The sequence below is a fragment of the Manis pentadactyla genome, chromosome 2, assembly GCF_030020395.1.
Source record: "Manis pentadactyla isolate mManPen7 chromosome 2, mManPen7.hap1, whole genome shotgun sequence".
In the NCBI taxonomy this organism is placed as follows: Eukaryota; Metazoa; Chordata; class Mammalia; order Pholidota; family Manidae; genus Manis; species Manis pentadactyla.
The window spans coordinates 34688825-34753981 of record NC_080020.1 but is presented as its reverse complement, the minus strand read 5'-3'; the positions used below and the strand labels follow the sequence as shown (position 1 = coordinate 34753981).

General features: G+C 39.3%; 1 protein-coding gene across 1 annotated transcript; it reads right to left on the bottom strand.

The window, feature by feature from the left end:
* Positions 1-5839: 5839 nt before the first annotated feature.
* On the bottom strand, positions 5840-62171 carry TTC1 (tetratricopeptide repeat domain 1). The gene is made up of 8 exons (XM_036917220.2): positions 62079-62171; positions 59730-60091; positions 33813-33873; positions 32089-32201; positions 21586-21622; positions 17116-17264; positions 15565-15619; positions 5840-6475 (listed from the first exon to the last, which is right to left on the bottom strand). Exons 2-8 carry the CDS (start codon positions 60057-60059, stop codon positions 6342-6344), a joined length of 879 nt encoding a protein of 292 aa, XP_036773115.2. The 5' UTR covers positions 60060-60091; positions 62079-62171; the 3' UTR covers positions 5840-6341.
* Between the last annotated feature and the right edge of the window lie 2986 nt (positions 62172-65157).

The following is a 65157-nucleotide window of genomic DNA, read 5'->3' as shown; positions in this document are numbered from 1 at the left end:
CATTTTTGCTTTTGTTTCCCTTGCTCAAGGAGATGGGTTCAGGAAGACGTTGCTCATGCTTATATTCAGGAGATGTTTGCCTATGTTGTCTTCTAAGAGTTTTATGATTTCATGACTTACATTCAAGTCTTTAATCCATTTCGAGTTTACTTTTGTGTATGGGGTTAAACAATAATTCAGTTTCATTCTCTTGCTTGTAGCTGTCCAGTTTTGCTAACACCAGCTGTTGAAGAGGCTGTCATTTCCCCATTGTATGTCCATGGCTCCTTTATCATATATTAATTGACCATATATGGTTGGGTTTATATCAGGGCTCTTTAGTCTGTTCCATTGGTCTATGGGCCTGTTCTTGTGCCAGTAGAGCATACTGTTTTTAAGTATACTTTTCTCTGCCAATGAGCATCAGACTAAACATTTGCTTACTCAAAACAAAATTTCACGGTCTAACTCCTAACAAGAAGGCAATGAACCAGGGGTGAAAGAGAACAACTCTGGAATACTGTGCCAGAGGAAGACGGGTAGTCAAACACAACAGTCTTTTAATAAGAGTTAAGATGACTTACATGGTGAGGCCTTCCAGCACTCCCTACTGAGGCACATTTGGAGAAGCAACCTTCTTGCATGGAGGAGGGGAGGGAATTGGTGATACTCAGAGGAAGGTTCTTCTGTGGGAGCAAGTTGCTTTAGTCAAAGGTGGAGATATGGCTTCTGACCTTTGGCTTGTCAGTTACTTCAGCACGGAGAACCCTGTGGAGGCTGCAGTGACTGTGCCATCCAAAGCACGGCGTGGAAAATAAATCTCACTCAACAAGCACTTCAGATTCTGCCTGGCCAAGGCCAAAACCGCAGAAAACATCAGGGAGTATTTGTCCTTGAGTGAAATTCTCTATCATGTTACATTTCTGAATCCTATCTGAGTCTCGGTGCCTAACTCCTGTGGATCTTGAGTAGCCGCTGACACCTGTGATCTAAAGATGACCTACACAACAGTGTAAAGTGCCTTCAGGTAAGAGAGCCTGACATGTGGCCTTTGTTACGATGCAAAGCAATCTTGAAGACAGTGATGGTGTGGTGCTTCACATGTTTAAATGCGGCTGATTTAAGGCCTGTCGAAAATGAAGCAGCTGGAAAAGCTTTTGCAGCACAAGCCGGAGGTGTGACCCCAGGCCTTTGCCAAGTCTGCCCATGGCTGAATCCTATCCAAGTGTCATGCTGCCCTGGGAAACAGACCTTCCTTTTCTCCCAGTGACTTCGTGAAGCACTTTCAAAGGCATTTCTATCTCAGGGCTATCAAAGTGTCCCTGCAAAACAGTCTTATGTACTTGAGACCAAGCACCAGAGAGTCCACCAAAGGCTACGTCCTCATTCCTAGCTTCTACAGCTCTTAGCCAGGAATGAAATTTTTGATGCTTTGAAATGAGGCCATCCTCCCAAGTTTTCATCAGTTAATTTTATTGTAGTTTCTTTGCCCCTTGAAGAGCTTTCAGCAGTCATTTCTGCTGCTCTATGGGGCTGCAGCAGGTAAGCCATTTCTCATGTTCAGGAGCAATGGGGACCTGGTGTCATGTGGGCTCAGGGCAGCTCTCCACACAACTGAAGGAAGTGATTGGAAATGATCACTCTTTTTCTGTACTGCTTTTAACTGCAGTTCCCTTGAAGGAACAGCCTCCTCAGCCACTTCTAGTGGAATGTGCACATACCTCCTGCTTTAAAGGAAATCCAGGTGATGGAAGGACTAGGCTTGTGCTGTGGAAGTGCAGAGTGGGCGGACTGACAGATCACGGGGCTCTCACTGAAAGTGTTTCTCAGTTCTACTAGGGTGTGGGGTGTGTATCAGTTCAGTGCCTTACGAAATAAGGGAGGGGTGAGGTGGAAGGCAAGATCAAAAGGGGGTGGTCACAGAAGGCAACGTGAACAAAAAACTGGGCTGCAGCCATCCTGGGGCTGCAGGTTCACGGGCTTCCCCGGCAGGACGGGGCTCCAGCAGCCTTAGGAGTCCCTTGAAGCCAATGGCGTGGCGAGCTTAAGGGAAAGCACAGATAACAGAGAAGAAGGGACAGGGGCTTAAGCCAGTGATTTTTTTCCTGTTTTATGTGGTGTCCCAGATTTGCACTCTGGTCTTGGAGGGTTACTGGACCCTGCCCTTTAAAGATCTTTCTCAAGAAGGTTAAAGTAGCCATTGCACAGCTGTTCCCACCCTCTGGGGTCTCCAACCACAGCCTTCCCCTCTGACATTCCAAGTTTTGCTACACCGGTTGTAAAAGACAGGATTTGCAGGTCTGCCTAGCTCTTGGAATCAGACAAGCATTGCAAGTACATCTTCCAATAAGATTAACATTTAACACCTGCTGCCAGCTCCCCATCCCACAGTAGTCTATTTAGACAGTAGAATGCCTCCAGGAAGTCCCTGTCAGGTCTTCCCAAAGCTGTCTGGATTCTCGCTTGAGAGCTGAGTGAAATGTTAGCAATAGTCTCGGCGGCCAGCTTAGAGACCTGAGGGGCACCAGAAATGATCACCAGACCCAGCAACACTTCCTAAAGCAATTGAACTATACGTGTTGGAGGAACGATGACTCTTATTTATGGGCCAAACAAGCATTCGTGCATTTGACTGTACCTGAGCAGCTCTGCAAGTCCAGTGGGTGCTCAAATGTAGGCCCAGCGCTGCAATGTTTGGGTCATTAGCTAGCAGGCTCGGCCACTCCCCAGTCTCCACATCTCAGCATGGCATACTATCTGCACTACCTATAAGCACAGTAACTTGTACAGTAGTAAGATAGGGCATTCTGGGGGGTGGAGTATGGAGCAAAAGGAAAAGCAGCAGCTGCCGTGCTGGTGATGGAGTGATATGCAGGGCAAGTCAGGGTTCTTAGGAAAAGAGGTTGGATTTTAAGAACAGACTTTAACCACGGCTCACATCCATGATGTGAGGAAAACAACCCAACAATCCAGTGTGCTCCACAAAGGAAGCCTACCATACAAGTATGAGTTTGTTCTAACAGCTCCAGTATCCCAGCTCAGCCTCCTGCAGAGAGGCTCTAGTGAATGGAAAAGCTGCTCATGTGAAATCTAGAAAGGTGGTTCTGACGATAGCATGGGCATATATACAGAGAACACAAGATTCAATGGAAATATTTGGGAGAGGTGGGGAGGCTGAAACTAGACAAGCTGGGGACTTTTGAAAGTCTCCATACAAATCCTTGCAAATATCCAAGATGCAAAAATAAATAAAAACCAGGAGACATATACTTACAGGCCAGGCTGAATGCTCATCTGAGGACATTCTACATGGCTGCACGAGATGGGCTCGACTGGCTTAAAGTGACTCTTTACAACATGTCTGTGCATCACTGTTGTGGAATCCTAGCTGAGCCCTCCAAACTGGCCAGAACTGCCCACCTATCCAAAAACAACACTGCTGCAGGAAGTTAACAGGGACCAGAAATGGCAGGATGCTGGGGCCATTCTGGGAGACACACAGGGAAGTCACAATCCACCGCCCCCGACGAGGTGAAACCAATCTGTTGTCTTTCACTGCCTCCCACCACATTGTCTAGAAGGTGAAAACAGCACATAAACCTCCTAAGCTGACATTTGGAACACTTGCAGGGTCTTAAAATACTGAGGAGGACAACTAACTTCTACTTACCTTGAGATGACAGGTAATGTAATGGGTAGAAGCAGAGGACATATTTTTTAAAAGTCACTAATTAAAGGGCACAGAATCAGGACTCCAGGAGACTGAGGGTTGTTCACATTAAGACCACTTCTTGTAGAATGCCCTTTAATACCAGTTTACTAAGTTTCTAGTAGAGCAGGAGCTAGTGCTATTAAGAATACAAATATGGCCCTGTAACTCCTAGAAGCTCATGGTCTTCTCATGGAGGCAGACAGGGAATAGCAGAGCGTAGTGTGTAAATACAATATGTTTTAGAGTTCAAGGAAATTCTAGGAGATCCAAAATTATTTTTATCATTGCAATAATTTTGGAGTAAGACTAAATAAAATGTCACAGTGTGATTACCTTGAAAGTAAATTCCGGTATACTTTTTTGGTTGGGGGAGGAAGGCTTCACAGAACTTTAAATCATGTATCTTAGCAACAGGCTAACACAAGTCACCTTCCTTAACTCACAAACTTCCTACTTTTCCAACTGTTTGAGTGTTTTTTTATTGTCAAACATTTTCAAAAGGTTTGAATCTGTCTTTTCTTCCAGATTTTGTCCATAGAGATACCCCAGTGGTAGATAATCCCTTTAAGAAAACTCACACCTACTTAGATTCCCTTTCCAGACGCACTGTTTGGCCCCCACACTAACAGCATTTCATGTCAGCTTGTTTGGCGTCCTCTAAGGTTTCAGTGCGGTGCTGGGGGAGGAGGGAATTGTGGCAATTGTGGTGAAAGGGAGAGGATGGGGAGGCCTAAGCAGCAGAGCTTTTACACCCTGCAGCAATGGAAGCGTCGGAAGGATGGCTGCTTCTAGGCAAACGAGCCTATTTCCTATTCCTTGGAGGCTCAAGGAATTCCTTGTCCTTCAGGAATCTTAAGCTCTGACCTTGGCTTAAGTCTCAGCTGTTGAGCTCGAAATTCATAATCTGACAAAGTGGTTCTCAAATTGCAGTCTGAGATTCCCCAGGGGTTCCTGAGACCCTTTTAGGTGTTCATGGGGTCAAAAACTTTTCCTTCTAAGGAAGAGTTCAGAGTTATTTGCTCTTTTCACTGTCACTCTGTCACAAGTACACATAATTTTCCAGACTACATTAAAGAGATTTGCAAAAATGTAAAATGATGTCACTCTTCTTACTAAAATGGTTTTCTTTTGGACGGTATTTTTCTAAAAATATTACTTACAGTATAACGTGAAATATATTTGCTATCCTTAAAGGAATTAACTAAATACTGAAGAAACTTCAGTTCTGATTCCTATTACGGTGACTCCCGGTAGGTATGACCCCCACAATCCACAACGCTTGCTCCTGTGTGAGTGCAGAGGGCCCGAGCGCTGCTGCTGGGAAGCACGGGGCACTGCAGGCTGGACACGTGGCTCTCGGCCAAGGTTTCTGCACAAGTTGTGCCATTTCTCACACCCCCGCCCCCCACCCCGGTGCACACACCTTCTTGGGGAAGTCCTGAGGCCAGACTCACAGAGATAGCAAAGAAAAATTAACCACTCATTCTCCCCCTCCCTTTCCCCATGTAAGTTATGAAGAGTTTCACTTGAACTTGGGAGACAGGCCTAGCAGATCACCAGGAGTTACTACTGCCCATCAGTCCATTACCTACCAACACACTCCAAGGGGCTGAGGAACAGATCAAAGACCCAGCTCGATTCTGAACACTGGGAGTGCGACTACTGCATGTCCCTTATGGACTCACACATGTACTTCATTCCTAAGATGGAACTTGCATGTCACTGCCTTGACCAGACACCAGAACAATTGAGTTTTTTACCAGGATTGACTGTTTGTGAGGACACAAAACCAAACCTACCTCTGATACTTCCGGGTTCATGTAGCCTCAAAGAATATGGTTCTGTTTGGGGATTCACATACCACTATCCCTGAATGAAGCTATTTTTAAGTTGAAATTATCAGGAATTATGCTTGGTCAAGACAATGATTTCGTAATTATCTGCACAAATCTGGAGAGGCCCAAGACAGCTTGTGAGGTGGAGTTTCTGAATGCTAGAAAGGGGTAGAATGGTTAGCTCTTCAAGATCATGAACTTCAAGGCGGCAACTAAGACTTCTGACCAGATGTGTGGGGTCTCGTAACACTGCTCCCAAAGCCAGAGAAGCCTGCTTCAGCTGTCACTGTGGGGACAAAATTCACAACCTGGCTCAGAATGTCACAGAAAGCATTTATTACCACAGAGGAAGTCAGGAGACACTGGAGCCCACACATGGCAGCCGGGGCCATGCACGTGCTCAGAGGGGGCACAGCAGGCAGGAAGCCCGCCAGTCAGGCCTGGGTAGTCTTTGCTCAGTTTTGCAGGTTTGCTCAGTCCAGGAGCGCCTCTGGCTTGGCTTGCGTGTTTGTGTAGCTGGGGGAGGCCAGCCTGGGCGCACAGGCTTCCTCCTGGACAAAACAAAGGACGGCCAGACCCAGGGCAACAGCTCTACAGAACCACCCTAAAGTGGAACTCAAATTAGGCTTATTTCATCAGGAAGTGTGTTTCACCCTGATCATAAAACAAGAGGGAGATGTGCACACTGGGCTCGATTGGATAGTCTGTCTGAGATAAGATGCTTTTATCAGTTAAACACTGGCATGGCCTTTCCCCTTGCTAACAGCAGTAGCACACTATTTCCAAGCCAGCTTTAAAACCTCTCATTATCTTTGTTATCTGTTATTGTTTTGATTTTGAACAAAATTGATCGAGTAGGAGCCAGTAGAGGAATCCTGTTTGACCTGGAAATTGTCCGTGGAGAGTCCAAAAGGTCGGAGAACCAAGTTCCCAAGATCTTTTAGCTTACCTGCAAAGTAAAAGCAAAACCAAATAAATATGGGGCATGAAGAGAAGCAGTAAGACCCCAATTGGTCTTGCTTTACTATCTGATTAGAAAATATAGAATCCTTCTCTACAATTGAAGAAACTACTGCTTTTAAAATGATGACACTTTCAGCCCCATTTCCCCCTCAGCAGCGCGGTCACCGCAGGGTCACCCACCTGAGCCCGCGCTTGCGCAGATGAGCGTGAGGGAGCCCTGCTGGCTCCTTCTGGGAGAGCAAAGCTTCCTGTTCAAACTGGCCAGAGGCGCCGAAGGACACAGGCTTTGAGCTGAGTGATGGCCAAATCAGCTGCTGGGGGGGTTTGAGGCATCCCGCCAACCCTGGCGGTTTGGGGAGGCAGAGGGCCCTCCGAGTCTGGTCTCCATGGAATGGCAGCAGCCACTTGCTAAGTCAGCAGACTTCTACTGAACCTGGATTCAAATCCAAGGGCTTCTTGCTTTTCTAAGTAAAGCCTTAGCTTCTACACCAAACTCATCATCTCCCGGGAAATGGGAAACCTTATTCATTTCTGTACCACCATCGACCTCAACAGTCCAGTCTCCTCTCCCCAACCTTCAGGCATTGCTTATTAACCAGCAGGTGAGTTCATGTCCTAAAGCCAAAATTGAGATACGAGGGGTAGCCAAGGGTTTTTATGCTGATTCTACATACAAGAGAGGAGTGGAGTTTGCGTGTGGAGAATTGGAGTTGCCAGAACATTTAAGAGATTTATAGGGCTTTATGGGGCAATGGGCTTTGTATTTTTATTTCACAAATAAGTGAAATCATATGTGAAGAAAATCACATTTCTCTGCCTGGCTTATTTCACTGAGCATAATACCCTCTAGGCTCCATCCATGTTGTTGCAAATGCAGGATTTCTTTTTATGGCTGAATAATATTCCACTGTGTATATGTACCACATCTTCTTTATCCATTCATCTTTTGATGGGCACTTAGGTTGCTTCCCTATCTTGGCTATTGTAAATAGTGCAGCAATACACAAAGCGGTGCATGTGTCTTTTCAGATCAGGGATTTTGTTTTCTTCAGGTAAATTCCTAGACGTGGAATTACTGGGTTGAATGGTATTTCTATTTTACCTCCATACTTCTTTCCCCAGTGGCTGCACCAATTGACATTCCCACCAACAGTGTAGGAGGATTCCCATTTCTCCACATCCTTGTCAACACTTATTATTTCTTGTCTTTTGGACAGTGGCCATTCTACCTAGTGTGAGGTGATATCACTGTGGTTTTGATTTGCATTTCTCTGATGATTAGCGATGTGGAGCATCTTTTCATGTGCCTGTTGGCCATTGGTATCTCTTCTTTGGAGAAGTGTCTGTTCAGAATCTCCACCTGTTTTTTAAATCAGGTTATTTATTTCTTTGCTGTTGAGGTTATATAAGCTCTTTATATATTTTGGATGTTAACCCCTTATTGGATAAATTGTTTATGAATATATTCTCCCATACTGTAGGTTGCCTTTTTGTTCTGCTGATGGTGTCCTTTGCTATACACAATCTTTTCTAGTTTGATGTAGTCTCACTTCATTTTTTATTTTGTTTCCTTTGCCCAGGGAGAGCTGTCCAGGAAAAATTGCCCATATTTATGTTCAAGATATTTTTGCTATGTTTTCTACTAAGAGTTTTATCGTTTTATGTCTTACATTCAGGTCTTTGACCCATTTCAAGTTTACTTTTGTGTATGGCATTAAAGAGTAATCCAGTTTCATTCTCTTGTATGTAGCTGTCCAGTTTTCCCAACACCAGTTATTGCTTATTCCCCATTGTATATTCATGGCTCCTTTATTGTATATTAAGCAACCCTATATGTCTGGGTTTATATCTGGGCTCTCTAGTCTGTTCCACTGATCTATGAGTCTGTTCTTGTGCTAGTACCATGTTTTGATTACTGTGGCTTTGTAGTATAGCTTTAAGTCAGGGAGCATAATCCCCCCAGCTTTGTTCTTCTTTCTAAGGATTGCTTTGGCTATTTGGGGTCTTTTGTGGTTCCATATGAATTTTAGAACAATTTGTTGTAGTGCACTGAATCTGTAAATGGCTTTGGGAAAGATGGCCATTTTGATGATATTAATTCTTCCTATCCATGAGCACAGGATTGATTTCCATTTATTTGTCTTCTTAAATTTCTCTCATGAGTGTCTTACAGTTTTCAGAGTATAGGTCTTTCACTTCTTTGGTTAGGTTTATTCCTACATATTTTATTCTTTTTGATGCAGTTGTAGGAAATGTTTTCCTGGTTTCTGTTTTTGCTAGTTCATTGTTGGTATATAGGAATGCAACAGATTTCTGTGTATTAACTTTGTATCCTGCAACTTTGCTGAATCTGGTTATTCTAAATGTTTTTTGGTGGAGTCTTTAGGGTTTTCTTGTATAATATCATGTCATCTGCAAATAGGGGCAGTTTAGCTTCTTTCTTACCAATATGGATGTCTTTTATCTCTTTGTGTTGTCTGATTGCTATGGCTAGGCCTCCAGCACTATGTTGAATAAAAGTGAGGGCATCCTTGTCTTGCTTCCTGTTCTTAAGAGGAAAAGCTTTCAGCTTTTCACCATTAAGTATGATGTTAACTGTGGTTTTGTCATATATGGCCTTTATTAAGTTGAGGTATGTACTCTCTATGCCCGTTTTGTTGAGAACTTTTATCATGAATGGATGTTGAATTTTGTCAAATGCTTTTTCACCATCTATTTAGATGATCATGTAGTTTTTATCCTCCCTTTTGTTAACATGATGTATAATACTGATTTATGAATATTATACCACCCTTGCATCCTTGGAATAAATCCCACTTGGTCGTGGATGGATGATCCTTTTGATATATTTTTGAATTCAGTTTGCTAATATTTTGTTGAGGATTTTGCATCTATGTTCATCAGGTATACTGGTCTATAATTTTCCTTTTTTGTAGTGTCTTTGCCTGGTTTTGTTATTAGAGTGATGCCTCACAGAATGAGTTTGGAAGTATTCCCTCCTCTTCTACTTTTTGGAATACTTTTAAGAAGGATGGGTATTAGCTTTTCTTTAAATGTTTGGTAGAAGTCAGCTGTGAAGCCATCTGGTCCTGGAATTCTCCTTCTTGGGAGTTTATTGATTACCAATTCAATTTCATTGCTGGTGATATGTCTGTTTAGATTTTCTGTTTCTTCCTGGGTCAGTCTTGGAAAGTTGTATTTTTCTAGGAATTTGTCCATCTTCTAGGTTGTCTGGTTTATTGGCAAACAATTTTTCACAGTATTCTCCATTAATTCTTTGTATTTCTGTGGTATCTGTTGTAACTATTCCTTCTTCATTTCTGATTTTGTTTATTTGTGTGCCCTTTTTTCTTGATAAGTCTGGCTAGGGGTGTATCTATTTTGTTTATTTTCTCAAAGAATCAGCTCTTGGTTTCACTAATTTTTTCTACTGTTTTATTTTTCTCTGTATTATTTATTTCTGCTCTGATCTTTATTATGCCTGTCCTATTAACCTTGTGTTTCATTTGTTCTTCTTTTTCTAGGTTTTTTAATTGTGAATTTAGACTGTTTATTTGGAATTGTTCTTGTTTCTTGAGGTAAGCCTGTATTGCTATGTACTTCCCTTTTAGAACGGCCTTTGCGGTGTCCCACAAAAATTGGACTGTTGTATTTTTGTTTTCATTTCTTTCCATGTATTGCTTTATTTCTATTTGAATTTGGCCACTGATCCATTGATTATTTTGAGGTGTGTTTTTTAGCCTCCACATGTTTCTAGTTTTATACCATTGTGGTCTGAGAAGTGGCTTGATACAATTTCAATCTTTTTGAATTTATTGAGGCTCTTTTTGTGGCCTAGTATGTGATCTATTTTGGAGAATGTTCCATGTACATTTGAGAAAAATGTGTATCCTGCTGCTTTTGCATGTTCTGTAGATGTCTGTTAAGTCCATTTGATCTAATGTATTGTTAAGTGCCTTTGTTTCCTTATTTATTTTCTGTCTAATTGATCTATTTATGTGAGTGGTGTGTTAAAGACTTCTACAATGAGTGTGTTGTAATCTATTTCCCCTTTTAATTCTTTTAGTATTTGTTTTCCCTATTTAGGTGCACCTATGTTGGGTGCGTAGATATTTATAATGATTATATCCTCTTGTAGGACTGATCCCTTCATTGTTATGAAATGTCCTTCTCTGTCTCTTATTTGTTTTGAAATCTATTTTGTCTAAGTACTGCTACTCCTGCTTTTTTCCATTATTTGCATGAATATCTTTTTCCATCCCTTCACTTTTAGTCTGTGTATGTTTTTGGGTCTAAAATGAGTCCTGTAGGCAGCGTATAGATGGGTCTTCTTTCTTTATCCATTCTGCCACTCTTTGCCTTTTGACTGGTGCATTCAGTTCATTTACATTTAAGGTAATGACTTAATGGCATATAGTTATTGCCGTTTTATTAACTGTTTTCTGTTTTTATAGCTCCTCTCTGTTTCTTTCTTCCTCTCATATTCTTTTGTTATTTGATGGTTTTCTTTAATGTTGTAATTGTATTTCTCTTTTTAAATTTTTGTGCATCTATTATTGGTTTTAGGTTTGTGGTTACCAAGGTTCAAGGATAGATTCCTGAATATATGACAGTCTATATTAAGTTACTGATTGTTCTATTTCAAACACATTCTAAAAGTACTTTTTTTCCTCCTTCCTCCTCCTCCACACTTTGTGTTATCAGATGTCATAACTGCACTTTTGTGTACCCCTTGATCAATTTTGTGTACTTTTAATTTCTAACTTGCTTGGTAATTGGTCTACTCTCTTTACCATGGGTTTAATTTTACTGTTGAAAACTATTTAGCCTTAGGAACATTTCCACCTACAGCAGTTCCTTTAACATATCCTGTACTGCTGGTTTTGTTGTTATAAATTCTTTAAGCCTTTGTTTACCTGGAAACTGTTTAATCCCTGATTCAAATTTAAATGATAACCTTGCTGGGTAGAGGATTCTTGGCTGAAAGTCCTTCTGTTTCTTTCCATACATTAACTATTTCATGGCACTCCCTTTTGGCCTTATGGGATTGACTTTATAAGAAATTTTTTGCCTCTATCTGCTTTCAGTGTCTTGGTGTTGTCTTCTTGGGGTTCCTTTTGTTAGGGGCTTTCTGTATTTCCAGGACTTGGATGTCTATTTCCTTCCTCATATTGGGGAAATTTTCAACAATTATTTCCTCCAAGAGACTTTCTATCCCTTTGTCTCTCTCTTCTCCTACTGGTACCCTTATATGCAACTATTGTTTCATTTGGAGTTGTCACACATCTTTCTTAGCATTATTTTGTTCCTATTCTTTTTTCTCTCTGTTCCTCAGCTTTGTTGTGTTCCTGTTCTCTAATTTGCATCTCATTAGCTGTCTCCTCTACTTGCAGCAATCTTATTATTTATTATTCATTCCCTCCGTTTTGTTTCATTTCAGTTACTATATTCTTCAGCTTTTGTATCTCTTTGTTGAAGTCCTCCCTGAGATCTTTAATACATTTCTGCAGATCAGTGAGCATATTTATGACTTTTACTTTGAAATATTTATCAAGAAGATTGGTGATGTCCATTTAATTTAACCCTCTTTCTGGTGTCATACCTGTAGTTTTGTTTGTAACATACTCCTCTACCTCATTTTGTCAGGGTTTCTGTGTTTCTTTCTTTGTATTAGATGGATATGCTATGCTTCCTGATCTAGAGAGTAATGGCTTTATGAAGAAGGTGTCCTGTGATGCCCAGAAGCTCTGGACTCTTTCCTTTCTAGTGCCTGCTTCTCCTTTGCTGAGGAGCTCCAATCACTGCTGGTGGGCTATGGGAGGGGTCACCTTTCTTTTTGCTGACAGTGGTTTACCTCAGTCTACTGAGGCCTATGGTTTGCCTCAGCAGGGCCTGAGTGATCAGAGCAGTGGTTTCTGCTGGGATCACTGTGGGAGGGGCCACCCTTTGCCTGACCTTCAGTGATGACAGAGCTGCTGGGTTAAGGGGGTTGGCAGGGAAGTCACAAGCTGAGTTGCATAATGGCAGGGTGCATGGGCTTACGGCAGTAACAAGTTGTCTGGCTGCACAGTATGCTGATGTTCAGCAGAGACATCAAGTTTCAGTGAGAGGGTACTTATGTATACAGTAGCGGCAGTGAATTGTGCACTGGGAAGGCATGTGGAGGCAGCGAGTCACGTGGTAAAGGGCATGTGCACAGGCTCACAGAGGTGGCACAATGTATGTGGTCGGGGGACGTGCTGGCACGCAGGTGAGCAGTGGTAGCTACTTGAATTGTGGGAGGCAGGCACCAGCGGCAGCCAGCCAGTTGCACTGTGGCAGCACACAGATGCTGCGAGTGCTGCAGGCGCCCCCTAGCAGTAGCGAGGCACACAGCACCTGGTTTGGCCACCCGTGGGGAGGAAGGAACTCTTGGAGCTGGCTCCTGCATGTGCCTCCCAAGTTGGGCTGAAACAGGACCGTGAAAGCTGGGAGAGTCTCCCTCTGCTCATCAGGCAGCAAAGTCTGACACTGCTGGGCCGAGTGGGCTAGTGTGTCAGTGGTGCACAGGGAAGCGCCTCAGGGCTGAGCCACCAGTGAGGGGCATGGAGAGTCTGGGGCTCCTGAGAGTGCCCAATCTGTTGAGCCAAGGGAACGCTGAGGAGGTATTGTACATCTGCCCTTTCTCCTGCAGAGATAGGTCTGTCTGACCCTCACAACCTCTCTGACTCCTCTCTTACTGTTGGCAAGTCTTTCAAACTGCTACTTCTGTGTTGGGTCTCAGTAGGACCACCAGAGAATGCCTGTCCTCCACTGGCTGCTGGTGTCTCAGCCTCCCAAAGTATTCCTACTGTCCCTGGTGTCCAGTCCCACTAATCACCAGAATTCAATGCAATGTGCACTTGTGTTGCTAGAGCAGATCTTCAGGGTTAGGTGTGCAGAGTTCCTTGGCTCCTATCCCCTCCCTGCTCTGTTCCTCTTCCTCCCTCCTGTGTGCTGGGATGGCGGAAGGGCTGGGGACCCACGTGATTGCAGCTCTGCCACTTCACCCTTTCCTGGGTGGTCTTCTCTTCTTCCCCAGGTGTAGATGGTCTGTTCTGCAGTCTTCAGTTCTTTTTCAGGTTTAGCTGTATTTGCTGTTGTTGCTTCCAGTGTGGGAGGAGGTTTCTGTCTTGCCTTCCTACTCTGCTATCTTGAGCCCCCCTCCATCATTGAATGGTTTTTTAAATCTTTAACTGCTAGTCTTCCAGCAAAAGCCATCAATCCCAGAAAAACTAGTACTAAAACTGCAGTCCATTGTAAAAAGTTTGCTCAGAACATCCTCTAAGGAAGTGACATTATTTTGCACTCAGAGTAACTAGCTGCAAGGATCTCATAACACATGAACCACAATTATGCCAACTGTAACAAAGAGGGAAGAACACTAGAAAGCTCTAGTGGGGCTGCTTTTCCACATATAGAGAGATTGCTCCCTTTTAGGTTCTTCTATGGTGGGTGACACCTAGAAGCAATATATTACTCATGATCCTTGTATTAAGAAAATGGAAGAGTTAAGCCATTCAAACTACTTATAAGTAACAACAAACTGACAGTATTTACCAAGCAACTTAGGTTATTTAAGTCTGATGGGAGGACAATTCATTACAGAAGCAACTGAGGGAATGAAATTCAACTTAACTATTTCAAATGAAGGGAACAATAAAAATAAAACCCAAAGCCCTGGAGACAGGAAACTTCAGCTCATCAGAACTTAGAATGACATGGAAAGACAGAAGTTTTGATTCTATCTGGAACTGAAAATAACAGTAAGATTCAGTTTATACCCATTTCTTTATGGTTTTGTATTGACTTAAAAAAATGGAGCTTGAAACCACTTAAATGACTAAATGTCTTATGCAAGTCTATGGTCACTCACAAAGCCATCTCTTTCACTGTGAAATCCAGCTCAGCTAAATGCAAACACTTTTTTTTTTTTGCTAAAAGAAAGCATCAATATTATAATAGGTGAGAAAATGCTCTTTTCTCTCTTCTTTGAAGACAGCACCTCTAAAATTTTTATGCTTAAACATGGTATCAAATTTAATTAAATATGTAAATTAGGGAAAGAGCCTTTTTCTCAAAAACTGGGGCATGCTCCAGAATCTCCTGAGTCTGAAGCAGCTCTCAGCAGGGGACAGAGGGCTTTGGATCCTATAGGTCAATGGTCTCTTCTTAACCAACTTTGCTGTCAGACTGACCCTTTGAAAAACGTGTTCTCATTCTCTGGATACTGATTCCTAAAGGCTATAAGTGGCCAGGCTCAATTTATTTCAAAAGCTTTTTCCTTTAGGCCCACGTGATTGCAATATATTAAATGCAATTCACATGAAAGATTCGAAAATATTCATAAGGAAGAACATAAAGAAGATCTTGAGCAGGGAAGTATCAGACAAGTTATAAGCAGAATGTGCTAGAAAGGTCTGCCAGGAACTTTTCCTCCCCTTAATCAGACTGTTCATGAGAGAGGCTCTCTGATTCCAACTATAAAATGCTTTGGCAAATAAGAGAAGTAACAAAAACATGGATCAAATGAACCCACTTGCCCTGTCCTCCACGCGGGTCCTTTCCCCCCTTACTATTTACTCCTAATTCCTATCCTCTCTCAAATACTAAAGGGACTCTCAATGGTACTTTCAAAACAAAAATTCCCTTGGTTCTTACATGGTATACTGGCTTGTAGTGATTGCATCCTAATGAACTTAAAACCTTAAGCTGTTCACTCAGTAAAGAAACTCAACAGTTTTTATGAAATACAGCTTGGTAGTATTCCACGTTGGGAGCTCAATTATGTTTGCATTCTTGAAAGCAGGAAAATTTCCCAAGGAAAACAAAATGGAAGTTTGGCTTTTGAAAAGCTGATGCCCTCTTTAAACGACACTATGTAAGGAGTCAAAAATGGCTAAGAACTCACTACCCCATGGTACTGCTGCCCACAAAATGAAGGACGCTGAATCGGTTGCTGTTGTGTTCTCCCCTAGTGAACAAAAACATTGTTGTCCCCTATCACCAACTTCCTAACTATTTATGGTCAAGAGAAAGTAAGGGAAGCAAACGTACCTAACATCTCTTCCTTCAGCCTTTCATTACGCTCTTCAATTTGCTTAGGTAATCTCTGTGGGGAAAAGAGAGAAACAGGGTTGGTAAAAAATGCTTTGGCTTTATTTTGAACTTGAGATACATTAAAAGCTCAATGCAAAAGTGAGATCAGGTTAAGTACACATATATGATCCTATTAAATACAGAAAAAAAGCTAAGTATTTGTTTGCAAGTGAGCTACATAAAGACAGGAGTTTTCCTGGTTCACTGATACATTTCCAGTTTTTGGTATAGTGGTCCAAGGAGGACTGCAATAAAAATTTGGTGAATAAACACACAAAAAGGTGGTGGGATTAGGGGTGGTAGTTACATTTTTAATTTTTTTGCTCATTTGTATTTTTTAACTTGAAGTCCTTTCTTTAAATAATCCAGTTTGCTGAGAAAAGGTCAGATCAATATTGGATGTTCCTAAATGATCATCTAACTCAGGATTTTCAACCTTGGCACTACTGCTATTATGGACCAAGAAATTCTTTGTTGGGGCACTGTAGGATGTCTAGAGCATCCCTGGCCTCTACCCACTAGAGGCCAATAGTGCCCTCCCAGTTATGAAAATCCAAATGTCCCTGGGAACCACATCATCCTGGCTGAAATCCACTGATCTAGATTTGAGTCTCTTATGCTGCTTTTAGCTCTGTAATTGGTCCGAAGTACTGTGGGATTCCAGTAATAACTCAGTTATAACAATTCAAAATAAAATACTCTATGCATATAAAACTAGCATTAAAGACTTCCTTTTACAGATGGCTTACACCTAATTTGACAAGGATAAAGGCTACCAAGAATTTAGTCAAGATTTTAAGAATTCTATTCCCTTTCCTCATGTCAAATTAAAGCTAATCCTACCATCATTCAGAGAACTATTAAGTCAGTAAAGGATTAAATCTGGTTTCAAATTGCATATATATTTTAATTATCCAAACCAGTCTGTCTTCCATTATTCCATTTCTAGATGATTACAACATCTGTTATTACTGGAGGAATTCACCTCAAGAGTGTGTAAAAACAAAGCAAAACATTGACATCCTAGATTCAGGTAGTTCAAACTAAAATCACACAGCCTATTAATGTAGGTAGGGAAATCAGTCAACATTTCTTAGGTCTGCTTGGTGAAATAATGGTCCCATGAAATAAGTGGGAAATTCTGTGTATCAGGGCCTCAGATGCACTCAGGGGCCAGACAGGAAATGTAAGTAAGTAAAGGGATTAATGGCAAGGCAAGAGGGAGTGGTGTGGTCAGCAGGGAACCGGGGAGCTCCCGCTGAAGGCTGATGTGCAGGAGTTCAAGGAGGACCTGGTACGTCCTCATTTTCTAATGTACAAGAGGGCTCTGACTTAAAAGACTTTTATCTAGGAAAATTTCATTTAAAAATGTTGGCAAGTGGCCATAAAATAACAATAATAAGTTTGGCTTAACTAAAATATGTCTAGCTTAAGAGGATTATTTAAGATTCACTGAGTAGCAACACAGGGGATAGGAGAAAAAAATGTATTTAAAAAAATTAGGTTTACCATACAAGCTTCTCTTGCTTGATATACCGATGGATCTTTTTCTAATATGGATTTATAATCTTCCAGGGCTTCATCTAGCTTGTCAGTTTTCTCATACAACTCCGCTCTCCTCAATATTGCCCTGATATAGCTGGGGTTTAACTGAATTGCTGTCAAAAGAGAAGAAATAATTGTTATCATAAAGAAAAAGGGCCTAATCTTACTACACCGATGGACAATGATGGCAGTGGGGTATGGTGGGGGTGGGGGGGACTCGATAATAAGGGTGAATGTAGTAACCACATTGTTTTTCTAGTGAAACCTTCATAAGATTGTATATCAATGATATCTTAATAAATAAATAAATAAATAAATAGAAAGAAAGAAAAAGGGCCACCTATGCATTCTCAGCTATATAAAGTTTCTATATTAATCATGCTCCGAGGGTCTAAAATGAAGAGTCATTTGTCAGAGGCTATACCTGAGGTTGGCAAACTTTTTCTGTAAGGGGCAAGACAGTAAGGATTTTAGATTTTGTGGGACAGACCGTGTCTGGCACAGCTACTCAACTCTGCTATTGTAGTGTGAAAGCAACAACAGACAATGTGTGAACAAATAAGGGTGGCTGTGTCCCAATAAACCTTTCCTTATGGACACTGAAATTTGAATTTCACATAGTTTTCCATGTCACAAAATATTTCTTTTATTTCCAACCATTTAAAAATGTAAAAACCATTCTCAGCTTGTGGACTGTACAAAAGCTGGTGACAGGCTGGATTTGGCTTGTGGCTGCAGTTTACAAGCCCTGGTCTATACCCAAAGTCCTGGTTTTCACCTAGTTGCCTTTTGCCTAATCCAGAACAGGCCAGAACACAGAGCTCCAGTGCACAGTGAAAAAGTGGGAGGGGATTTGAAAGTACAAATTAAAGAGTTGGGGGAAAACAGTTTGGTGGGAGGCTCTGCTGTCATTCTCTTTTCTAAGCTGAGGTTATGCCATGACTACTGAGGCTACATTTTTAGCTAAACCCTAGTGTTCCTTCAGACTATGGCTCCAAGACCTTTAGGTCACTGGTGCATAACATCCTTTTTTTGTCCAACAACTGCTCTTCCAATAATACTTTGTCTGTATTTTGGTTCAAGTACACTGCATTTTTGAGTTGTTTCTTTTTCTATTAGAAAGCAATGTCATGGTTCTAGAACTTTCTTTTCTTCAAATAACAAACTCAGTTTTCATTCATTCATGCTTTCAGTAACTATTTAGTACCTAATGTAGTGTGTCTCTGGAGCATAGTGACAGAAAAGACCGACAAGGTTCCTGTTCTCATGAAGCTTTATGCTATTTTAGTAGCATGAGCAGACAGCACACAGGTAAATTATCTCAGATAGTCATGTTGCAATATAGAAAAATAAAACAAGGCAATGTCAACTCATGTAAAGGGGGGAATAAAGTAACTTCAGAGAGGTCAAAGAATATGAAAAGGAAGTATTTGAGGGAGGCCAGCCCTTTGGAAAGCTAAGGAGGAGTGCACCAGGAAGAGAGCCTAGTAAGAATAAAGGCTCTAAAGCAAGAACCACCTTGGCACGTTAGTGACTAGGTCAGGAAGAAAGGAGGTTGAAGGCATAGCAAGGATCACATCACAGAGACCTTACAGGACAGGAAAAGGAGCTTTGACTTTTTCCTGTGATGAGAAGCTACTGGAATGGTTTGGAACAGACTAAAGACATAATCTGATTTTCAGTTTTAAAGGATCACATTGCCTGAGGCGTGGAGGGCAAGGTGAACAGCAGTGGTTCCAAAGAGAGATGATGTTGGTTGGTTAAGCCGCTAATAGTGGGGATGGAAAGAAGAGGCCAGATTAAGAACATGTCTTTGAATTTAGAGCCCACAGGACTTGCTAATTAATTAAGCCAGGTGGAAATGAAAGAAAGAATAATCACAGTTGACTCCTAAGGTTTTAGTTTAAGCAAATGAATGTATGGTAATGCCATTTATTAGAATGGAAAAATACCAACTGCAGGTTGTGTGTGTATGGAGGCTGGGGAGGCACCGGAGTCTGTTCTGGGCCCCTGAAATCTGCAATGCCTACCAGACTTCCAAGAAAAGACATCAAATTTGCTATGGGATTCAGGGCTCCAGACCACAGGGAAGAGAAGATATATATATAAACTGGTGCATATAGATAGTATTTAACTTTTCAGAACTGGATGAGATCACATAGGGGGACTTTATAGAGAAAAAAAAAGAAGAGGGCCCTAAGTAGGAACTCCCAAAATGTTGATGTTGAAGAGAAGCCAGCAAAAGAGAAGAAGGAATAGCCAATGAAATGGGGAAAAATGAAGAATGATACACTATATGAAATGCCTTTGGGAGGTCAAGTAAGGTGAAGACAGAGAAGCAATTACTGAATTGAACGAGATGAAGTTGTTGGTGACCTTTACAAGATAGGTCAGTGGTATGGATAAAAAGAGAAGCCTAATGCATGTGGGTGAGTAGAAAACTGAAGAAGACATAGTAGATGAAGCAGGTATAGACAAGTCTTCCAATAAAAAGGATCACAGTAATAGTAGAGTAGTTGAAGGGGGATACTGGTTCAGGAGATTTCTGAAAGAACCCAAACCTCTTAAGATTTCAACTTTACATGCTGTCTGTCAACTTCCCCTTAGTCTAGCATGCCATATTCTCTTAAAATATCCCCAGTTATGATATCATAATAATGACAGAAAAATACTTCCCAATGGCTTCTACTACATCTTTAAAAAAAATGGAACCCCCTAATTTTCATTTTAACCTAGACACTGCCCCCTTCTCAACTAGTTGACAGATTCTGATAATGCAAGTATGTATTGAAAAGAAGGAACTTTTTCCATGATTGCTCTGTAAAAACCTCTGAAATCAGCATATGACTAATGTGATTTTCTTTCCTAATCAATATAAGAATGAACTTAAAATTTATTCATGCCAAAGCTAAAAACCCTAGGGTGTGTGACATTAAATATTATTCCATATGACTAGTAGTAATGAGCTCCAATATGACCTCAGAAATAAGCTGTTAATCCTTTGCCAAGGTTTATGAACTGAGTAGGCATGTGTATTTGCTGTGCGGGGAGGGGACATGGGTGGGACCTTAATACCTTAATACAAACAAACTATACTATTATCAATGTATTTTGCCTATGGGTACAAGGCATGTATTCCAGAATAACTATGTACAATCACATGAATATCGATTTAACCAAATCCAAAAACTAATCTGGAAAACACTCCTCCCTTCCTCTCATTTTCTTGGCAAGAATCCTACACTTAGGGCTATGGCTGGAGATGAACTTTTTTTCCTAGTGTATACCCTGCTAATCAAGTTTACACAGCATTTTTCTCACCATTTGGTAACAGAAAAAGGAGCTCTGAAAATAAACACCTTTTACTAATTTAAACTCTTCAAACCCATACAACACATAGATTAAGGTTAAACGCCTTCTTCTAAATAAACAGTACATTCAGAATTAGTTTCTCCCCAATACAGTAATAGATCAGAAGTAATTTGCTAATTTTATCATAGTAACCTTTTCATTCAGATATTATAAAGGAATACCAAGTATAAAGAAAAGAAAGCCAGTAGAGAGGACAACTAATTAATGTACAGAAAAAAACCAGAAGAGGCAATGCATGCTTGTATGAGAGTGGGACTAGGTAACATAAGATTCCTTTTAGCACTATGATTCTCTCATAGAAAATACTATCCAAAGAAGGAAAACTGAAAAAATACACAAATTATAAAAGTAGTAATTAGCTAGAAAAGCTCATGAGAGTAGTTAAGAGTAAAGAAAAGTGATTGTGTGTTCTCCACCCCATGTTGGTTAGAAAGTCAAACTGTCTGGCCTACCAGGGAATTTCTGAAAAAACAAAAAAAAACAAAAAAAAACTCCGAAAAACCAATAGTGACCCTATGTCTGGGGCTGTGTCTACAAGTTGGTGGGATGAAAACACCTTAATCAAATACCAGATGCAAAGGCTTGATTCACTGTGTGTAACCTGAAAGGATAGTTAAAATGATGGCAAGTAGGTTTGGAAGAATTATTACATCTGATGAGAGTACCAATGCTCTAACAGCACCAACTGCCCCCACTGCCCAAACACAAACATCCAGATGCTCTGGCAGCAGCTAAAATCTTCAATTTCAGTGTCAAAGGAATGTAACTTGGACACTAAAGGAAGTAAATTATGTCCCATGAGTTTCTATTGCCAAAGTAGCTTTGAATTCTTCTTCACATATTTATTAATACAGGATAAACTGACTGAATTATCCACTCAAAAGCATGTGTACACTAAGATGACTATTATATACTACCTCTCAGAAGGCTGACCTATGAAGCTTCTTTAAAGACCCCACAGAAAGGGATACATGTACAAGGGCACAGCTGTCTGAGAGCCTGTGTATTTGTTTGTATAATGGAGGTAATGCTCCTGTATGTTACCACATAGAAAGACTGTACCTTTGCTGCAGTCACTGATGGCCATCTCTTTCTTGTCCTAAAAGGAAATATAACATTAATATTTGCCACCCCTGTTCTATCTGAATGACCCAAAGGCTCAATGATAGAAGCTAGTCATTAATAATTGCTTATGGAGATGCAGACTGCTCAAGAAATCACATGACAATTCAAAATATGCTAACAGCTTTGACTTGAAAGCTTCTTGGCAACAAGTTATGCAAGTATCTTCTTCCTAAAGTATCTTTAAAGACTGCTGTGATTGACCTATTATATTTGCATCACACTTTAGAATGCTGACACTGAGAAAACGTGATCAATAAACAAGGCAAGTTACTGATATGTGAGCAACTCAATAACCTTCTTCTCTGGCTAGCTGTTATACTATCACACCCAAAGTGGTATCTTAGAGGAAGTACACAGATGGCCCATTACAGACACACAGTGTAGCTTTGTCACTAGTCTCACTTATAAACGTAAATTTATCCACTGATGAAACAAAAATACAAAACAATTCACCAAATAAGATATTTAACCAATTTAACATGCTTAATCTGGAAGCATGGCACAGTGGAAAGAACAATGGGTGTCAAAAGAAAGAACTAGATTCTAGTTTCAGCTCTTAATACTAAACTGCTATTTAACTCTTGCAGCTACAAATGCCTATTTTCCCCAAATTATAACTTTTCTAAATTTTACAGATGTTAGTTCAAATAAATTTTCACTACTTCCATAATGACTACTGTTGTAAAACTAAGTATTTCACATAATATTTTACAGTAGCATCTGCCAAACTGAGTTATAGGATTCAATCAAAAATGGTTTAGAATGGGGAGTGACTGCTTAATCACTGGTACAGGGTTTCCTTTTAGGGTCATGTAAAAGTTCTGGCATCAGACAGCAGTGATGGTTGCACAATATTGTGAATGTATTTAATGGCAATGAATTGTATAGTTATTTTTTTTATTGAGGCACATATAATAAAATGCACAAATCTCAGCATACAGCCTGATGCATTTTGACACATGTATCCACCTGTTCTCCCAACCCCCTCCCCTATGGCAACCAGTCTGTTCTCTGTGGGTTTGTCTGTTTGTTTGCTTTGTTTTTTAGATTCCACATGTAAGTGAAATCAAATGGCATTTGTGTTTCTCTGCTTGGCTTATTTCATTCACTTAGTATAATACTCTCTACATCCATCCATGTTGGCAAGATTTGCAAATGGCAAGATTTCATTCTTTTTTATGGTTGAATAATATTCCAATGTTTATACATACCACTTCTTTATCTATTCACCTACTGATGAACACTTCAGATGCTTCCAGGTCTTGGCTATTTATTGTAAATAATGCTGCAATAAACACAGGTGTGCATGTATCTTAGAATTAGTGACTTTGATTTCTTTGGGAAAAATTCCCAGAAGTGGAATTACTGGGTCATACGGTATTTCTTATTTTAGTGTTTTGAGAAATCTCTGTAACTTTCTGCAGTGGCTATACCAGTTTACAGTCCCATCAACAGTATAAAATACAAGGGTTTTCTTTTCTCCACAGCCTGGCCAACACTTGTTATTTACTGTCTTTTTGATACTAGTCATACTGACCAGTGTGAGATGGTATCTCATTACAGTTTAGATTTGTTTCTTTATGCAGGCCTGTATTGCTATAAACTTCCCCCTTATAACTGCATTTGCTGTGTCCCAAAGATTTTGAGAAGTGATATTTTTATTTTCTTCAGTATTCTGGTATTTTTTTAAATTTCCTCTTTGATTTCTTTGTTGACCCACTGGATGTTCAGTAGCATGTTTTTGCGTTTTTTCCAGTTTTTTTTCCTTTAGTAATTTGATATTTAGTTTCATACCTTTGTGGTCAGAAAAAATGCTTGATATTATTTCAATCTTCTTAAATTTATTGAGACTTGTTTTCTGGCCTAACATGGAGAATTCTATCCTGGAAAATGTCCACATGCACTTGAAAAGAATGCGTATTTTGCTGTTTTTTGACAGAAAGTTCTGTATATATCTGCCAAGTCCACCTGGTTTAATGTGTAATTGAAAACCACTGTTTCCTTATTGATTTTCTGTCTGATCTGTCCATTGATGTAAGTGGGGTGTTTAAGTCCCCTACTATTAGTGCCAATTTCTGTTAATATTTCTTCATATATTTAGGTGCTATGTTGGGTACATAGATATTTACAACTGTTCTGTCCTCTTGCTGGATTGATGCATTATTATGTAATGCCCTTCTTTCCCTTTTATTACAGTCTTAAAGTCTATTTTGTCTGATGTAAGTATTGCTACCCCAGCTTTTTTTTTCCCTCCCATTTCCATTTGCACAGAGTATCTTTTTTCCATCCCTTCACTTTCAGGCTGTATGTGTCTTTAGGTCTAAAGTAAGTATATTGTAGGCAGCATATAGATGGGTCTTGTTTTTTTTTATCCATGCAGTCCCCATGTTTTTGATTGGAGCATTTAGACCATTTACATTTAGAGTACGTACTAATAGGTATGTACTTATTGCCATTTTTGTCAAATGTTTTCTGGCTGTTTTTGTTGTTTTTCTCTGTCCTTTTCTTCTTCTCTTGTTCTCTTCCCTTGTGACTGAAGACTTTGTTTACACTTGGATTTCGTTCTTTTTATTTTTTGTGTATCTAGTATAGGTTTTGGTTTGTGTTTACCATTAAGTTCATACTTCTAATAATGCCACAGTCTTACTCCCTCTTCTCCATGATGTTTTACTTTGTGATCCCCTTAACTAAATTTTTATATATAATTGACTTTACTGCTTTTGTCTTTTAAGCTTCATACTAGCTTTTTAAGTGGCTGATCTACTATATGCTTGTTTTTACTAATGAAATTTTTTCCTTTTATAATTTTCTTACTTCTAGTTATGGTCATTTCTTTTCCACTTAAAGAAGTCCTGTAACATTTCATGCAAGGTCAGTTTAGAGTGGTGAACTCCTTTAACTATTCTTTTGTCTGGAAAACTCCTGATTTTTCCTTGAACTCTGAATGACTACCTTGCTGGGTACAGAATTCTTAATTGTAGGTTTTTTTTCCTTTAAGCACTTTGACTATTTCCTGCCACTCCCTTCTACCTTCTAGCCTGTGAAGTTTCTGCTGAAAAATTCAGCTGATAGCCTTATGGGTTTCCCTTGTGCATAATTACTTGCTTTTTTCTTGCTGCTTTAAAGATTCTTTCTTTACCTTTTCATCTTTGACATTTTCTTTTTTTTGAGAGGGCATCTCTCATATTTTTGATCAAATGGTTGTTAACAACAATAAAATTCTGTATGGGGGAGTCAATGCTCAATGCACAATCATTAATCCACCCCAAGCCTAATTCTCGTCAGTCTCCAATCTTCTGAAGCATAACGAACAAGTTCTTACATGATGAACAAATTCTTACATAGTGAATAAGTTCTTACATGGTGAACAGTACAAGGGCAGTCATCACAGAAACTTTTGGTTTTGATCACGCATTATGAACTATAAACAATCAGGTCAAATATGAATATGTTTGATTTTTATACTTGATTTATATGTGGATCCCACATTTCTCCCTTTATTATTATTATTATTATTATTATTATTATTATTAATAAAATGCTGAAGTGGTAGGTAGATGCAAGATAAAGGTAGAAAACATAGTTTAGGTGCTGGCAAAACTGGACAGCTACATGTAGGAGAATGAAACTGGACCATTGTCTAACCCCATATACAAAAGTAAACTCAAAATGGATCAAAGACCTGAATGTAAGTCATGAAACCATTAAACTCTTGGAAGAAAACATAGGCAAAAACCTCTTAGACATAAACATGAGTGACCTCTTCTTGAACATATCTCCCCGGGCAAGGAAAACAACAGCAAAAATGAGTAAGTGGGACTATATTAAGCTGAAAAGCTTCTGTACAGCAAAAGACACCATCAATAGAACAAAAAGGATCCCTACAGTATGGGAGAATATATTTGAAAATGACACATCCGATAAAGGCTTGACGTCCAGAATATATAAAGAGCTCACACGCCTCAACAAACAAAAAACAAATAACCCAATTAAAAAATGGGCAGAGGAACTGAACAGACAGTTCTCCAAAAAAGAAATACAGATGGCAACAGACACATGAAAAGATGCTCCACATCGCTAATTATCAGAGAAATGCAAATTAAAACTACAATGAGGTATCACCTCACACCAGTAAGGATGGCTGTCATCTAAAAGACAAACAACAACAAATGTTGGCGAGGCTGTGGAGAAAGGGGAACCCTCCTACACTGCTGGTGGGAATGTAAGTTAGTTCAACCATTGTGGAAAGCAGTATGGAGGTACATCAAAATGCTCAAAACAGACTTACCATTTGACCCAGGAATTGCACTCCTAGGAATTGACCCTAAGAATGCAGCAATCAAGTATGAGAAAGATCAGTGCACCCCTATGTTTATCGCAGCACTATTTACAATAGCCAAGAATTGGAAGCAACCTAAATGTCCATCGATAGATGAATGGATAAAGAAGATGTGGTACATATACACAATGGAATACTATTCAGCCATAAGAAAAGGGCAAATCCAATCATTTGTAGCAACATGGATGGAGCTGGAGGGTATTATGCTCAGTGAAACAAGCCAAGCGGAGAAAGAGAAATACCAAATGATTTCACTTATCTGTGGAGTATAAGAACAAAGGAAAAACTGAAGGAACAAAACAGCAGCAGAATCACAGATCTCAAGAATGGACTAACAGGTACCAAAGGGAAAGTGACTGGGGAGGATGGGTGGGTGGGGTGGGGAGAAGTGGGGGGGGTATTAAGATTAACATGCATGGGGGGGGTAAGAGAAAAGGGAGGGCTGTACAACACAGAGAAGGCAAGTAGTGATTCTACAACATTTTGCTATGCTGATGGACAGTGACTGTAAAGGGGTTTATAGGGGGGACCTGGTATAGGGGAGAGCCTAGTAAACATAATATTCGTCATGTAAATGTAGATTAGTGATACCAAAAACAAAACAAAACAAAACAAAACAAAACAAAAAGGGCAGTTCCTGTGTGGTAACCTCCAATGAGTTCTACACAAGGGAATAAAGGGCATATAAAAGTGTAGGCAAAGGGTCTGTTTGCGTTTATACAGAAGATCAAAGCCTAATTGGGCTACCCCGAAAATGAACTAAGATACGATATGAAAGAGAACTTCCAACATCAGCACTCTCAGGAAGACTCATGCCAGAAGATGATCATCAAAAAACCCCAACAAAGATCCACACACTGCTACAGCTGTAGATGCACTCATCCCACCAGCTCCTGGACTTGCCATGGGAATGAGGAAGGAGATATCTAAGCTGGCCTGTGCATACAGTAAAACAACAAATTGGACTGGATCTATACTGTTGGAACTCAACCAAGAATTAGGAGAAGTGCAAATTGTAGCGCTCCAAAATCTTACAACTACAGACTATTTACTGTTAAAAGAACATAAGGGATGTGAACATTCCCCAGGAATGGGTTGTTTTAATTTGTCTGATTTCTCTCAGACTGTTCAAGTTCAGTTGGACAATATCCACCATATCATAGATAAGTTTTCACAAATGCCTACGGTGCCTAACTGGTTTTCTTGGTTTCACTGGAGATGGCTGGTAATTACAGGTATGCTTTGGTTATGTAACTATACTCCTATTATGTTAATGTGTGTGCATAATTTAAGTAGTAGCTTAAAACCTATACATGCTGAAGTTACTCTACAAGAAGATATGTCAAAGAAATAATCAATCTTCCCAGGTTTTCTGCCGCCTGCTACTTCTATAGCTTTTCTTCTTCCTTCCTAATTACAACCCTTAAATAGAATTCGTGCCTCATATCAAATTTACTGAGTATCATAATTCTTCCAAGTGGTAAAGATACCTCAAGACAAATGCTGGGCATAGAAGCTACAGGGCATAAATATGCAAAGAAATAAAAAGCTAACCATTTCAAACAATAAGGCTTCTCTCTCACTTACCAACTTTACATCTCCCTGTATGGCCCCGGAAGATGACTGGTTAGCCAGAGACGGGTAAGATTCCTCAAGGGAGGAACAACCTAAGACAGGCACAGTCGCAGGGGGGTCATCAGGTGAGAAATTGGGGGTCAACAGAGGTGAGGCTTAGAACCTCACCCCCCCGTTCTGAGAGAAATCTTCTGCATATGTGGATGTTTTATTGCCCTTGTCTAGCTTGGATTAACACATAGGCTACAGGCACACACCTGATCATCTACATTTGCTCTCTTACAACACTAAACTATGTTTTCTACCTTTATCTTGCATCTACCTACCACTTCAGCATCTTATTAAAAATAATAAAGAGAGAAATGTGGTATCCACATATAAATCAAGTATAAAAACCAAATGAGTATTCATATTTGAACTGATTGTTTATAGTTCATAATGCATGAGCAAAACCAAAAGTTTCTGTGATGACTGCCCTTGTACTGTTCACCATGTAAGAACTTATTCACTATGTAAGAATTTGTTCTCCATGTAAGAACTTGTTTGTTATGCTTCAGAAGATTGGAGACTGACGAGAATTAGGCTTGGGGTGGATTAATGATTGTGCATTGAGCATTGACTCCCCTATACAGAATTTTATTGTCGTTAACAACCATTTGATCAATAAATATGAGAGATGCCCTCACAAAAAAAAAAAAAAAAAAAAGGACAGACTTCCAATGGTAAAATAAATAAGTAACTGGGATGTAATGTATAGCATAAGGAATATAGTCAAGATATTGTAACAGCCTGGTAGGGTGATAGCTGGAATCTAGAATTATGTATATAAATGTTTTATCACTGTGTTGTACACTTGAAACTAATGTAATGTAATACTGTGCGTCAACTACCCTTCAATAAAAAATAATTATCTAAAAAAAAAAAGAAAACATAGTTTAGTGTTCATGTTTGACATTTTGATTATTATGTCTCCTCGTGTGCACCTCCTTGGGCTCATCTTGTGTGGGGCTCCCTGTGATTCTTGGACCTGGATGTCTTTCTCTCCACAGATTACAGAAGTTTTTAGCTGTTATTTCTTCAAGTAGGTTTTCCACCCTTTTTTCTCTCTCTTCACCTTCTGGGACTCCTATCATGTGAATGTTAGTACACATGATGTCACTTCAGAGGTCTTGTACTGTATCCTTTTGTTTTTCTATTTGCTGTTCAGCTTGAGTGCTTTCCATGACCCTACCAGATTGTTGATCTGTTCTGCATCCTCTTAACTTGCTGTTGATTCCCTCTAGAGTACTTTTCACTTCATTTATTCTTCAACTTTGATGGTTTTTACATTTTCTTTCTCTTTGAAGTTCTGAGTTCATCCACTTTTCTCTCAAGTCTGGTGAGTATCTTTATAACCATTACTTTGAAATCTTTATCACGTAAATTACTTAACTTTGTTTCATTTAGTTATTTTTCTGAAGTTTTGTCTTATTTGCTCTTTTGGAGCATATTTCTCTGTCTCATTTTCACTTTCTATGTTTGTTTCTAAGAATTAGGAGAAACAGCTACATCTTCCAGTTTTGAAGGAGTGGCCTTTGTAAGACTGTCCCTTGGGTAGACTGCATGTGCCTACCAACTATGGCGGGCTGGCTAGAGCTGTAGCAGGCATGGGTTTGGAGTCCCTGGGCACTGTGCACCAGTGCTGACCTTGTGGGATGGCTGGAGCTGAAGCAGACATGTATCAGAGGGTCCTGGGATGTTATGGGCAGGAGGCACTCTGGTGGGTCTGCTGGAGCTGAAGTGGGCATGTGCTAGCTAGGTTCTAGGGCACTTGGTGTAGGGGGCATGCTGGTGGGATGGCTGGAGGTGAAGTGGGTGTGGGTGGGAAGTGTTCTGGTGTGCACCATACTGGTGCTGCCTTGGTGGGACTGCTGGATCTCCAAGGTGAACATGCTCAGGAGCAGGCTGTGGGGCTGCCTTAGGAGGACATGTAGAACTGGTGTGGGCTAGGGATCAGGGCTTGCTAAGGTGGCGGTCAGGCTAGTAAGCCCAGTCTCTGCTCCTGTTTGTGCTATTAAGGTGGAGGGAGAATGTAATCAATGGCACTCACCAGTGCCTCTGATCTGGACAAAGTTCCAGTAGTTCCCCACTGCTTGATGGGTACTTTAATATTAGTAAATGGGCTCCCTTAATTTATACTCTAGTTGCCCTTTAAAATGCAGTTTTTTTTCTGTGCCTCAGGGTGGGCAAATGTCCACGTGGGTCCCTCAGTGATATCCCTTCCTACTGCAGTTCCTGGCATCTGGTGTTCCTGTCATTACTGTGTCTCTGACTCTCCTACCCTTCTCTATGTGGTCTACACTTTCTTTTATATAAGCTATTCACTCAGGTATCAGTTCTTCTTCAGGAGGAACTGCTCTATATGGAAGTGTACACTTGGTGTGTGTACATGGGAAGAGGTGAGTTCAGGCTCCTTCTATGCCATTTGGACCTTTCTCCTGTGTAACTTCATATAAATATTTCCCCAACTTATTAGATTTCTATGAATCTAAGACACAGAATTTCCTATTTTAAAGTTTCTGAAATAGGGGTAAATCTTTACAACTTTTGTATACAACAGTTGTGGTGGTATTCATTGTAGCCCTAAGGAACTGTTAATACATTGCAGTGCATCTTATCAACAATTGGCTTCTGAAGATATGTATAAACCAATGTACATAATATGTAAGGACAGTAGTTTTAACAAATGTACAGCCTACTCTTTCAGGGCTTTTTCTGTTCTTTTGTAGCTAGACCTAGAGTTGAAACCCTGCTCTAACTCCAGCTTGCTTTTTCTTCCTCCAGATAGGATATATAAAGCCTGGCCAGGGGCACTTGGAGGCTGAGCCTGAAAACTTGCCTTTCAGAACTTCTTTAAGTAGTTAACCCATCATTTCCTTGAAAAAACTAAGACTGTGTTCCTTAAATCACTTTAGTGCATAAATCTTGTAAGTTTTCGAGTTTCTCATTTAGAATCTTAAAATATTAAGTGTAACTTAAAAGAACAAAAACAAGTAAACAAAAACCTAACAAACCTGCCCTTTGTACAGGGAACATCCACAGAACAATTCCCTTTTGCGTTCTCCTCAGATGTGACAGAAAAAAGACTAGCAAGACATTTTCCTATCTTAAGAACTTTCAATTATGATAGCCTAGTGATATTAATATCAGTAACATGGGAATTGTAGAAACAAAGAATTCCACATCCAAGGAGCCAAGGGTATGCTGCATTTTCTCTGACACTGAAGGTATCCTTGATTCCACTTCAAAATGACAATTTCCACTTTAAGAATGTGGCAAGATGTGTCTGAGAAGCAAAAGCAAAAGATCAGTATTTTCCAGCTAAATGTAAAAACTGTCAGGTGTAAGTTCCAATGGAAGGTAAAATATGTTAGTGAATATTGTTTTAAATAAACTTAAAACAATTGTTTTATTTTCCCTAATACAAAATGTCTGTTTGTATACTCTATAGAATTATTTATTCTCCCATGCCATATGAATCAGTCTAAAAACACTTCACCTTGGAGACTGATTCCAGTAGGAACACACACAAGTTTGGGTTAAGTGAATAGACCTTTCTGCATGTCCAAGCAGTCAAGCACTCCCTCAACCCCTCTGAAGAAAAAAAAGAAATCTGTTATTCAAAGCGACCTTAGTGGAGACACTAGAGAATTTCAGGCAATGTCAAAGAGAAAGCGATGGAGGTACTTGGATCTAAACAAACAAAAAACTCACTTAACCCAATCTTAAACCTGCCTCCTGGTTGCTTAAACACTGTTACCTAACCTACCCTTTGTGCTTTGGATATAAGTAGCCACAGCTAAACAAGCTATATTATTTTTTCCCAAACGCTTATCATTTCAATCCAGCAAAATTTATGTTGACTAAGTATCAGACAAATCAACACTAACTTTCAAAAAAATGGGACAAAACAAATATAATTGCACTCTCGTCTACTCTACATTCACCCTGCTATACCAAGTTCCCAATCCTTTGGAAATACAAACTTTCCCTGGCATCTATTTGCATTTAAGGGCACCTCTCATCCCAACTGTTGGATATTTTTTCCCATGTCCATACTTTCAATAGAAAAAACCAGGATCTTAGGAATAAGCATCTTGAAGTCTAGACTTTTAATCAGTGTTTCCCTGTGCCATTGAGTCTTTATCTAGAATTCCAGAGGCCTAAAATAAGCAGCTGAAGGAATTCTAGGACATGCATGACTTGGCTCTTTGCTTCATTAACCTGCCCTTGTTTGGTGGTGACTTTGCCAGTCTTCCAGCCATGAAAGCTCAGCCACTTAAATGACAAATGTTAACAGTAATCTGTCTCAAGTTTTTCAGATCATTTTTTCAATCTTCCCTATGTCTCTTATATCAGGGGATAAATAGATGGGCAGGAAAAGGGAGACAGCAACCTTAAATCCCTATGCTAGTTTTTGGAGAGAAGCTATCCTATGAAAACACTGCAGGTTCATGTGCTTCTTAAAAAAAACCTAAGAGACATACCTGTTTCATCCTTGCAGCAGCTCTGTTTGAAAACAGAATAGACCTATCTTTCTGGAAGCAGGATGGGCACATCTGAAGGGCTTGACTATAAGAACTTTCAGCTGCTACATAATCTGAGGATAACATAAAAGATAAGAGGTCACTATGATTTTATTCCTGGTATTACTGGATTCAATAGGATCTCAGAATGCACAACTTTCCATTCATAGGGCTAAGGTCTCAAACAGAATGCTCCATATGCTTAGCTTACATTTGGCTTATAATTTAGCAAGGAGTTTTGAAAGGAGATTAGAGAACTAGGCCGATGAGAGAGACTAAAGTCTGGGATTAATGCCTGGGATGAAGAAAAAAATTCTATGTATACATTTTCCTTAAAGATACTGGGCATTCATGGAGTCAACCTGGCTAAAACTACTCACATTAAATGATTTGAGAGACATTTTATGGAGCTAATATCAACAATGCAAAAATCAGTAGTTGACTAAAGATCTTAAGAGGGAAAATGGTGGTAAATTTATATACTCATTGCCACACACGGAATTATGGTCAGAATCCTAAAAGAAAATTGCCTATTCACTCCTTTCTCAGATTTGAAATACTTAATATTAAAATATAAAAAGATATGCTTTCAAAACTAGAAAAAAAGGAAGTGATGATTGCTAAACCAAGATAAAAAAAAATTTAAGCCTAAGAGTAACAGGGAAAATGTTACTACTCCTCAATTTTCTTTTTTTAAAATTGGAATATAGTTGATATACAATAGTATATTGGTTTTAGATCTACAACATAGAGATTTGATAATTATATGCATTAGATGCTTGCCAGGTTAAATGCAGATTCTCCATTACCATACCAAGATATTACAATATTATTGGCTATATTCTCTATGTTGTACTTCCAATTCTATGACTAGCTTATGTTACAATTTGCAGTTTGTACCTCTTTATCTCCTGCACCTATTTCACCCATCCCTCCACACTGCTCCCTATGGTAACCAACAGCCTGTTGTCAACCAACATGTCTATATTTGTGGGTCTACTTCTTTTTTGCTTGTTTTGTTTTTTAGATTCCACGTGTAAGTAAAATTACATGGTATTTGTCTTTCTCTGCCTGGCTAGATTTCTAAAGCATATACACTTTGGGATGTGACAGAAAGCTAATAAAATATTACAGTTGCCCCAAATTATCAGAATGAACCCAATTTATTTGTAAGCAAAGGTAGGAAATGCAGAAGGACATGAAAAAATCTCTTTACTTAAGGCATCCAAAAAAAAAGGCACATGAAAGAGAAACCAACCAAAGTACAAGCAAAATATTTCCCTTGGCCATTCTGGAACCACTGGGCCACTGTTTATAGCATTGCTGCAAGTGAGAAATGGGGACCCTGTTTTTACAGCAATGCAGCAAAAAGCCTTTTATCATTCCAGGTTACAGTTTCCAAAGCAATAGGTGGAGTGTTTTTCCTGATTTCTGGATTGACAAATAGTGGATTACAGAAAAGAAAAGCTATGCCTGTGTCAAGAGACACGGATGGTAACTGGTCACTGTCAGCTAACAATGTGGACCTGGTGGAAAAAATAGGCCAAGGTATTAGGAGGCAACACTGTCCTGTTAGCAGTTTAGGTTTGCTAGTTGTTTCCAAATGTTCTTTGGTATGTCTTCGCAGGCTCTGAAAAAGAACAAGTCAAGATGGCCAGACATCAGTGCTGAAATACTCATCTTACCTCCTTTCTTAAACTGTACGTTTCCCTCCTCCTTTAGTCTAGTGCTCTCTTCTCTTCTTTTCTGAAAGAGATCAGAGAATTGCATAATTTCTCAAAACATTATTGTAAGTGAACAAAAAGGTCAGTTTTCTTTACGCATTAGGCTATTGGAGCAACTTGATTTTTTTTTTCTAAATAAGTTATTTTATTTTATTTTATTAGTTTTATTTTGGTATCATTAATCTACAATTACATGAAGGACATTATGTTTACTAGGCTCCCCCCTTCATCAAGTTCCCCCCACATACCCATTCACAGTCACTGTCCATCAACATAGTAAGATGCTGTAAAATCACTACTTGTCTTCTCTGTGTTTCACAGCCCTCCCCGTGCCCCCCACCCCACTATACATGTTAATTGTAATGCCCCCTTTCTTTTTTCCCGCCCTTATCCCTCCCTTCCCACCCGTCTTCTGCAGTCCCTTTCCCTTTGGTAACTGTTGAAGGGCCCCCACCCATAAGATGGCGAACCTCCTGCTTCTCTTCCGGGTCCTCAGTTACCGCCGGCGCCACCTGAAGCCCAATCACCCCTTGCCCCCCTAATCCCAGCACCTAGCCAATAGCCACCAGCCCCGCAGAAGTAACACCACAATCACCCCATGCCCCTTCCTATATAACCCAGCACCTTTCCCTAATAAAGCGGAATTCTCCGGTGAATTGCTGCTGTGTGTCGCTCCTTTTCTTTCAACTGTTAGTCCATTCTTGGGTTCTGTGCTTCTGCTGCTGTTTTGTTCCTTCAGTTTTCTTTTGTTCTTATACTCCATATATGAGTGAAATCATTTGGTACTTGTCTTTCTCTGCCTGGCTTATGGAGCAACTTGGTTTTTAAGAACTGGGTCAATTTTACCTAAATCTCTGATAGAAACACACAACCATCTGACTAATAATCATATTCTTGATATTTAGAATACACAAAACCTAGGTTTTTACATTTCTATCTTTTGCATGGAATGGTAATTCAGGTATCATTTGATTTCTGCTTACTCAAAATGAAACTACACAACATAGCCACTGGTATACAGACCACTGTAAATTCAAATTCTGGATCTGCTACTTATTAATCACATAATCTCAGACAAGTTTCAGATCTTTCTGAGCTTTAGCTTCTTACTCTAAAAAATGTGGCTTTAACAGTTCTATGGATTAATGGATAATGTAAAGCTCCCAATCTAGTGATGGCAAGGGTTCAATAAGAGAGCTATTATTTTTCTGTAAAATAAGAAATTTAATACTTACTGAGCTACAGTGGCGGTTTGTGACATGAAAGAGATAAACAGCATATTGGCAGAGCACATTATGGGGAATGAGTCTCAACTGCAGGGGCAGGGAAGTATGTTCTTAGCAGGCTAACACAGGGAATTTTGAAGAAACCCAGATAAATAAATCTCTCTCTCTTCAGCTTCTTCTAACCACTCAGAAATTTACACAGACAGCCAAGCACCCATCAACTCATGGGAGAACAAATGTTATTCTGCAGAGCAAAGATGACACGTGTTGAGTCCCTATGTGTTTTCAGCCCTGAACATCTTAGTAGTGTGGTAGGTGCAAGCAGAGCTGGTAGAAGAGTCTGTCTGCCTGCCACCTTTTGACAGTCCTTTTTTTAAACAGAATTTCCAAAAATATCTTCCTTCATTCTTGAAGCTTCTGACTAAATTAAAAATATCACATCACTGGAGAAGATTTGTAAATATGCTGTTGAGCCCAGGGTGCTTCCCAAATGCCTTGTTGTACTCTGGATGAAACAGAGTATTTGATGAATTTCAATAAAAAAACTAAAAGGTAGGTATAAACTGAGCCTAATTTTTTTTATGATATCTACCATGTGTCATGTATACAGCAGATACAATAATTATTTAGTTATAATAGAAGATGGGCTATTCTATGGGAATACAGAAAAAATAAAATGGGTGATAATGATGGGAATCAAAAGGTAAGAACATGGCCACATTCACTTAGTATTACCCAGGAGGGAGGACTGTAACATTCTCTATTCCACTGGTTAAGATTTTTGGATGCAAGCAGAAAGACTATCTCAGGCAAAAAAAACTTTAAGGGAGGCAAATTTACTGGAAAGATAGTGGAATCACAGAATCAATGGAAAGCCTAAAATAGGTAGGACTAAATCACCTCTGTTTAAGTCAAGAAGCAAGAAAGCAATAAGTATCTTCTAGTGGAAAAGTCTGGTGAAGACAGAGCTATCAGCAGCAAATAAATCTCAATTATTCCTTTCTCTTTGCCCCAATCTGAGATAAAGTCTTGGTCAGAAATACCCAATAAGCCAAGCGTAGGTCCTTTGCCTTGGCTGTCAGAGAATGTAGTGAGTGACATGGGGGTACTGACATTCAACAAGATTACAATGCAGGTGAATTCCTCCAAATAAGAAGTGGGGGTTGGATGCTGGAAGCCAAGAAAATTTCATAACAAATCCAGTTAAAAGTTACTTCAACCCTGATAGCAAAAGGAAGCTTAAGAGAGAACAAAGTTAGAGGCATCAGGCACCCTGATTTCAAACTATATCACAAAACTATACTAATTAGAACAGTATGGTATTGGCATAAAAACAAATGCATATCTCAATGGAACAGAATAGAGAGCTCACAAATAATCCCATGTATATATGGTCAATTAATTTAAGATATAAGAATCAAGAATATACAATGCAGAAACATTTTCTTTGATAAATGGTTTTGGGGAAACTGGGCAGCCACATGTAATAGAATGAAATTGGACTACTATCTTACATCATACATAAAAATCAACTCAAAATGAATTAAACACTTGCACGTAAGACCTGAAATCCTAAAATTCCTAGAAGAAAAACACAGGCAATAAGCTCCTTGACACAGGTCTTGGTGATGATTTTCTGAATGTGACTCCAAAAGCAAAGGCAACAAAAGCAAATATAAAGAGGTGGAAATACATCAAACTAAAAAGCTGCGCAGCAAAGGACACCATCAACAAAATGAAATGGCAATCTACTGAATGGGAGAAAATATTTGCAAATTCATAATCTGATAAGGGGCGAATACTCAAAATATATAAAGAACTCATACAACTCTGCCTCAACACCCAAAAAGCAAATAATAGGTGGAGGATATGAACAGGCACTTCCCCAAAGAAGAAATTCAGATGGCCAGCAGGCACATGAAAAGATGCTCCACATTGTTAATTATCAGGGAAGTGCAAATTAAAACCACAATGAAATATCAACTCACACCAGTAAGGAAGGATGTGGGATTAATGGGCTTAACATATAAATCAAGTAATATAGAAATCAAATGTATGAAGATATGTGACTTGGTTGTCTCTCCTATGACCTCTGATGTTTGGTCAAGGACAGAGTGATTAAAGCCATAAAGTTTCTACAGCTCATGACCGCCCTCACATGGTTTCGGTTTCCTTAAGGAGTGTCCCACCCTTGGCGGGACTCAAAGATAGATGATGATCATGTGTGAACCCCCTACTCAGAATTCTTCAGATATTCATTTACTCAATAAATATGAGGAGTGCCTTCTCGGCATTACTCTTGAGCTGTTATGCCTTGAGTCCTGTGGCTGGTCCGTTCAGGTCTTCGATATCTGATCGCGTCACCTCCTTAATCTGCAGGTCGGAGACAGGGAGGAGGCCGACAGAAGGACAACATTGAAAAGACAAGGAACAACAAATGCTGGTGAGGATGTGGAGAAAGGGGAACCCTTCTACACTGCTGGTGGGAATGTAAATTAGTTCAACCATTGTGGAAAGCAATATGGAGGGTCCTCAAAAAACTAAAAAGAGAAATACCATTTGACCCGGGAATTCCACTCCTAGGAATTTACTTAAAGAAACAAGATCCCAGATTTAAAAAGACATATGCACCCCTACATTTATCGCAGCACTATTTACAATAGCCAAGATATGGGAGCAACCTAAGTGTCCATCAGTAGATGAATGGATAAAGAAGATGTGGTACATATACACAATGGAATACTATTCAGCTATAAGAAGAAAAAAAACCCTACCATTTGCAACAACATGGATGGAGCTAGACGGTATTATGTTCAGTGAAATAAGCCAGGCAGAGAAAGACAAGTACCAAATGATTTCCCTCATTTGTGGAGTATAAGAACGAAGCAAAACTGAAGGAACAAAACAGGAGTAGACTCACAGACTCCAAGAAGGGACTAGTGGTTACCAAAGGGGAGGGGTGGGGAAGGGTGGGTAGGAAGGGAGGGAGAAGGGGATTGAGGGGTATTATGGTTGGCGCACATGGTGTGTGGGGGGTCATGGGGAAGACAGTGTAGCACAGAGAAGACAAGTAGTGATTCTGTGGCATCTTACTAGGCGGATGGTCAATGACTGCAATGGGGTGTGGGGGGGACTTGATAATATGGGTGAATGTAGTAACCACAATGTTTTTTATATGAAACCTTCATAAGTGTATCAATGATACCTACCTTAGTAAAAAAAGAACTCATACAACTCAAAAGCAAAAAACCCAAACAATCCAAGTAAAAAATGAGCAGAAAATCTGAATAGACATTTTTCTAAAGACAACATACAGCCAACAGGTAAATGAAATGAAGTTCAAGATCATTAATCATCAGGGAAATGCAAACCAAACCACAATGAGTTATCACCTCACAACTGTTAACAAGAAACAGCAAGTGTTGGTGAGGATATGGAGAAAAGTGAACCTTTGTGCACTGTTGGTGGGAATGTAAATTGGTGCAGCCACTATGGAACACTGTATGGAGCTTTTAAAAATTAAACATAGAAGTACCATATGATCCAGCAATTCTATATCTGGTTATTTATTCAGAGAAAATGAAAACATTAACTTGAAAAGATGCATGTGTTCCCATGTTCATTGTAGCATTATTTACAATAGCCAACATACAGAAACAATCTAAGTGTCCATTGATGATGGATGGACGAAATTGTGGCATAAATATGCAATGGAATATTTTTCAGCCATAAAAAAAGAATGAAATCAAGAAAGAACCAAGATGGTGGCGTGAGTAGAGCAGTGGAAATCTCCTCCCAAAACCATATATATTTTTGAAAATACAACAAATACAACTATTCCTAAAAGAGAGACCAAAAGACACAGGACAACAGCCAGACTACATCTACACCTGTGAGAACCCAGCGCCTCGCGAAGGGGTTAAGATACAAGCCGCAGTCTGGCGGGACCCGAGGCCCCTCACCCCAGCTCCCAGAGGGAGGAGAGGAGTCAGAGCGGGAGGGAGACGGAGCCCAGGACTGCTAAACACCCAGCCCCAGCCATCTGCACCGGAGCGCGGACCCACAGGGCGTAGGGTGCTGGATACTAGGGAAACAGGACAGTAAGACCTGTGAGCGGGTCCCCACAGCCGGTGCAACCGGGACAAAGAAAAGTGAGTGCTTTTTGAAAGTCTTAAAGGGACAGGGAGCCCACAGCTGGACGGAAGCATCCCGGGACACTTAGCCTAACAGCTGGGAATCCCAGGGAACTCCGGGCGCCCTAACCCCCTGGGCGGCAGTGCAACTCGAAGGCCCCTCACGGCGATAAACAGCCTCCCGCCCATTCCCCCTCTGACGCAGCTCCGCCATATTGGAGAAGCAGCCTGAGGCTGGCCACGCCCACAGCAATGGAGCTTACTCCACAGTGGCCTGGCTAGAATTAGAAACCCTGTCTGCGCACAGCTGCCCAGCACAAGCCGCTAGGGGTCGCTGTTCTCCCAGGAGAGGAGGGCCACAACTAGCAAGAAGGGACATTCTCTTAGCCAACACATGTGCCAGCTCCCCACAAATACCTCTATCGCCATGAAAAGGCAGAATAATTTGATACAGACCAACATCATAGAGGCAAACCCTGAGAAGGAGATAGACCTAATCAATCTCCCTGGAAAAGAATTAAAAATAAAGCTCATAACCATGCTGATGGAGCTGCAGAGAAATATGCAAGAGCTAAGGGATGATGTCTGGAAGGACATTACAGACATGAAATGATCTCTGGAAGGATTTATAAGCAGAATGAATAAGACACAAGAGGCCATTGATGGAATAGAAGCCAGAGAACAGGAACGCATAGAAGCTGACACAGAGAGAGATAAAAGGATCTCCAGGAATGAAACAATATTAAGAGAACTGTGTGACCAATCAAAAAGGAACAATATCCACATTATAGGGGTACCAGAAGGAGAAGAGAGAGAAAAAGGGATAGAAAGTGTATTTGAAGAAATAATTGCTGAAAACTTGCCCAAACTGGGGGAGGAAATAATCTGTCAGACCATGGAAGTGCACAGAACCCCCAACAGAAGGGACCCAAGGAGGACAACACCAAGACACATAATAATTAAAATGGCAAAGATCAAGGACAAGGACAGAGTTTTAAAGGCAGCTAGAGAGAGGAAAAAGGTCACCTTCAAAGGAAAACCCATCAGGCTATCATCAGACTTCTCAACAGAAACATTACAAGCCAGAAGAGAATGGCATGATATATTTAATGCAATGAAACAGAAGGGCCTTAAACCAAGAATACTGTATCCAGCACGATTATCATTTAAATATGAAGGAGGGATTAAACAATTCCCAGACAAGCAAAAGTTAAGGGAATTTGCCTCCCACAAACCACCTCTACAGGGAATTTTAGAGGAACTCCTCTAGATGGGAGCACTCCTAAGGCTAAATAGATGTCACCAGAGAAAATAAAATCACAGCAAAGAAAGGAGACCAACCAAATACTAACTAAAGGCAAAAAATAAAATCAACTACCCACAAAAGCAGTTAAAGGAAACACAAAAGAGCACAGAATAAAATAACCAACATATAAACAATGGAGGAGGAGGAATAAGAAGGGAGAGAAATAAAGAATCACCAGACAGTGTTTAAAATAGCTCAGTAAGCGAGTTAAGTTAGACAGTAAGATACTAAAGAAGATAACCTTGAACCTTTGGTAACCAAGAATCTAAAGCCTGCAATGACAATAAGTACATATCTTTCAATAATCATCCTAAATGTAAATGGACTGAATGCACCAATCAAAAGAAACAGAGTAATAGAATGGATAAAAAAGCAAGACCCATCTCTATGCTGCTTATAAGAGACTCACCTCAAACCCAAAGACATGGACATGCACAGACTAAAAGCCAAGGGATGGAAAAATATATTTCATGCAAACAACAGGGAGAAAAAAGCAGGTGTTAGAGTAGTATCAGACAAAATAGACCTCAAAACAAAGAAAGTAACAAAAGATAAAGAAGGACATTACATAATGATAAAGGGTTCAGTCCAACAAGAGGATATAACCATTATAAATATATATGTACCCAACACAGGAGCACCAACATATGTGAAAACAAATACTAACAGAACTAAAGGAGGAAAGAGAATGCAATGCATTCATTTTAGGAGACTTCAACACGCCACTCACCTCAAAGGATAGATCCACCAGACAGAAAATAAGTAAGGACAGAGAGGCACTGAACAACACACTAGAACAGATGGACATAATAGACATCTATAGAACTCTACATCCCAAAGCCACTATTTACAATAGCCAAGAAATGGAAGCCACCTAAGTGTCCATTAGTAGATGAATGGATAAAGATGTGGTACATATACACAATGGAATATTATTCAGTCATAAGTACAAAACAAATCTTACCATTTGCAACAACATGGATGGAGCTAGAGGGTATTAATAAGCCAGGCGGAGAAAGACAAACACCAAATGATTTCACTCATATGTGGAGTATAGGAACAAAGAAAGACTGAAGGAACAAAACAGCAGTAGAATCACAGAACCTAAGAATGGACTAACAGTTACCAAAGGGAAAGGGACTGGGGAGAATGGGTGGGGAAAAGAAAGGGGGCCTTACGATTAGCATGTATAATGTGGGGGGGGGCATGGGGAGGACTGTGCAAGACAGAGAAGACAAGAAGTGATTCTACATCTTACTATGCTGATGGACAGTGACTGTAATGGGGCATGTGGGGAGGACTTGGTGAAGGGGGAACCCTGGTAAACATAATGTTCTTCATATAATTGTAGATTAATGACAACAAAATAAAAATTAAAAAAAAAAAAGAAGGAAATCTTGCCATTTGTGCCATGGGTGGACCTAAAGGGTATTACACTAAATGAGATAGGTCAAAGAAAGACAAATACTGCATGATCTCTCTTACATGTGGAATCTGAAAAACAGTAACCAAAAAACCCTCCAAGCTCAGAGATACAGAGAATAGACTGATGGTTGCTAGAGGTGGGAGAAATGAATGAAGAGGGTATAAAAAATTCAGTAAGTAAACAATTTCAATTAAGGTAAAGCTTAAAGCTTACAAATAGTAGTGAATTCATTCAATCAATTTTAACTTCTTGTACACATACTATGCATCACTGGCCAATAAAGTTCTAACAGTGAAAAGCTGGTTTCACATTAGAAAATATAGTAATGCAAGGTAGTATGTTAGTTAAAAGAGGAAATTATATCCTATGAATAAATGCATCACAGGTCTTATATATATATGATATATATGTATACATATATATATATGATACACACACTTATGAAGGTTTCATATAAAAAACATTGTGGTTACTACATTCACCCATATTATCAAGTCCCCCCCACACCCCATTGCAGTCATTGACCATCCGCCTAGTAAGATGCCACAGAATCACTACTTGTCTTCTCTGTGCTACACTGTCTTCCCCATGACCCCCCACACACCATGTGCGCCAATCATAATACCCCTCAATCCCCTTCTCCCTCCCTTCCCACCCACCCTTCCCCACCCCTCCCCTTTGGTAAATATATATATATTTCTATAAGTTATTTCAAAAAACAAAGATTCTTTAGAGAAGGACAACTCATCAACTTACTAGAGTTTAATGTCCATCCATTAAGAACTATCAATCTCCTGTTTTAACTAATTTCAAGCTACTTTCTGATCTATAATCTGTTCTCTAGTGCTAACTCATCAGGAATGTTCTTTGAACACAGATGAATCACTCAGACTATCAGATCAGGCTCTGGGGGGGGGGGTTGTATGTGGGGTGTGTGTGTGTGCGTAGGAGTTTAATTATTCTTTCGTAAATTTAGAACACTAAGATCCCAATAGGCAAAGCCTACATCCAAGGTACTCCTCCCAGGAGGCATTACTGAAGGGTCAGCCTAAGTGCCAGCTCCAGAAAAACTCAGTGTTTTTATAACTAGGGCTCAGAGAAGGGCTCTGGAACATATCTCTGAGGCCAATTATTCTAAGAAAGGTAACTTATTTTTTAGGCTGATAAATCACAACTCATGACCCATTGAGCAGTAAACACTGGAAAAGAGCTGCTGCTTCCATAGATTGTGTAAATTAAGGATTAATGCAATTATCAATATCATGCTCAATATCTCCTTGGAAACAGCTAAAAATAGTACTTTTAGGAGAAAGCTCCACTATCTCTTAGCTGTGCCAAGAGATTAACTTGATCCCAGTACAAAGACTAGGGTTTATTCTGCTGCTGGAAGATACTCTTTCTCCAGAGGATAGTGCACTCCTGTGTAATGTTACTGGAATCCAAGGACAGATTTTATTATTATTTTTTTATTAAGGTATCATTGATATACACTGTTATGAAAGTTTCACATGAAAACAATGTGGTTACTACATTCACCCATATTATTGAGTTCCCCCCCATGTCCCATTGCAGTCACTGTCCATCAGTGTAGTAAGATGCCACAGAGTCACTATTTGCCTTCTAGGTGCTACACTTCTTTGTCTTCCCCGTGACACCCCACCCCCACCCCAACATCATGTGTGCCAAGGACAGATTTTACAGTGTGTAAGTCTTACTTAGCATGCTAAGTGCCAGAAGCATTCACACACAACTGAGCTGGTAGTGCTGATGTCCTGCAGCCCTGTCAGGTGCAAATCTTCCCAAGTTCTGGTCTAATGTGGGTAAGAGCCCTCTCACACCTCTCCACAATGCCTTTTAACACATTCCACAGAGGCCTCACAGGGAAACATTTACTTTAGAATTATATTTCCATAAGCATGGGAACCTAAGAAATGTTACAGGGCTCCTCCCCCAAACTGAAAACTCAGGGGAAAAGTGACATTATTCTGCATTAGAAATCATCATAGCAACTGTCAGACCACACTCCAGGATTTCCCAAGTCTCCCTGGCCCACATCCAGGATTTGCATGGGACCTGCCTCACTCTGCCCTCCTAAGAGTGGACTTTGCTGCAGGTGTACATCATGTTCCAGGGGCAATACTTTATATTCTGCCTGCTCCAGACTTGGAATCAGCCATTTCTCCAAGGGGTCCTGGATTCTTTCACCAAGATCTGGGTGCTAGTATGTTCACTGTTAATATACATTCACTGCTTTTAGGCCTTCTTAGTAAGAAATCCTGGAAATATATCTTAAAAAAAGGAAAAACAAAGCAAAAAAATCCCATGAGTGAAAGAACACATACAAGTGAAATCCTGTGTGAATTCCTACAAGGGACACCATAGGATTCTTTCTCACCTTCTCCCACTAAGAACAATCTATTTATTCATTTGCTCTATCCTATAATAAACAATATATTTTTGAAACTATTACATGGGTATCACTACCTATAATGAACCTACTGTGTAAAGTTCAAGATTTCATTACAGTTCTGATTTAGAATATACCCTAAGGGTACACAGCCAGAGTGCCTAAAGTCACTGGAATTATCTTCTCTATGCAATCAATTTGATATAGTTATGTTAATATGTATGTAATCAATTTGATGTTTGTAATCCATTTTAAGGCTTAATTTTTTCCTCATCCTTTCTGATTTAACTTCAATATTGAAATGTGTAAAATATTTACACAGTTCCAAACTCAATAATAGGTGGGGTTTCTGATGTGGTAAAGCTGAAAAGGTTGCCAAATCCTCTAAAGTAAAAGCTACTAAAAAAAAATTGGACGAAATGACCAAAAATAACCACTACACTGTCCTGGAAATTGACTAAAGGCTAACAACAAAGCGAGTAACATCTATTCATAACAAACTACTGAACTGCAGGAAACAACCTTGGAAGTCTGTGGTATACTTGGCTAGGGACAGCTCCCTTTTTCCTCCCATCATTTGATATGGTAGTTCTAACACAACAAGGTAGGCCATGGATAATCAGCAGTATCACTGTCAGAAGAGGCTGACTTGATTTGGAGTAGAAGGTGGAATCATCCATGCCCAGTGGTATTGTCAGTAGTAAGTAGCAATCTGAAAGGGAAGCAAATGGGGAAGATCAGGGGTTCTATTAATCTGCAGGTGTAGCCCTGGTTGGGCAAATGAGAGACCCATGGAACAGACAGAAATGTAACAGGGTGATATAGAAAAAGACTGTCCCAGAGGTGCCTAATAAGCTTTTTAAATATTCCTGGCTGAATGGAGATAGTGTGTATGCTTTGGAAGAATGGAAAAGGCCATAGCCATTCACACATCCTTGTCCTATCAGGAGATTATGCACATGTGCTGAGAAGACCCTAGAGATCCAGCTGGGACAGACCTGAAAACTGCCTAAACATAAAAGACACTTCTAAATCCACATACAGATCCAGTGACAGCAGGTGGAAACCTTACTGATTTCAGGTATTTGAACATAATCTCTGACCACTTATTGGCTGATCACTAAGCTGTACAGAAACAGGAGCAACCCCAATACAGTCAGACTTAAAAAAATTAACAAAATAAAAAACAAAAACAGAAAAAAAACAAAACCCAATAGAGCACAGCCATGAGGGGCCACATACCTCAGAGGAAATGGACTGCATAGCTTAAGTCTAGGTAAGTTTCTAAACAAGCAGACAAACATAACAGCAACAACAAAAATGGGCGGAGGAAGAGGTCAGAATCCAGAGTTGCTATAATAATTACTTAAAATGTCCAGTTTCAACAAAAAATTGTAAGATTTGCAAAGAGACAAGAAAGTCTGACCCACAATCAGGAAAAAAAATGCAGTTGTGGCAATCAACAGATGTTAGGTCTAGCAAAGATGTGAAAGCAGTTATAAATAAATATACCCAAAGAACTAATGTATATTGTGTTTAAAGACTTAAATGAGAGCATGATGACAATGATTAAAAAAAAAAATAAAGAACCTTGATAAAGGGATGGAAATTATTTAAAAAGAAAAATAAAACAAAAAACAAAGTTGGAAAGTTCAATAACTGAAATAAAAAATCTTAGAGGGGCTCAAAAGCAGACTTCAACTGGCGTAAGAAATAGGTTGACTTGAAATCACAGCAACAGACATCCAATCTAAATTGAAAACAGAAAAAAATGGGAAAAAAATTAACAGAGCCCCTTAGAAAGTTGTCCATTTCTTCTAGGTTGTCCAATTTATTGGCATATAATTTTTCATAGCATTCTCTAATAATTCTTTGTATTTCTGTGGTGTCCGTTGTGATTATTCCTTCTTTATTTCTGATTTTGCTAATGTGTATACACTCTTTTTTCTTGATAAGTCCGGCTAGAGGTTTACCTATTTTGTTTATTTTCTCAAAGAACCAGCTTCTGGTTTCACTGATTTTTTTCTGTTGTTTTATTCTTCTCTATTTTATTTATTTCTGCTCAGATCTTTATTATGTCCCTCTTTCTACTAACTTTAGGGTTCATTTGTTCTTCTGTTTTTAGTTTCTTTAATTGTGAGTTTAGACTGTTTATTTGGGATTGTTCTTGTGTTTTGAGTTAAGCCATATTGTTATGTACTTTCCTCTTACAACTGCCTTCGCTGCATCCCCACAGGTTTTGGGTTGTTGAGTCTTCATTTGTCTCCCTTTATTGCTTGATTTCTGGACAACTTCAAAATTTTGATGAGAAATGTTCACCTAAAGATCCAAGAACCCAGTGAACCCCAAGGATCTATATCTACAGATACCAACTGTCAAACTACTGAAAAACAAAAACAGAGAAAATCTAAACACAAACAGAAAAACAACTTATCAGGTACAGTGGAATGACAAAACTATTAACATCCGATTTGTTGCCAGAAACAATGGAGGTCAGAGGCAGTGTGACCACATATTCAAAATGGCTAAAGAAAAAAAACCTGTAAACCAAGAATGAAATATTTCACAAAGCCATAGCTCAAAATGAAGGCAAATGAATCACACATTCACAGATAAAGAGAACAAATTTGTTGCTAGCTAACCTGCCTTGTAAGACATGCTAAAGGAAGTCCTTTGGACTGAAAGGAAATGACACTAGATAGTAATGCAAATCTACATGAAGAAATGAAGACAGCAGAAAGGGTAAAAATGAAAGGCTCTACAAGTACATTATTTTTTCCTCTTAATTTCTTTAAAAGACAAAAAGATTATATGATGTAATTATGACACTATGTGGTTGGGTTTGCAACATATTGATTTATTGTATATGACAATGGTAGCACAAAAGACAGAGGAGGAAATGGAGCTATACTGAAGCAAAGTTTCTATATTTTACTAGAATTACATAGTATTAAACTAGATTGTAATAAGGTATATCTTGTAATCCATATAGCAACTGCCAGGAAATTTAGCTAGGAAAGTTAAAAAATTAGAAATATTAAAAAAGTACAGTAAATAAAATTACCTAACACAAAAGAAGGAGTTAAAAGTTGGAAACAGGAATAAAAAGACATGTAGAAGACAAAATGGCTGATGTAAATTCAACCACATCAGTACGCAAATTAAATGTGAGTGGACTAAATTATCCCAAGCAAACAGCAGACTGGATTTAAGAAGATCTAACCATATGTGCTGTCTATAAGACATTGGATTCAAAGACACAAATAGGTTGAAAGTAAAAGGAGAGAAAAAATATACCAACAGTAACTGTAAGATAAGAGAGTGGCTGTCTTACTCAGTTTGGGCTGCTATCACAAAAGTGCCATAGCCTGGGTGGCTTAAAACAACAGACATTTATTTCTCATAGTTCAAGGTGCTGGCAGATTTGGTGTGGCCTAAGGGCCTGCTTCCTGGTTCATAAGGGTCTTCTTCCTATAACCTCACATGGCAGAATGATCAAGGGAATTCTTTTCAGTCTTGTTAGGGCACTAATTCCATTCATGAGGGCTCACTCTCACGACCTAATGACTTCCCAAAGTTTCTGTCTCTGAATACCATCACATTAGGAGTTAGTTTTCAATATATAATTTTGGGAGGACAAAAACATCCAGTCTACAGCAGTGTCTACAGTAATATCAGACAAAATAGGCTTTAAAAAAAGAAATATTACTGAAGACAAAAAAAGGGGCTATTTTGTGATGATAAAAGGGTCAATAAATCAGGAAAATATTGTTACAAATGTTTATGTACCTAACAGCCAAGGAGTGAAATACATGAAGAAAAACTGATAGAACTCAAAGGAGACAATACAGCATCAATTGCTAGAGATTTCAATAACTTGCTATCAGAAAATGATATAATTAGAAGTGCACATGGAGTAATATACACAACACAACAATATAGCTTAACACATTGTTGTAAAATCTACACCTACTACTACTCAAGAAAAACTGCAGAACTGCAGACGCTCCCCCCATGCCCCTTCCAAAATTCATAATCCCTTCCCCTCTCACTCCAAATCCACAACCTCAGCCAAGCACTCAATTTGTTCTTCACAAATTAACTTGAAGGATAATTCATGGGTAACTGATTAAGGTTAGCATACTTCTAAAAAATCTTAGAATTCATTTATGCTCATCACCTTGGGAGAATTGTCCAAAAATGACTTTTAAGAGATTTTAGAGGTTCCAGACCCTTATGTCTACACTCAAGTTGAATTTGGACTTAAAAGCTGTAACACTTTCTGTTTCTATGTGCTAGTCATTTAGTCTTTGCAACAACTTAAAGAGATAGGTACTATTATTATCCAACTTTACACCAAGTTAAATGATGGAGCTAGGACAGACCTAACCTTTCACCCTTTCAACCACAAGATTATATACTGTCTTCCCTCTGAAACAACATGATGAACCCAGAGGGTATTATGCTAAGTGAAATGACCCAGATGGAGAAAGGCAAATACCATATAATTTCACTTATTTGTAGAATATAAAAATAAAACAAAACAAAATGAACAAAGTTAACAGGAGACTCACAGATACTGAGAAGCCCTATTGTTACCATGGGGGAGGGATTGGGATGGGTGGCTGCGGTGGTGGAGGGGGATAAATAGGCACAAAAATTCTCAATCCTAATGTAAATTGGTCATGGGGATAGTAGCACAGCATGGAGAACATGGTCAATGATTCTGTAACATCTTCCTATGTTGACAGATAGTAACTGCACTAGTGGGGACAAGGATTTAATAATGTGGGTAACTGCTGAACCACCGTTTTGTATATTTGAAACCAATGTAAGATTGTATATCAATACCTGAATTAAAAAAAAAGATTATATTGTCTTCCACAAGTGTGGAAATAAAATATTGTTGCAGGAGGAAGTGACTGAGTAAGGCACAGAAACTGCTGTAATAAGCTAAGTATAGAGCTTATATGCTTCACAGTCCTAAAGAAAAAGTTAATTTTAATTCCCTTGCTACCAAGAATTAGGGCACTTGAAAAGATGATGACGCTGTTCCAGAAACTGTCATCAAGTGCCAGATATCTGATCTATAGTCACTTTGAGACCTATGTTAAAAATAAACCTTTCCTATAGCCAAAGAAATCCTGAGAAGGAAGAAAAAAGCTGGGAGGATTATGCCCCCCAACTTCAAGCTCTGCTACAAAGCCACAGAAATCAAGACAATTTGGTACTGGCACAAGAAAAGACCCATAGACCAATGGAACAGACTACAGAGCCCAGACATAAACCCAATCATATATGGTCAATTAATATATGATAAAGGAGCCATGGATACACAGTGGGGAAATGACAGCCTCTTCAACAACTGGTGTTGGCAAAACTGGACAGCTACATCAAGAGAATGAAACTGGATCACTGTCTAACCCCATACATAAAAGTAAACTCAAATGGATCAAAGACCTGAATCTAAGTCATGAAACCATAAAACTTTCAGAAGACAACATAGGCAAAAATTTCCTGAATATAAACATGAGCAACTTTTTCCTGAACACATCTCCTTCAGCAAGGGAAACAAAAGCAAAAATGAACACACAGGACTACATCAAACCAAAAAGCTTCTATACAGCAAAGGACACCATCAACAGAACAAAAAGGCATCCTACAGTATGGGAGAATATATTTGTAAATGACATATCCAACAAGGGGTTAACATTCAAAATATATAACATGTCTCAACAACCAAAAAGCAAATAACCTGATTAAAAAATAGGTGGAGGATATGAACAGACAATTCTCCAAAGAAGAAATTCAGATGGCCAACAGGCACATGAAAAGATGCTCCACATCACTAATTAGCAGAAAAATGCAAATAAAAACCACAATGAGATATCACCTCACACCAGTTAGGATGGCCAGTATCGAAAAGACTAAGAACAACAAATGCTGGTGAGGATGTGGAGAAAGGGGAACCCCCCTACACTGCTGGTGGGAATGTAAGCTAGTTCAACCACTGTGGAAAGCAATATGGAGGTTCCTCAAAAAACTAAAAAGAGAAATACCATTTGACCTGGGAATTCTACTCCTAGGAATTTACCCAAAGAATATAATTTCTCAGATTCAAAGACATATGCACCCCTATGTTTATTGCAGCACTATTTATAATAGCCAACATATGGAAGCAACCTAAGTGTCCATCAGTAGATGAATGGATAAAGAAGATGTGGTACATATACACAATGGAATACTATTCAGCCATAAGAAACAAATCCTACCATTTGTAACAACATGGATGGAGCTGGAGGGTATTATGCTCAGTGAAATAAGCCAGGCAGAGAAAGACAAGTACCAAATGGTTCCCATTTGTGGAGCATGACAACGAAGCAAAACTAAAGGAACAAAGCAGCAACAGACTCACAGACTCTAAGAAGGGACTTGCGTTTACCAAAGGGGAGGGGTGGGGTAGGTTGGGTGGAGAGGGAGGGATAAGGGGATTGAGGGGTATTATGGTTGGCATACATGGTATGGGGGGATCATGGGGAAGACAGTGTAGCATAGAGAAGGCAAATAGTGACTCTGTGGCATCTGACTACACTGATGGACAGTGACTGCAATGGGGTATGGGGGGACATGATAATATGGGTGAATGTAGTAGCCACATTGTTTTTTCATGTGAACCCTTCCTAAGAGTGTATATCAATAATACCTTAATTAAAAATAAATAAATAAATCTTTACTTCACTGGATCAGGGACATGCACCAGAGGTCTTAGATTGTTCTTCTATAGTTAACCCAATGTATTTTCCACTGAGTTATCAAAATGGATTCCTTGCAGATAAACCAACTCAATTTGCAAGTGTTTAAAATCATCTATTATTTGTCCTTACAAATACAGGGATGCTCAGGACCTTTTATTCTATTTTCCAGGGAATGATTTTCTTGGATTATAGGGTAACAGAATTTTCCATGACATGGGGAACAGTACTTCCCTAAAGATGAAACGCTCGGAAATAAAAACTGAAGAAAACCACCTCAAAAGCATGGTCCTTTGCTTTTAAAACTGATCAATTCCCAGTTATTTTAAAATTTCATCACGACTCAAATCTATGAATGATACCCAAACTGGGTCTAAAGGAGGTTCTATGCTTTAATAAATGATGCCACTATAAACTGTTAGGTTTTAAGTGATAATCTGACAAACAGGTAGGAGGTGAGCATTTGGAAAAAGACACAGATCTGGGCCTTAGGTAACATTAAAATTTACCTAGATCATTGAGGCAAAGGTGGACTTTTAAAAATGGTGCTGAGACAAGTTGGTAGTCAATTGGAAAAAGATAAAATATATCTATTATGTCACACCACACACAAGAGTAACCCCAAGCTGATTGGAGATTTAAATGTAAAACATGAAACCATACAGGTACTAGAAGAAAACATAAGTGAATTCCTCTTCATACCTCAGTGTGGGAAAGAATAGCTTTGTGTCTCAAAATCTAGAATCACAATTTTAGTTGATACATTATACCTTGGTTTAACCTGGCAAAAATGTAGAAGGTGCTCTTCCAGACCCTTATTAATCATAAAACCACCACTCTCCATCAGAGACCCTTGCAATGTAGAGGTGGCTAGGAATGTTCCCTATACTTAAGGTCAGTGAATACAACATTAACACACCTAACTTGGAGCTTACAAGTATATATTCCTTCTACCATTATTAAATGTATTTAAAGTGTACTGCATTTAATACATGGAAAATACATTTAATATTTGAAAACATATTCTATTAAATAATACTGCAGTAAGCATGTGTTTAATAAACAGAGAGAACACCAAGAAGGTCACACCAGCAAGTCAATTTCCTTATTGTAAATCTATCAGCAGCTCTCTGTTTCCCCCTGCAGCTTTGTAAAAATAATGTGCTACAAAATAAAACTTGGCATAACCTTTTCAGCACTGTACCTAGAGATCAATCACATCTGGGTAAAAAGGGTTAAAAAAACTCCATACGTGCTAAAGGGCTAGAAAATGGAGGCACAGGTAACAAAACTTTCTGCTTCAGTCCTACCTAGGTGGTATGAGAAAACTACATGGAAAGGGCTACAGACACCAGTTCTACAGGTTATTCTGAAGGGAATTCCTTATAGTTAAAAAGGAAACAAAAACTTCAATTATGTTTTCTTTGAAATCAGACATTATGTGCTCTATGCAAATAGACACATTTGTTCTTTCCACAAGCCACTCTTATTAGACCTCCAGAAAGCCCAGAGGGAGGATCTCTGGATTTCAGCTGCAGTTAGAATCAGACTCATTAAGTTTAATCCTTCTGAGGAAAGACAACTGATCTACGAGGAATTAATTTTGGAAGTATTTCCTTGTTCCTTACCTCAGAAAATTCTATTTCCCAAAATTCCGTTTAATAGAAATAGATTTCCTTATTTTGGTGCTGCTTAAATTCTGCCCAAGTCTTTTTTAGACCTTGAGCAGAGAAGAGGGTAAAGAAAACACCCTATTAATAAACTATTCCTCTGACATTGGATGCAGTCAGTATACTGGTTAGGTCAATACTTCTTGTTTCGAAAGCCTGGTCATTTGTGTTATTGTATCTATACTGGAATGACCTGGGGATGCTTGTTAACAAGGTAGAGTCCTTACTGCCATGTCATAAGCCTCTGTTATGTATCAGACACTTCTCAGGGCTTTGCATGGCTAGTAAGTTTCCTGAGATTCTTAGGCAAAATAAAATTTAGGAACCACTGTCTACACAAAGTGATCATTCATAATAAACACAGGAAACATTGAATGCCATTTCAACTCTTTCAACAGCAGATAATCTAAATGTATCCCACTAACTTGCAAATGTTTTGTTGGAGTAAACAACCCCTACTTCCCCTGCTTTAAAATCAGGATCAGAAGTTAAAGACACCTTCCAGTTTTTAAATCTAGGAGTTCATTTAATCACTTTTCAATAGCATTTACTAAACCCATACTGGTAAACTCTAAGAAACAAATACATCACCTTAGTTCAAAAGGATGCCCATTAGAAATCAAATACAAGGGAAACATCAAGTCAGTAAGGGTTTTCTCAAGAGGTTAACAGAATATGCAGGCCATTACAGAAAACTTTCTGGAAGCAACTAACAGAATGTTCCCTGCCAACATGCGCACTGTTACAATGGTAGGATTATGAAACACAATACAACAAGGTAGTAAAAACATGGAAATGAAAAGGATTAATTCATGTAGGATTTAGGAAAAATTAGAGTAAAAGGGAAAGAACTGATACAGAGCTTCTGTTCTAAACCAATACTTCAGTAATGGTTCCTGGTTAAAGATAAAATAGCCTTAAAGGAAAGAACAGTCCTTTATGTTTTCAGAGCCTACGGAAAATGTTTTAAAATCCCAGAAACCATGCATTCTGAGTCCATATTCAAGCAACAGACTTTTGAATATCATGTGTAAACAACTGGCAAGGGAAAAAACCCAAATGACTAATTCTGCATTTTGGCTTACAAATAAATAAAACCTTTTTCATTTACAGCAAGAATGAAATCACCAGAGTCCTGATGAACTCAAAAGTCCCTCCTTCCATCTTCTCCATATCTGTAGAAGGCATCCCCATACACCCACTGATAAAGCCAAGGGATCATGCTATATACTAACTGCTTCCCTGGTATGAAATGTTTCCCTCTCAATATCATCACACATTCGACTCCTTGATGCCACTTCCTCAGAGAGGCCTTTCCTGGCCAGTCTAGCTCACTCCATATTCTCAACTCCAACTAGAATGTACCTGTGTGAGAAAGAAACCCTATCTGTCTATTCACCACTGTATCCCTAAGGGCGTCAAATAATGGCTGGTACATGTAAGAATTGCAAACAGTTCTTGAATAAACAAATGAGATAAAAATCTCTGCACTGTGTTAAGACCTGATAACTGGCCCTCCTGGGAGAGAGAACTGTACTATTTATCAACAGCTACTCAATGAAGGAAAGGACTATGTGCAAGGCCCCGTAACTGTGGTCCTCAAACTGTAGTGCGTGCATAAGCATTACCCAGGGAATTTATACATGAGGCTAGTAACTCCATTGTGATAAGCAGCACACAAAAGGTGATTCTCTTACAGAGTCAATACTACAATGCAGTGTATTCTACAGGTGTCAATACTTTAAGCATCTTTGTATCACGATATTATCATAATGACAATTCTCATCTGCTACTAGGTCTGTCCTTCACCTCCACCAAGACTGACAATCACTCATTTGCTTTGCAGACTAGTGTAGCTCTATTGTTAGCTAAGGTCTCATTCCTTGGGGTAGTCATGTCTACATTTAAGTTTTCACACATAGTTAAGATTTGCTGCTGAAATACACACACATACACAGCGCTTTCCTTAAGAGATTTTGTCTGTTTTTACCAAACGTTAACTGCCTTTTTCCTCCCTAACTCTTGATTTATGAGTTCTGCTGAGAACTGGAGGGCCACCTGAGCCTGGATTACTTTCTCACCAACAGGGTAAGTAAAGTCACCTTGAATAACAGGCTTTAGCTACTGATCTTGATTCTGCCTAAAGAGAAACAACACACAGATCCTATGACAGCACTTCCTTCTTAAGTTCTCAGGTCAGCTCTCTGTATCTTTTTGGGGTAGAAGTTCATCCTGGTTGTAAAGAATTTTTATTTACTTATATTTATTTACTTATATTTCAATTTTTATTTATATTCTCAAACAGGAATAACTTTAATTGCTTATAAATGTAACACATGCTTACTGTAAGAAAAAAAGCAAATATTACAAAATTGTATTAAATGTAAATGAAAATTCCTCAAAATTCCTCAATAACCACACCCCTCAAAGCTACTCACTTTTCATAATTTGGTGCATATCCTTCCAAACTTTTATATATAAATATATTTTCACATAAATTTTTAACAAAAATGGAATCAACTCATTGTTCTGTAAACTGCTATATGGGAAAACAGCACTCCAACTCTGTGGCAGACTCCAGCTGGTGTCCTACAATTTAACTCAATTCCGACACTATCTCCCTTGAAATAGCATCAGATTCTGCAGGTTAAGGGCTCAGTTCCACAGTACTGGCCCAAACCCACACCTACTTCAGATGCCAACTTCAAACCCAGGTTGTCACTTGCTTTAGACCCATTGGCTGTAAATGAGAAATTCCCACTACCTCCTCCTCAGGTTCAAATAATTCATAAAACTCAGGAAAAGAGTTCACTTACTAGATTAACAGTTTATCACAAAGGACGTAACTCAGGAATTCCTGAGTTAGGTGGAAGAGATGTATAGGGTGAGGGATATGAGGAGGGGCACAGAGCTTGCATGCCCTCTGGGTGTGTTCACTTCATAGCACTCCATGTATCCACCGGCTTGGAGACTCTTTGAACCCCATCCTTTTGGGTTTCTGTGCAGGCTTCATCACATGACCGGTCAAACCACTGGCCACTAGTGATAACTCACCCCCCAGCCTCTGTGCTCTCCCCACAGCTGGGGAGGGGGTGGGGGAAGGCTGAAAGCTCCAGACTCTGACAGAAGCACCTCATCCTTAGGTGCTGCCCAAAAGTTACCTCGTTAACTCAGGTATGTTCAGAGGGGCTTGTTATCAATAACAAAATATACCTTATTTCTTGGCACTTAGGAAATTCCAAGGCTTTTAGGAACTCTGTGCCAGGAACTGGACAAACACCAAATACAATCCTTACTATAACCAGTTTATCACACCTGTTTAATTCATTTCACAGTACATTACAGGCATTTTTCCATGTCAATATTAAGAGTTCTTTCTTTTTAATGACTGTACTATACACTATGGCATAAATATGCCAAAAATGTTTAAAGTACTACCCTCATTCCACGTTATTTCTAGACTTCCAAAATGATGTATGACACTGCAACACATATATATATATATATATATATATATATATATATATATATGTATCTGTGCACATCTCTTCATAACTTCCTTAAAATAAACGACTGGAAGAGAGTCAGAGGTTTAAAGCTGTCCTGTCCAATATGGTACTCGCTCGCCATTTAATTAGACTATTTAAACTAACTAAAAAAAAAATTTAAAAACTCGGTTCCTCAACTGTACTAACAACATTTCAAGTGCTCAACAGCCAGATGATGGTTAAATTGTTAGCTGATGGTCAGCAGCTACTGTATTGGGCAGTGTAGATAAAGAATAGTCCCATTATTGCAGAAGGTAAATTGACAGCCCTGGTCTAAAGAAATCTTCACAGAAAAATCTGATACCTGTTCTCATAGAAATGATGTGGAAATTTAAACTCCCAGTATTAGTACAAGAGTTCCTATGTCCTCTTCTTGTCAATATCGGATCAATGTTCTGACCTGACAGATCAGACATGATGTTTTAGTTTGCAATGAAAAATTGTGAGGCTGAAAGTCTTTTCACATTTTTGGCCACCTGTGTTGGTTTTGTTGTTGAATTATCTTAACTTTGTCTATTTTAAAGGACTCAAGTTATCTTGTCCCCAATGAACTATACAACCAAACCATATATCAATGAAGAGACATTTCTTCATCTGTTTTGCTGGTTTCCTAATAATTTCACAAAGATATTTATCAAATAGCATAAAAATAGCTAATAGAATAGCACCAGTCAGCTGCACTTTCATAGGTTGTCTCTTTACATGGGCATTAGTGGTTTACATTTCTATAATATGACAATGACTATCATTGCAGCCTGTTATTTCTATGAGCTATTGTATAAATTTTCAAATTAAGCTATGAAAATATATAGGCCAGTATACAAAACATAAAGTAATAGAAAGTGTTTCCATTTTAAAAGTGATTATATGAAACTCTGGAACAAGAAAATCTAACCTATGGGATAGGAATCAGAACAGTGGTTCCCTGGGCTGGTGGGTGTGGGGAGGAAGGAATGACTGATGAAGCACAGAAGAGGAGTTTCTGGCACGATGGAAATGTTCTGTATCTTGGTAGGGGTGTGAGACAGGTGTATACAGTTGTCAAAACTCTGTCAACTGTACCCATTAGAATCCAAACAGTAAAATGTTATCAATATGTAAATTACCTCAATTTTTAAAAGAAAAGGGTTTAAAAGGTATTGTGCTATTTAGAATATTCAATTTGCAGGCAATAAAAATAATAATTTAAAATATTTATAGACCTTTAAATGTGATTTCTTTGCCAGGAGACACAAAAAAGCATTACTAATTTGGGAATGGGGAGCATAGTATGTAAGACTTTGAGCCAAGCCACTCAACTGTCGAACTGATGGCAGTACAGAAAATTCACTCTGATATCAGGGCAAAATATTAAGGTATCAGAAAAGCACTGCTAAAATTTTTAATATAAGTGTTTAATCAATGTTTCTAAAAATCCTGCACCACTGACATGAAAGCTGAACCAAACACTTTCTGGAAAATCATTTCTCTAATATTACTGAACAGTACTTGATTTTATTTTCTGAGCCATTTCAACTGAGGCAGTCTTTGAACTTGGTTCATTTTTGCCCTTTATTCTCCTCTTCTGATGGCACATACTAGCACAAAAGCTAACACATGCATGTTAAAACCAACATATTTGATAAGAAGTGCTTAAGGACAGCCAGAGATGCTCCTCGCTACCCCCCACTCCCACTATCACACTGCACATTTGCTATCTCAGCCCATTATTGATCCATCATAACCTGTTAAGCTGGTGAGCTCATCAGAGGCATAAGCTAACAATCTGTTCTCTGCAGATAAGCTCAGATATCATGGTAACTTTTCAGATGACACTGCTCATGAAATCAGAAGGAATATATGTGGAGGACACCAACACTTTTCTCTCTAAAAGTGAAGGCTTGCAGAGTTAAGAATGTGGCCTGGGGCAAAGAAACAGGAAAGCGTACATTTTACTAGTGTGTCTGCTTTGTAGGCAGACAACTGTTTTTGTTATAAAACTCTACTTTATACTTTGACTTTGGAATCAAACAGATCTGGGTTTGACAATCAGCTCTGCCATTTATGAGATGTGTGATCTTGGGCAAGTTATGTTACCACTTAAGCTCTGCTCTCTTATGGGGAATGCTAACAGTACATGTCTCACAGGTATGTTGTAAGATTAAGTGAAAACACAACATCTTAAGCTCAGTGGCAGGCCCATTATAGGTGCTTAACAAATGACAGCTACTATTATACACAAATCTGTTCCCTGAGAATGGTATGTAAACAATACAGGCCACATCACTGCCCTCTGTAACCAAACCACCATGAGGATGTTCAGGCAGTAGTTTTTTTTTGCTAACAAGGGATTAACATAAACAGGCAGCAATACCATAATTCTAAAGACTGACCAAAAATGTTCATTGCAGGAATTTCAAGTTACCATAGATGAGGTCATAAAAAAGCTAAAAGGTATACATACTACATACATGTCAGACAATAATGACACAACAGGAACATAAGAACTCAAAGTTCACAGAAAAAAAATGGAAATTTCTTTGCTAAGCAGACACACACTCAATGCTTCCCTGTAACACTACTGATTTATCTCAGATCCATCACCACTAAGGCAGTAAGGACACAGACGGGCAAGTTACTCCATCACGGATGAAGCAGTCTATGATAAGAGTATTAACCACATTTTTTCATTTTAAAAAGCAGTTTATGAGCAGTAGATTCATAGTCACTGAGAAGTGACTAGTCATTACCAAGGGGGAGAGGTTGGGGCAGGTGGGGGTAGGGCGAGGGAGATAAATGGGCACAATAATTCATAATCACTATATAAGGTGGTCATGGGGATGGTAGTACAGCATGGAGAATATAGCCAATGATTCTGTAACATCTTTCTACATTGATAGATAGGCGGTGAGGATTTTTTTAAAATTTTTATTCTATTTTTTATTAAAGTATCAATGATATACAATCTTATCATGGTTTCACATAAACAACACAGTGGTTTCAACATTCACTCATATTGTCAGGTCCTCATCCCCTCTATTGCGGTCACTATCAGTATAATAAGATGTTATAGAATCATTAATTACACTCTCCGTGCTGTACTACCTTCCCCATGACCTACCTATATTGTGACTGTGAATTAGCGCCCCTTAATCCCATTCCCTTCCCACCCACCCTCCCCAACCCCTCCCCTTTGGTAACCACTAGTCTCTTCAGTTTTGCTTTGTTTTTATACTGAAGGGGTGAGGATTTAATAATATGGCTAACTGTTGAACCACTGTGTTGTACATCCGAAACCAATATAAGATTGTATATCAATGATACTTCAATAAAAAAAAATTAAATAAAAAAAGCAGGAAAGAGTAATAAATATTAATTCAGTAACAAAAAAAGCAGTTTATGTGACAGATCAAACACAATGAATAAAATACCTGTTTCTCTTCATCAGGCATGTTTTTTTCCAGTTCTATTAGATACTCTTCATCTAGTTCAGAGGCATTCACATCATCATCAGGTTTGTTCTCAACCTTGTCCACTCCTGGCTCCTCCTCAAATGAGGCGCTGTGGTCATGAAAGGACTCCTCTTTTCCCTGGTCCTCCTGGGGATGGACCCCAACATCCTTGAGCAACTTGTTCTGGGACTGCTGATCTCTGGGATTAGAAACCAGAGGGCTAGCACATTCTGCCTCCTGGGGATCTATGACTTTCAAACGATTGAACATTTCCTCTGGAACCTTACAGTTTTCTGAATTCTCCCCCATGGTGAATCAGTGAGGGGCGTGAAGCTGAAGCTCTGGGGAAAGAGAAAACCTGTTAGGCAATGGTGCTTATACAGGTACCCCTGCTTCCCTAAAGTTTGCATTATGGCCACTTTGCTTTTCTGAAAGATCTATCATTGTGACAGGGACCGTGGGATTAGGCAGAGTAAGGTGAGGGCCTCCGGAGAAAAAGCACAGCAAGATAATTACAGTCAGAACAATGTAGCAATGTGCAAAGAAGTCCCTATTGAAACTCTGTGATAAGCATCACGCAGTCAGTCACACTAATTCTTTAGGGTAAAGATACCAGACTGGGAATATAGACATCTTCAGTGAGATCAGTAAAAACTCAAAACGCCAGAAGCAACCTGGCCTGGAATGTCTGAGTGTTCTGCAGATAAAGAGAAGTGTCTCAGCATAACCCGTGACTTCACTGTATCCATTTAAATCATGACACTGTAAAATTTACCTTAGCCGGCCCAGTTTCTCAGAGGGAAACTGTTATCTTGAGATCAGAGCAGAAAATTTCTTCTATTACTCATCAAAAATGAGCATTCTGGGACCACTCAACAAGTCTGCACCCCTAACCCTTTACCCTCATTCCTGAAAATCTTCAACCGCGTATAAAACCCCTAGACAATGAGCCAACCACGGACTCTCTTGTCCACTCCTGGCGTGAGCCAGGAGCTCTGTCCTCTCACTTTATCTCTAAATAAAAGCCTGTACTTGCTCTCCTACCTTCAGTGTTTGTGAAGCTCATTCTTCGGCTTCATGAACAAGAACCCCAGCATCACCATGGTACTCATCTTAGCTAACCAAAAGAAATCCGAAGAGGATTTTCGCTTTTACACAAAAAAGCCATTACCATACTAATGCAAGTCTTTCATAAAAGCAAAGTGGTGTATGGCAAACTTCTGGAAATTGGAGGGTACTTGGTTTTACGCCATTTTGGCCTAAGAATGGTCTCATAGGAACGCTTTACTTTCTGATAGCAGAGGAAACTTGTATTTTAAAAAAAAATCCTACCTATCACACCTAAAACTTCTGTATCAAAGCCCAAAACACACCCTAACTTCCTCTCACTGAAATTCATTACTTAAAAAAGGTTTATCGTTAAGCTTATAAATAATGCCAAGCCTCATTTTAACTGATATGCCTTTCAGAGTGTCATAAAAGCAACAGAAGAAACTGATTTTACGGTGACCCACCCACTTCCCACCGCTCGCATTCTGTCGGGGTAGCAAAAAAAAAAAAAAAATAGGCAGAAGCTAAAACAACGGCAAGAGTAAAAAAGACCTGATTTTTATTCAGAATGAATAGCTAAGTCGTAAACAAGAAATTATGGCCTGCCTTTCCAGCACCACCACCACCACCACCACCACCACCAGAGACTCAAAAATAAACTTCGGGTGGAGCTCAAAATGCAACCCTTGCCAAAACAGTGATCATCAACTTCACCGAGGCTATAACGGAAGAGCAGCTTGGCACAGGTGCTCCTAATCAGGATCCCCGTGTGCGTCAGAATTAGGCATTAAAAGAGTGCTTCTCAATCCTGACTAGCACAACGTAACACTTGGGACGCTTTTGCAAGTACTGCTATCCAGATCTTATCGTACACGGATTCTAATTTTTTGGTCTGCCGGACAGAATATCTGTATTTTTAAAAGGCATCCCAGGTGATCCCAATGTCCAGCCAATTGAGAACCACTGCTGCAGAAGCTGAGTCATACCGTCAGCAGCCCCGCCTTTCTGGTCTCAGCAAAATCACGCCAACGACCTTTGTGTGGGTACAAGAGCACGATTAACCCCAGCTCGTCCCACGAAAACTTAAATCAGCAAGATCTCAATAAGGAGATTTCGCCTCTATAGCAATGTTTTGTTCCTCTCCGCTCCCAGGTCCTATGGTAGAACGCAGAGTTTGAGGCCCCAAAGGTTAAGGAGGGGGCTACCCCCCGATTCCCAACAATTCGTCTCGGGGGTGCGTTCCTCACCACCGAGCGCACAGATCAAGCGGCTACTCACAACTTCACAGCTTCTCTCGTCTTCACCTTCCTAGCGTCTGAGATCCTCTACTTCCGCTCAGTCAAGTGTACTTCCGTCGGCGCGGACCAATGGCGTTGCTGTTAGCAAAGCATTCTGGGAAATGTAGTGGACCCCTCAGGGAAAGAAGGACTCGCTGTCTGTGTGTGACGTCATTGTACAGCTTGAAATGCGAGTGACGGGTTCCATCTTGGGTTACGGCAAGACTGCGCGTTACTCTGCGACAATACAAAAAAGAAAGCTGTTATTTGCTTTTCCCATACTCCTTCTCTCCCGAATGTACAGTGTTTTCCAGAGACTGTGTGTCATGTGATAGTTCAATGGATTGAATGCAGAAGGAGCTTTGAGAATCCAGCTGTCTTCTATTAGGCCAGAGATTTGAGAAAATGTAAAACAGTGCCACTCTTCTTATTATACATACTTTTTGTTTTGGAAAATAATTAGTATTTATAAAAAGATTATTTATGTTAGCATATAATGGTGTATTGTTATTTTAAATGAATAAGAACTATTTTTTTTTCAATTCTAATTTCTAGTACAGTAAATATTGGTAGATAGCCCCCAAATAAAGAAAAGCTTTTTGTAGTCTTTAATGATATTTAAGAGTGTTAAGGAGTCCTAGAACCAAAAGCAAACTGTTGCCTTATACATTTATCCAATAAATATTTGTTGAATGTTTATTAGACCCCAGGCAATGTGCTGGAAAATGTGTAACTGAGATATCCCTTAAAGTAGCCAGGCAAGTAAGCAGCAAAAACAGAGTATTAATAGTTTTCTGTAATTCACAGAACCTACTGCAGAGATGGCTGGGAGGGACTTTTTCAGGAAGGATATCAAACTTGTTTTTTGAATTTTTGTGTAAATGAGGTTATGCATACCATTGTATTTTTGTGTAAATTAAAAGCTTTAATGTACTAAAAGTAAACATGAAAGATATATCAGAATTTTTGAAACCTTTTACTATTTCTTAATTTTTAAAATACAGCAGGAACTTAAAAAGTTTAAGTGGTTAGGCCTCTTATGATCTGTAAGAAGTCCTGTTAACTAAATTCTGATGTAATAGAAAGGCTGTGAGTTTTTGGAGCAAAATAAGTAAGCAAATAGGTAAATAGATAAAGTTTTGTTATAATGTCAGCCTTATTACTTTACTAGCTGTCTAACTTTGGATGATATTCCAGTAGCTAACATTTATTGATTATGTGTTTATTTGGTGGCACATGCTGTGAAAACATGCTTTAGGTGGATCATTTGATTATTTGAATCCTAATTCTGGCTCTGGCATTTGACTAACTGTGACTTTGGGGCAAATTACTTAATGCTTCTAAGTTTGACACATAACTTTACCTTGTTTATAAAATTTGGATTGGTAACACTGGTACCTCCATCCTGAATTTGTTGGAGAAAGAAATAACATTAATCTACAGGACAAGGAGCACAGAGCTAGGCTCATAGTAGTTAATGAATGTTAGAGACAATGATAATATGTGACAAGCCTTGTGAAAGTAGCTGGATACAAGAGACCTGCTAAGATACAGTCCTGCTGTCTCCTGTCACCAGGAACTCATGGGCTAGTGGGGGACAGGGGAGAAGGGGGATTAAAAGCACTACTGAACTTAAAGGAAGAAGCAATCCACTCTTTTTTTTTTTTCCAGCAAGAACCAACAACCAATTGGTCCAATTCGGTAAGTCTTCATGATATTTGAGTTAGCCTATTTTGGGGAATGATAAATAGCTGAATATTGCTGAAGTATAGAGCGTGAGCAAGAAACAAATTTATACAAGCCCACCAATCAGTTCCTGGAACCACAGAGATTTTGGCTCTTACTGTTTACAACCACTCTAAAGGGAATGGAAATGTTCTGTTGCTATTTTTGCTGGGTAGAGACTGTATCTATCTTGTTTACAGCTGTAAGGGATCAGTGGACATCCTGTTACCACATGGGTGAATGATCCTCTTTCTGGACTTTTTATGGCCGAAACACTGGGTAACTCAGTGCTCTGATAAGTTGCATAAAGAGATCTTGATACTTCTGGAATTACCTTATAGGATAGTTGTAAGAATTAAATGGTGTTATGTCTCATCTAAAATATAGAATGAAGTGCTCAAGATAGAAAAAAAGTTCTTTAATATTAATAGCACTTAGCATAAACTTGCTGTTATTATAATCACTATTATTAATGAAAGTCTCACCATATTATCACTGTTACAATAATTTACTACTAAAAATAGTAACTTGATTACTATTACAAGTGTTACTAATGATAATGAATATTATTAATAATGATAATATTTGTGAAACTTTCATTCACATTCCCCGAAATGCACCTAAGAGCATTCACATCTAAAGTGCGTAGGGACTGAGCACCGAAGTTTGTTGAAAGAATAGAAGCTGAGCAGGAATGAACCAATAGTCAGTGCATTGTTCTAGCCCCAGTGGCGTGTACAGCAATAAATCAGGAGAGTGGCAAAGGAACCATTTCTCTTTGCTTTTCTTTCTGGGGGAGCAGTTGGGTGACTTCTCAGTGGCTCATGTCTCTCTCTCAATCTTTAAGTAGTTGCTCACTTGGTTTGTGACCATCTCTGTGGTGGGAGCAGGGCAGGGACGAGGGAGATGTGAGCTAGTCTCACCCACGGCTGGAAGTGATGGAGGATACAAGAGAAGAAGTTTTACACTCAAGGTGGTCCTTTGGGTCACTGCCATGACAACTGGGTTTGCTGTCCAGTATGGTGGTTAAGAGTGTGGGCTCTGGAGTCAGACTGCCTGGGTTTACATCCTCATCTGTCTCTTAGCAGCTGTGTGATCTGATCTTGGACAGGTCACTGAGCCTTGATACCTACCTCATAAAGTTTCATGAGGCTTAAATGAGATAACGAACCTATAGCACTTTGTAGAGACCTGGCACCAACTTTAACCTAAAATAAATTTCCTTGTGGAAAATCTTCAGGCAGAGATGGATGGAAATCATTCTTGACTCCCCTAGTGAATTATTATGCACATACTGTGCTAAACTTTGGGAGGCTCTGTGCATCTATGGTCCCTGGAGCTAGAGATTTAAATCT

Bases quoted from the DNA above. Each gene is read 5' to 3' on its own strand.
- TTC1 (XM_036917220.2), bottom strand. From the start codon at position 60,059: ATGGGGGAGAATTCAGAAAACTGTAAGGTTCCAGAGGAAATGTTCAAT. The intron at 21,623-32,088 runs GTATGTCTCTTA...ATTTCCTTTTAG, and splicing joins CTGCTGCAAGGATGAAACAG to GACAAGAAAGAGATGGCCAT. The intron at 17,265-21,585 runs GTACAGTCTTTC...CTCTTTTGACAG, and splicing joins CATCAGTGACTGCAGCAAAG to CAATTCAGTTAAACCCCAGC.